At 31.6% G+C, this 72089-nt stretch overlaps 3 protein-coding genes across 4 annotated transcripts; 1 reads left to right on the forward strand and 2 right to left on the reverse strand.

Moving 5' to 3' along the window:
* The first annotated feature begins 15907 nt into the window (after positions 1–15907).
* Positions 15908–24371, forward strand: LOC108326211 (E3 ubiquitin-protein ligase MBR2). 2 transcript variants are annotated; one of them, XM_017559570.2, is made up of 9 exons: positions 15908–16065; positions 17760–18649; positions 19694–20321; positions 20425–20508; positions 21013–21210; positions 23006–23103; positions 23520–23619; positions 23812–23910; positions 23987–24371. In XM_017559570.2, the coding sequence occupies exons 2-9, from the start codon at positions 17763–17765 to the stop codon at positions 24047–24049; spliced, it is 2157 nt and encodes a 718-aa protein (XP_017415059.1). In that variant the 5' UTR covers positions 15908–16065; positions 17760–17762; the 3' UTR covers positions 24050–24371. The 2 variants fall into 2 exon arrangements, with proteins under 2 accessions (XP_017415059.1, XP_017415060.1); XM_017559571.2 differs by lacking the exon at positions 15908–16065 and adding an exon at positions 16952–17537.
* A 3710-nt stretch (positions 24372–28081) lies between these two features.
* On the reverse strand, positions 28082–32605 carry LOC108326422 (3-ketoacyl-CoA thiolase 2, peroxisomal). Its single transcript, XM_017559924.2, has 14 exons — positions 32418–32605; positions 31518–31594; positions 31324–31408; positions 30999–31125; positions 30815–30913; positions 30661–30728; positions 30428–30535; positions 30259–30336; positions 30047–30179; positions 29864–29960; positions 29043–29166; positions 28847–28955; positions 28497–28580; positions 28082–28424 (listed from the first exon to the last, which is right to left on the reverse strand). The coding sequence occupies exons 1-14, from the start codon at positions 32505–32507 to the stop codon at positions 28318–28320; spliced, it is 1386 nt and encodes a 461-aa protein (XP_017415413.1). The 5' UTR covers positions 32508–32605; the 3' UTR covers positions 28082–28317.
* A 26293-nt stretch (positions 32606–58898) lies between these two features.
* Positions 58899–63102, reverse strand: LOC108326598 (probable voltage-gated potassium channel subunit beta). Its single transcript, XM_017560189.2, has 4 exons — positions 62398–63102; positions 61622–61765; positions 61241–61405; positions 58899–59271 (listed from the first exon to the last, which is right to left on the reverse strand). The coding sequence occupies exons 1-4, from the start codon at positions 62959–62961 to the stop codon at positions 59158–59160; spliced, it is 987 nt and encodes a 328-aa protein (XP_017415678.1). The 5' UTR covers positions 62962–63102; the 3' UTR covers positions 58899–59157.
* Positions 63103–72089: the final 8987 nt, after the last annotated feature.

The raw sequence follows: 72089 nt of genomic DNA on the forward strand, positions 1-72089 counted from the left end.
ATATCCTAACATTACACTCCGCTGCAAAACAAACTTGTTCTCAAGGTTGGAACCCTAAATTGTTTCTTCTGAACGTTATATTGTAGCCCTGCAAAGAAATACTCCTGCCATTGGTCTTCTAGTGTTTTATATGCTTGTGACAACCATATCTTGAATTTTTTGATGAAATTTTTCCCACTCCCAGTCCCTATTATTGCTGTCAGACCATCTAATACCACTACTATTGTTTGCAGTTTTAAATCTGGGGCTTGGGTGGTGGTCAATATGAGAGATCCTCCTCCAATGACTTCCACTCTTCCTGGATTCTTTTATCCCAATTTTGTGAAATCCTCAAATTCACATATCTGACTTCATTAGTTCTTGTAGCAACAACACTTGCGGCAATTGCTGCTCCCTTATTTTCAAGAAAACTAGATTTAACAGTATAACTAGAGAATGGCTGAAAGCGAAAAACTCTCTTCAACCACTTATCATCACTAAATCCAGTTCCAGGAAAATTAAATGAAGATCCAACCAGATTTGAATGATTCACAAGGTTACCTTCGTCTACTTGCAAATTCTCACATAAAATTGCCACACTCCCAATCTGTGTTATTGCTACCCAACTCTCACATAGCATGCTTCTCCTGTTCCCTTCAACTATCCTTAGTAGAGTTGTTGCCAGAATTTTCCAAGAAAGGTTCTTGGATTTTTGTTGCCAAGTCTTGAAGCCTTGGATTGCATTTTCTTCCATATTATTGACTGTGGGGTGAACCTTTGTTGATCCTTTGATGTTTTGAACTTCAAAAACCTCTGTTGCCCTTGTTGTTTGACCCTAGGTGTCATTCCCTTCAATTGTGGACAACTCCACTCCTTCAACCCACGGGACAAGTGGTTCTTCATCTGGTTTACTGCACTGTGGACCTCTTTCTTCCTTCTTCTCTTCATCATTAGTCAAGTACTCTTCTTCTTCAAAGTGTTTCTTTGCTTTCTTGAGGTCTTGCAAAAGTTCCTCTCTTGCAGACTCAACTGGTTTGCTCCCTACACCTTTGTTTTAAACCCAGGCCTCAATAATTCTTCCCCCTTCTTCACTGTTTTGACATAGACACCACAACCTACCACATTATCTCCACTAAAAACAACAACTTTTGCAACTTTCTCAGCAGCAGTAAAAAAAACAACTTTTTCTACTTTCTCAGCATCAGTAAAAACAACAGTTTTTGCTACTTTCTCAGCAGCAGTAAAACAACAGCTTTTGCTACTTTCTCAGCAGCAGTAAAACAACAGCTTTTGCTACTTTCTCAGCCGCAATAAAAATAGCAGCTTTTGAAACTTTCTCAACATCAGTAAAATCAACAGCTTTTGCAACCTTTTCAGCAACAGTCACACCAATGTCTCCATCACAGTTTTCGTCATTGCTTTCCTCACCACACATATTTTCTTCTCTCTTATCCTACCCTCTAATGCTTGCAAAACCATCAACTCTCAAAACAACAACTTCTGTTTCTCTTTTCTTCTCACTATTGGTTGAACTTTCTCCTCCATATGAGGGTTTCTTGGCTTTCTTGATGTCTAGTAGACTATCTTGCCCACCCTCAATCCTTATCTTTCCTTCTTTCTTTCCTTTCAAGACATCTAGAAGAAATTCTTCTCTCCTTTCTATTTTTCCTCTATTAACATAATCTTGATCTCCATCTACAGCCCCTGGACTACCTTTTAATCCTTTTTCCTGGTTCCACGTCCTTCCTCCAAGAACTCGCAAGAGTTCTCTAGTTTCCTGCTGCATTTCTTGCATATTTCTTCTCCATTCTTGCATATTTATTCTCCATTCTGCCATGCTCATTTTCGATTCTACCCTGCTCATTTTTTGTTCGCTGGTCCTCCTCTCCTAGGTATTGTCTCTTCCTTCCATGCTTCCACCCTTTCTTGATCACTTCTTGATGTGCAACCTTTGATCTGGCTGTCCTCACCTAAGGGTATCCAACAGATCAGACCAATTTGTTAGGCTTCTTTAGTCAAGAAGTCTAACTATCACTCAAAACAGCACACACTCATTCACCAGATTACTGGAAACAAAACTGTATTATTATTGTAACAAAAGAATACACGAATAGGAGAGCACTCTCTCCTCCAAGGGTTTCCCCTTCACAAAGAGCCAAAGCTCAATCTACAAGATTACACAAAAAGTACCCTGACACAAGACCTCCCTACCTTCTTATAAAGGCCCCCCTAACCAACTAACCAAGTCACAACTAATTCCTAATCTATTTCCTTTTATTCAGCACACAATATATCATAACATTACACCCCGCTACAAAACAACCTTATCCTCAAGGTTGGAACCCTAAATTGTTTCCTCAGAACGTTATATTGCAGCCCTGCAAAGAAATACTACTGTCATTGGTCTTCTGGTGTTTTATATGTTTGTGACAACCATATCTTGAATTTTTTGATGAAATTTTTCCCACTCTCAGTCCCTGTATTGTTGTCGAACCATCTAATACCATTACTATTGTTTGCATTTTAAATCTGGGGCCTCGGGTGGTGGTCGATATGAGAGATCCTCCTCCAATGACTTCCACTCTTCCTGGATTCTTTAAGCCCAATTTTGTGAAATCCTTAAATTCACATCTCTGACTTCATCAGTTCTTGTAGCAACAACACTTGCGACAGTTGCTGCTCCCTTATTTTCAAGAAAAGTAGATTTAACAGTATAACTAGAGAATGGTTGAAAGCGAAAAACTTTCTTCAACCGCATATCATCACTAAATCCAGTTCCAGGAAAATTAAATGAAGATCCAACCAAATTTGAATGATTCACAAGGTTACCTTCGTCTACTTTCAAATTCTCACTTAAAATTGCCACACTCCTAATATGTGTTACTGCTGCCCAACTCTCACATAGCATGCTTCTCATGTTCCCTTCAACTATCCTTAGTAGAGTTGTTGCTAGATTTTTCCAAGAAAGGTTCTTGGATTTTTGTTGCCAAGTCTTAAACCCTTGGACTGCATTTTCTTCCATATTATTGCCTATTGGGTGAACCTTTGTTGATCCTATGATGTTCTGAACTTCAAAAACCTCTGTTGCCCTTATTGTTTGACCCTAGGTGTCATTCCCTTCAATTGTGGACAACTCCACTCCTTCAACCCACGGGACAAGTGGTTCTTCATCTGGTTTACTGCACTGTGGACCTCTTTCTTCCTTCTTCTCTTCATCATTAGCCAAGTACTCTCGTTGTTCTAAGTGTTTCTTTGCTTTCTTGAGGTCTTACAAAAGTTCCTCTCTTGCAGACTCAATTGGGTTGCTCCTTGACACCTCTGTTTTAAACCCATGCCTCAACAATTCTTCCCCCTTGTTCACTGTTTTGACATACACACCACAACCTACCACACTATCTCAACTAAAAACAACAGCTTTTGCAACTTTCTCAGTAGTAGTAAAAACAACAGCTTTTTCTACTTTCTCAGCAGTAGTAAAAACAACAGCTTTTGCTACTTTCTCAGCAGCAATAAAACAACAGCTTTTGCAACTTTCTTAGTAGCAATAAAAACAACACCTTTTGAAACTTTCTCAATAGCAGTAAAAACAAAAGCTTTAGCAACCTTTTCAGTAACAGTCAAACCAATGATTGCATCACAGTTTTTGTCATTGCCTTCCTCTCCACATATATTTTCTTTTCTCCTATCCTACCCTCTAATGCTTGCAAAACCATGAACACTCAAAACAACAACTTCTGTTTCTCTTTTCTTCTCACTATTGGTTGAACTTTCTCCTCCATATGAGGGTTTCTTGGCTTTCTTGATGTCTAGTAGACTATCTTGCCCAGCCTCCATCCTTATATTTTCTTCTTTCTTTCCTTTCAAGACATCTGGAAGAAATTCCTCTCTCCTTTCTATTTTTCCTCTATTAACATAATCTTGATCTCCATCTACAGCTCCTGGACTGCCTTTTAATCCTTTTTCCTGGTTCCACGTCCTTCCTCCAAGAACTCGCAAGAGTTCTCTAGTTTCCTGCTGCATTTCTTGCATATTTCTTCTCCATTCTTGCATATTTATTCTCCATTCTGCCATGTTGATTTTCGGTTCTGCCCTGCTCATTTTTTGTTCGCTGGTCCTCCTCTCCAAGGTATTGTCTCTTCCTTCCATGCTTCCACCCTTTCTTGATCATTTCTTGATGTGCAACCTTTGATCTGGCTGTCCTCACCTAAGGGTATCCAACAGATCAGACCAATTTGTTAGGCTTCTTTAGTCAAGAAGTCTAACTATCACTCAAAACAGCACACACTCATTCACAGATTACTGGAAACAAAACTGTATTATTATTGTAACCAAAGAATACACAAATTGAAGAGCACTCCCTCTTCTAAGGGTTTCCCCTTCACAAAGAGCCAAAGCTCAATCTACAAGATTATCCAAAAAGTACCCTGACACAAGACGTCCTTGCCTTCTTATAAAGGCCCCCCTAACCAACTAACCAACTCACAACTAATTACTAATCTATTTCCTTTTATTCAGCACACAATATATCCTAACAACATCCTTTGTTGTTTTTATGCGTTATTTGATCATGGTTATCAAATAGAAGTAGTGTCAAAGATCAAAGCACAAATTGTGATAGTATTTTAAGGAACAAAACAACATACAAGTTACACACGATTTTGAAGGTTAATTTATTGTAATTTAGGATGTGTTTGGAACATAAGATGCTCGAATATGCCTCACAAATTGTGTGTTTCCCCCTCCAACATGTATGAGACACTAACATATCTACTACACTCGTATGATACTTATTGGTGAAATCTAATTTGAAAGATAATTTTTTCATATTTAACATAGTTTTGACATGACTCCAATACAATGTTAATAAAGACATATACAATGATTTTTAAAAACCCAAAAAATTATAAATTTCTAACATAAGTTTATATTATAATTATAAAAATAAGGAACACATATTATATATATATATTATAAATGTTAGTTGTTAATCTTAGGCTTAATATTAATTTTGGTCCCTAATTATGCTAGTTGTGTTTAAAGTGATCTTTTTATTTTTGAGTTGTTCAGAGTGGTCTCATGTTTTGTAAACAATGGTTCAAGTTGGTATTTTTTGTTCACGGTGTGCTATCAGTGTAATTTCCACCTTAGTCAATAATGAATGACTTGTCCAATTATTCATTATATGGCTAGTTCAGGTCAATTGATGTGTAAATGTTAAAATATAAAGTTATTGATGCGAAAAAATTAAAGTTAAGGTTAAAGGAAATTACAATTAGGTTAGAAGCAATCCAGCATCAAAGTTTTATTTCTGAATCAGAACCCAAAGAATCTCAAAATGCAAGATCATAATACAATTGCAAATAATTCCAAAACATGAAATCAGAAAACAAAACCCCAATTCGAAAACCCTAACCCCCAAATCGCATTAACAATTTGTAGAGGAGAAACAAGACACAAGAAATTCATAAATCAGAACCCTCAATCCCAAACGAAAACCCTAAAATCCCCAAATCACAAGATCACAAAGAACCCCAACCATTGCGCCACCAACCTGCAGAGAAAACAAAATAGAAACTCAATCCAAGGAAGAAAACCCAATGTTGCGAGATTAGAATCCCAAAAATAGAACCCCAATTCAGAGCCCTAATACGAACAAAGCCAGAACAAAACGAGAAAAAGAAGAAGAAAAGAAGAAAGGTTCCCTGCGATGCAAATCTAGAAACAAAGGAGAGGAAGGAGGAGGGTGTCTCCTAGCGCGACGAGGAACCCACACTGCTAGGTTTGTTTAAGAAAAAGAAAGCCCCGAAAATGAAAGCCAAGAGTTTCTAAAACTTTGATTAAGGTAAAAGGTAATTCACCTGAGCTTGCGAATAACTCCTAGGTCATTCAATATTGGCTAAGGTGAACATTAAGCTGTTAGCTTTTTTAATGCCAACAAAAAAGACACTTTAAACCATTTTTAGGAAACATAGGACCACTCTCTACAACTTAAAAAACAGGAGAATCACTTTAAACACAACTAACAAAAATTAAAAACCAAAATTGGTATTAAGCTTTAGTTTTATTAGTATAAGGAGTTGAACCTACTATCTTTTTTTTTTCTTTCAAAATATTCAATATCAATATTGTATGTTTCAAATGTTAGTAAGGAGTTCAACCTACAACTTTTCTTACATTTATTTCCAAATCTTATACTATCACTATTTTTTTACTTTTTAGATATTAGATATATAGATTAAATTTATTTTTGTATTAGGTGACAATATATTTAAATTATTATATTTGATTAATTTTGTTTATAGATGATTTTGATCTTACAAATATTAGTTATTAAATTACATAATTCATAACGATTTAATATTTAATATATAGATATGTGTTTCTATGTTTTACATTTTAGAGATTATATGTGTCAAAGCGTCTGTGTCTATATTGTTGTGAACCGTGTCTCTAGGAGGATTCAAGCAACATAGTTTAGAATGCATTAAAAATATATTTTACACTTTTGAATGTGTAAAATAAAAAGCAAATAAAGACTGAAATTCACGTTCGGTTGAATTACACAGACTTTTTCTTTGTTCATAACCTAGCATGATTTGGCAAATAATAACAAGTGGCAAAGCATGAAAACAGTTAAGGGTATTGGCTAAATTTGTTATTGTTGCACTTTTTAAAGAACTTGATGAAAGGTATAGATGAAATTTATTCAAAAATTAAAATGAACTTTTTACATAAATTCAAGTGAATAGAGCATTAACAAACCAAAATTATAAATTAGTGCACAGTCTTAGTTGAACAATTTAATCACACATACTAAGAATATATAAAAGGAAGATTAATATTCATTGTCAAAAGAGAAATAGAAAAGGTTGTGTGTTTGGCTCTTGCTAGCACTACTACTATTTATTCATTTAATGGTCACTGATGGGTATATTTATTCCCTCACTAGTATCGACAACTTCAAATTTCTTTGAATGTAAAGTAATTATTTGAATTATAACCACCATTTTGTAATGAACTTGGTTTGGTAATTAATTTTTGGTATGAATTTTTTTATTAAAAAATAAAAATAAAAATAAAAATATGAAAAAAGACCATACCAAATTTGTGAAAAAAAAAAAAGGTATCAAAGCTGACAGTAAGAGACATCCCTAAAGAAAAAAGCTTAAAATGACTCTCAAAACAGGCAAGAGAGAACTTTAATGGATAAGTAATGAATGGAATGAGAAATTGATACTTCATTTAAATAATCCTAAACATTGATACTTCGTTTAAATAACCTGTTGATTAGACATCAAGGTGATTTTCGACATCAATTAATGTTGTTGGGAAATGACCCTTCAAACATTATATGTTTTTGCATTAATCATTTCAAGTAGGGCTGGGCAAAAATAACTGATACTATAGTTAACTATATTATATTATACTTAAAAAAACTGATCCACTTCTACTAAAAGTTCAGTATACTATTTTATGGTTTAGTTTTTAAAAACTGAACTTATAACAGTTTTGGTTCAGTTAACTGTGAGAACTGTATCTACTCTTTTATCTTCTCTAGTTCCCGTTCAATTGCTCCGTCTTACTAAGAAAACATTAATATTAATAAAAGAAACCGTTCAAATAAAAAATTAATAATGAATTTTTTAAGACAAAATTTTTTATCACAAATTTTTATATTTTTTTATGAATAAATGTATATTAATTTTTAAATAATATTATTTTAAGTAATAAAAGTAAAATATATTTTTTAAATTTAATTTTATTAAATGATTAAGTAATATAAATCATAAAAAAAAGACTATATAAAAAAAATAATACTTTAAATATATTATATTCTTTAACATATTATTAAATATGTAAAAATATGTTAAAAAAACTTTTAATGATATTAAAATGTGTGTAAGTGCACACAAAAATAACTATTTATTTTAAAAATCAACTTACTTTAAAATAAATATCAATATTATTATTTTTAAATGATAGTATTTTACATACTAAAACTAAAATATATTTTTTAACGTTAAATTTAATTAAATGAATATATAATGAAATATCATAAAAAATAGTAATGTAGTAAAAATAATTAATATTATAGAAATATCAAATGACAAAAAAATTAACAAACGTTTATTAAGAGTAATTTTTCTAGTATCATCTTTTATTATATTATAATAATTAATAAATATTAGTTTAATTTTTACATAATAAAATATAAATAATAAATAATTGATTAATAAAACAATTTTACGAGAGAACAAAATAAATATAAATAAAAAATTATTTTAAAATAAAATAAGTAGATAAAAAGATAAAATAAATTATATACACATATAAAACAAAAAAATATAAATAAAAAATTAAAAAAATAAATATAAAAGTAAAATAATATTCATGACAAAATAAATATAAATAAAAAAATAAAAAATAAAATAAAATAAAATAAATAAATAAATAATAAAATAATTTTCATACACATATAATAATAAAAGAAATATAAATAAAATAGAAAATAATAATATCAAATAATTAAAAAGTTAATTTGTAAGACACTTATGAATAAAATAAAATAAATATTAAAATAAATTTCAATTAAAAAGAACGTGTATTGTTATACTATTCAGTTTAAAAACTAGTACAATTCAGTTTAAAATTAGTATAGTTAGTAGTTCAGTTTAGTTTATATTGTAGTTTAGTACAATTTAGTATAGTTCAGTTCAGTCCAGTTTGATAAAACAAAAAACAGTTCAGTTCAGTTCAGTTTGTCTAAACTGTTTTACAGTTCAGTTTAGACAAATTAATTTTTAGTTCAGTACAGATTTTAGTAGTGCAGTACAGTTCAGTTCTATTTGCCCACTCCTAATTTCAAGCTACTCAAACAAGTCTTTTGGTATGTCCAACGAATTAGATGTTTGAAAAGGTGAATTTCGACGTCATATGTCTTTCAAATTGTGTGAAAATATTAAAGAATTTTGTGGGTAGTTATAACAATTTACTATCATAAGATGTCGGAAACTTTAGATTTCGACATCAAATTGCTATAACACGTCGAAATTACACTCTTTCTGACGTAATATGGCGTGTAAAAATTTGTAAAAACATAACTTAGACACATTGTTTTTTCGCACTTTCATACTATTTGAACCTACATTTTCAGAGATGAATGTGAGAAAGAAGAAATGTTAGTTTTTACTCAAATCTTGTGAAAGTGTTTCCCTTTACTTTGTTGGTGTATTTTGTTAGTTTTGACCAATTTTTTTTGTTTTTTTGTTTAGTATTGTCGTGCTTACGCGAGTTGAAACTCCATCCCCTTAAGTGAACCAATTTGTTCGTTCACGAAGCCAAGGAAGAACAAATGTCAGTTTTATGATATCTACCATAAATGTATGTGTTTTTCAAGTCGTCGTTACGATATTGTTTGTGTTTTTGTACTCATTTGGTGTTTTTGTTCTCTATGAAGGTCCATCGCGAATAAAGTCATTATCCGTTGCTGCTAATAACTCCCTTCTATCAAGGTTAATTTGTTGGTTTTAAATGACATTGCAATGTAGTCATATATTATTTCATATGTGACTTTTAGTTTCGTTATTGTACTTTTTGTGTTGTTTGTTGTATTAGTCTTTGATATTTGTATATTGATTGTAAGGTTACTCCCCTTACATGGTTTCCTATGCTTTTTACCTCCTAGAATACCCAGAAAACTGTACTAATTGTCATTGTTTCTCCTCCTCTTCTTGTGCTCCGCTTTTGGTCTCTATCTTCTTATCACTACCACCACTGGTTTCAGTTCACTGTACTAATTGTCATTGTTTCTCCTCCTCTTCTTGTGCTCCGCTTTTAGTCTCTATCTTCTTATCAATACCACCACTGGTTTTAGTTCACTCTCTATCGCCGCTATTTTCTCTTTTATCTAGGTCAAAAGTGTCCCTCCTAGGTTTAGGTTTCCATCTTATAATATACTCCTTATGTGGTTCAAGGTTTTAAAATAGAAACAAAGGTTTGGGTCTTAAACTAATTGATTTTTCAGCCCAACAAACTTCCTAATTTTCCCTAATAACTCACGTTCCAGGTTTTCCTATTTATTCTCCCACACTAGGCTAGATTTTTCCTTATTCACTCCTGCCTAAAACGTCCTTGTTTTACTTAGTTTTACTCACCACCCTATGAATCTAGGTTGAGAACCCATGTGCCAAAGAAAAGGCTTTTAGAAGAGCCCCAACGTTACTCACCCAAGAGCAATAGGTCTTGGGTTGCACCCCCCTCTGGTTCTGATTCACGCCTAAGAGAAAATATGCATGTAGATTCAAACACCTTATGATGCAAAAATCATTACTTTTAATGTGATTGAGAGATGAAAGACATAGAAGAAGAATAACTCAAATCAATAATCAAAAGAAACAAATACGTTAATCAACTTAATCTTAGAATCCAATGAAATTACAGTTGAATAGCCTTAGAAGCTTAGCCCTCAATGAATGGAGTGAAATACATAGTAAAATAAAAGTGAGAGGAGTGGTGGATGCTTGCTTCCAATGGAGGAGTTTGAGAATGAATGAATGAATGAGTTATGATTTCTGTCTCCCTTGTGTTTCTTTATATAGGGCTTGATTGAGCTTGGACTCTAAATATTTTGTTGATAATCTTATATCTTCCAAATAATTAAAAGATTTTGATAATTATAAAAATATTTAGAAGATCTTTTCTATTGATATTTCTAGATTTAATTAATTATCTTTGGAATATCAACTGAATTGTCTCCTAAATTTCATTTACATCATTCTTAATTTTTCAAAATTGCAGAAAAGCTTAAAAATTTCCTTTATTTACATTTTAGCCCTTTCTCTCTTTTTCAAAATTGCAATTCAAACTTTAATTCCAGTTGCATCAACAAACATTAGACTATCCAAAATAATTTATGCAACTAAAAATCACATTTTAAGTCTTTTTAATTCCCAAACCCGATAAATCAAATGGTCACAAATTCACTTTAAATCAACCATTTAAGCACAAGAATCTCACTAAAATTTTGAAATTAAATCTAAAATGTGGACATAAATATGCACTCATCAAGATGTCAGCCAAGTTAGGTAAAAAAATCTTCACAACAACCATTGGAAAGCCAAACCACCCAAGTCATGTGCGTTGCATTGGAGGATCTATTGGAATGAAAGACTACTTTGGCCTTAAACCAAAAAGTACAAAATACATGAGTCAGGAGGCATTGAGGAAGCTAGAGCCCCAGATGAAGGAACAATTTAATGAGAGCATCAACGTTATGGAGCAACGCTTCATGGAACGCCTCCAACAATAATAAGAAATTTAAAGGGCACTTGAAGAAAGACTTCAGACCATGACCCAACAAAAGAACGATATCCCCAATGAATTTCCAATAGGATGTCGTGGGAACACCAAAGGCTCATTATCTATTGCAAATCATAGTGACTACACTTATTAGTATGAGTTATTGGTTGATGAAGATCACCCGTGCGTAATGGTTGTGGGATGACAGATTGTAGGAGGAGAAACCCTTCATGGTGCTCCTCTATAGCCCAACTACGCGTGAGTAGCAATTGATGAAGTCAAAGACCTCTACGCTCAAGTGCTTGTGCCAACTTCTGAAATAAAATTCGTGAGACGGGCCTTAGACACATTTATAGCTTCGCCTAAGGCTTTGATCATGCCATATTTTGGCCCACAACAGGTATTATATTGTTATTCTTAATATTTTTATGTTCAAGTTATAAATAAATGATTCATAACTTTAACAAATGTTTATTTCAGTTCTATCATCCTGAGAAACAACCAATGGTTGAACTTGTGATCCATGAAGATGATGAGGTAGCAGAAGAGGATGATCCTTTATCCAAGTTGATGAGAAAATTACACAGGTTGAATAAAGGATCGGTAGAGCTAGATTGAGACTTAAGAGTATTTGGCTTCTAGTGTCATGTGCCATTGTATACTCTAAATAATGCATTGAAGGTCGTTGGTGGATAAAAAATGTTAAACATTTCAATCATACAACTATGGTGCCTATAAGATTTTTAATTGTCTTCCCTTTTTAAATATTCAAACGGTTACGTTTTAATATATATACTTAAATTTATTGTTATAGGTACATAGACACTATCATTATGGATCAAGGTCGGGAATTCATGTATGACTTTTTTTAACCTCAAACCACTCAACCATATGGAAACATAGTAGAATTCAAGGAATCATATATGCAAACATGGATGGTTGAGTCCAAAAGAGAGATGTATATCGTGCCATACATTGATGGGTATATGTTACTCATTGTAGAATTTTATGAAGATTTAATTAATCGACTCACTATTTGTAATTCATGATAGAGGCCATTGGCAAGTGATGGTAATCATACCAAGATAATGCCAAGTTGTATGGTTTTGTTTCTTGCATAGGAAGATGAACCTAACTTGAAATCCTTGTTACAAACGTAAGTATTACATTCTTTCTTATCAATTCGGTATGATATTCATATATTAACCTATATTTCAAATGTTTCAAATTTAATTAGAGTTGTGGGTAGGCTTAGAGCATAGCAAATTCAAATAATCTATCCAAAGGTTGGGCTTCATTGATCTTTAACTTATTAATTTTCGTATGTGAAATTTAGACCCTCATATTTGACTATTTTCTTTGTCATGTTTAGTGTAACAAGTAGACAAATTTCTAGGCATGCGGGTACTACATCATGTCTTCGATCAAGACCATCATCCAAACAAGAATTATAAATGATTGGATTTAGGTAAGAATATATCTTTCACATCTTACAAATCACATTCGACTTTGAATATTTGGCAAAATGATGGTAAAGTTGTCATGTTTTTGCAGCAGTTCAAAATCCATCCCCAGTAACAGAGGCCACAATGATGAAGACAGAGAAAGAATAAGCAAAATATCTTTTGGATAGATGGAGTTAGGCATACAATAGTTTAGTTTCACTTTTGTGTTTTGATAACTTTAATTTTTAGTTAGAATTGTCATAACTTTAGTTTATAGTTTGAATTGTGATTAGTACACACTTTGTTCATATGAGTTCTAGATATATGAAATGCCAAAACTGGTTCAACTTTTCAGGTTTGGTAAACTGTAGAAACAAAGCTTTTATTAAAAAAAACATAGAAGGGACGTCAGAAAGTGCACTTTTCGACGTCAAAATCCTTACAATATCACTCCAAAGACAAACCTTCACTTAGCAAGGAGGGCGTGACCTAGCGACAAGGACGTTGGAATACATCCTTCTGACGTCAAATACCTCATTTTACCAATACAAAGAGCACCCTATAGACAACGTTATTGGATGTCGAGTTTGGTTGTTTCCTGACGTCAATTAACATCATTTTTACCTTCTGACGTCAATTAACGTCTCTTAATATGGTATTCGTATTTTTTTGGACATTAAAGTTAAAAAATAACATACATCAAAGCCCTTTTTTGTAGTATTGATTTATAAAATAATTTATATTCTTCCTAAAAACGAGTTTCCTTATACATCAAAGAGTTAAGAAGCATATCAGAATTAATATGAAGTGTAATTAGTTGTTGTGAATCCTGCAAATTAAAGTTCTCAAAACATGTCACATGACAACCCAACTCACTTATTTGTGAGTCCAAAAAATTTGAACTTGGTTTGACTTTCCACATCAGGTTGGTGGGTTAAAAAGATTGACTTACTTAATTGCATTTTTTTTAATTTTAAAAAATTTACAATTTTTTTCTAATTGAAATGTAAATAAAGTTCAATCTAAATACAATCTAAAATCACAAAAATACCATACAAACTAAATATATTTAGATATATAAGAGCATTTAGAGTTTTTGTTTTTTTATATAATTTAATATTTAGAATTTATGGATGGGTTGGTGAGCTCACCAAACTCAATATGAGTTCAATTCGGGTGAGTTAGATTCTTAGTGAGTCAAGTTCATTTTTGACCTGTGCTAAAATTTGTAATTTTTTTAATCCAACCCAAATCGAACTCGTGCTAAACCGTGTCAACTCAGAGTTTTAATCCATTTTTATAGCTTTACTACAAATTTATTGAAAATGAGAGTGACTATGAGAAATTTTATTAATAAAAACGAGTTTCGTTATACATCAAAGAGTTAAAAACCATATCAGAACTAATATGAAGTGTATTTAGTTGTTGTGAATCCTGCAAATTACAGTTGTCAAAACAGGTCACCTGACCTACCACAGGTTGGTTACTTTGTGAGTCAACACAACCCAACTCACTTATCAGTGAGTCCAAAAAATTTGAACTTGGTTCGACTCTCCACGAGGTTGGTGAGTTAGAAAGATTGACTCACTTAATTACAATTTTTTTTAATTTAAAAAAAAATACAAATTTTTTCTAATTGAAATGTAAATAATGTTCAATCTAAATACAATCTAAAATCACAAAAATACCATACAATCTAAATATATTTAAAGATATAAGAAATTTTAGAGTTTTTGTTTTTTATATAATTTAATATTTAGAATTTATGGATGGATTGGTAAGCCCACCTGACTCACCATGAGTTCAACTCAGGTGAATCAGATTCTTAGTGAGTTAGGATCATTTTTGACCTGTGCTGAAATTTGTAATTTTTTTAATCCAAGCTAAATAGAACTCATGTTAAACCATGTTGACTCGAAGTTTTAATTCATTTTTACAACTTTACTGTAAATGAGAGTGACTATGAGAATTTTTCTTGATAAAATCTATTATTGTATAAATTTATTTTTCTAGTATTAATATTTTTATGGTTTAATAGGTTCGGAGGTTCCTATATTTGTGGGTTCGTTTCAATTGGGTCGTCCAATTTTGAAAGTGATCAATTTGGTCCCTAATTTAACAAAATTGAGTCAATAATACCCTTTCCGTTAAATGCAATGGACGTCATTAACTTTTTAAACATGTGGTATGTTGAAGCATCGTTCAAATAAAACTGTGCCACCTGCAAATAAAAGGATGCCTCAACATGGCACATGTTTAAAAAGTTAACGCCGTCCATTATATTTAACGGAAAGGGTATTATTGACTCAATTTTGTTAAATTAGGGACCAAATTGATCACTTTCAAAATTGGAGGATCCAATTGAAGCGAACCCACAAATATAAGGACCTCCGAACCTATTAAACCTATTTTTATTACTTTATAAAGTTATTTTATTATTTAATATTACTTGTTTTTCCTTTAATTATGTTATATAATAAATTAATCCTTTATTACTATAATACAAACTATAGTTTATGTGCATGTATCCATTGTTGTGGAAATCAATTGATTTATTTCACTACAAATTAACCAATATAAGGGTGGAGATTCCCTCCTTTCTATCAGTAAAAACCATTTGGAAACAAATAAAACATATATATGATTTTAGGCTAAAATCTTTTTTTTTCTCCAATTTTTATAAATTTTTTAATTAGATTTAATTTAATCTTTTAATTTTTAAAATATCTAATTAATTTTTTTTAATGTTATATTAATGTTAGATCTTTGTTAAAATTTATACATCAAATTTTAAAAACTGAAATAATTTTTTTAAAAGAAGACTTTCAAATTTTCAGAATCAGGGTTCGTTTCGAACAGATCTCGACGTTTTATTACTAAGAAGCAACTTGGTTCTTAAATGTTTGAACTTAAGTTGTATTTTAACAAGAGACTAAGATGTATTTTAATTATAATATGTAATGATATACATAAATGAAATATTAATGTAAAAGCTGAGTTATTTTCAAAATCTTTATTTCATTTATTTAAATTATATAACTAAATTATTTAAACTTTCCATACACAAATACCAATCAAAGTTCACTATTTTAATTCTTTATTGTTTGAATAATTAGTTAAATTTTAAAAATTTCTTATACAACAGAAATAACATATGAAAATTATCTCTGTTCATGTCTCTTTTATTCTGGAATTTGGTTTGGGCTCTTCTATCCACCTTGAATTAGGGTCGGATCGTGCCGACCCGGCATCTTTCCCGCACTGATAAATCCATTTCCCTTCTCTTCTCTGTAATGTTCATCTTCATCGTTCAAATTTACTAAAATTACTTTCTACTAATCTGGTATTCTTTTTCACCCTTTTATCTTTTAATTATTTTTTTTTGCTTCGTTTATGCTTTTGAAATGCGCTTCAATGCTTTCTTTTCGTTTCCTCGATTAGATTTTTGTTTGTTTTTTTTATTTTTATTTTTATTTTGTTTGTGAACTGTTCGATTTTATTGTCTATCTGATTCATTTTGTGTTGGTGGTTAGGTTTTCATTCTATCATTTTTTATCGCTTGTCGAATTTTTATCTGAGGTCGATGGTGCTTGTTTATCCATTTGTTTCAGGTTTCGGCTTTTTTATTCTTCGTATGATTTTGTGGGTACAGTGATGTAACTTTGTTTTCACATTTTTTTTAAGAATTTGAATTGTTTTGCTCCAATTTTGATCTCTTTTGTGATTGTTCGGAAAATCATTCAGTGAAGTTAGATGATAATTTGTAATTTATGTGATTTCATCATTTTGGGATGAATGATGAACTTGCCTTCAAATTTGAGTTCAATTTGTTTTTTATTTTATTTGATTGAAGCAGCCATTCTGGTTTCAGGTCAGTGTGATTGGGTTTAGTTTCTGTTCCTGTTGGTACCAGTCATTTATGTATGCCTCTTACATTTCAGTTTTGATTGGGAAATTGCATAAGGTTTTTTTGTAGCTTTTGCTTCAATATGTGACCTCTGGGTGCTAAACTATGGTGTTCAAACAATTCGGCGGTTTTACGTATTTTGTTTCTGTTAACTATTACGTTTCTATAGTTAATTTTTTTGTAATATTTCTCAAGGTTTTTTATATTACTATGCTAAAAGCCTTTTATATTCTTTCTTTGTTTCTTTCAAAAAAAAAATTATTCTTTTTTGCTGGAATAAGGTAATTTTAAATTGTGCTAAGCTTTAAATTTTTCTTCTTATATTTTAGATTTGTGTTATTCACTCGATTCTATTTGATTAACTAGTACTTTTACAAATTGTAATGAAATAATTTATTTTGGAATATGAAAAATGTGGATAAAGTACCACTGATATGTTTTATTGTGTGTTGCAAGCTCAGAATTTTTTACAGAATATTTGGTGTGACATCTATACTTGGAACCTTTTTTTACTAGCTTTACTAATTTTTGGTATATGGAAAGAGGACAATTTTTGTTCACAATGTCCAATATTTTCTATGCTGTGGTTGTAAATTCTTGCATTCTTAAGGAACACTATTTCTACTTTGGTGTTTGACTTCTATATAGTGTAAAACACATGTTCCTTTAAATGGCTTCCTTCCATTTATGTTGAGGATTTGGATTGTTCTGTTTTTCTATGCTGATATCTTTTGTTCTGTCCTGTTTGATTTTTATTTTCTTTTAAGGAGTTTGTCCTCCTATTCCTTTTGCATTCTTCTCCACTCTGTACTTTCAAATTTCTCCCGTTAAACTTTTTTGGTTAAAATATATTGTATTTGAGGGCGATCCCTGGTGCAGCAGCAAAGTTGCGCCTTGGTGTTCAGCTGGTAATGGGTTCAAATTTGGAATTATATATAGTTATCTGGTTTGCAATAATTTTTTGGTTAAATAGATTAGGCTGTAAAGTGTTTTTGCACATTAATAGCATCTGAATATGGAGAGTTCTTATATGGTCCATGGAACTTTTTCATGTGCATAAGTTACTGTCATTTGCATTTATTACTGTTTTTTTGCAATGTTTCATTATCGTTCTTATGATTTGAAAACAGGATATGGCAGAAGATATGAAAATTGATCAAATTGTGGAAGTTCCTGATACCCCAGATAGAATAATTGTGAGGGGTGATGATCAGAAACGTTTATGTAATCCTGAGAAGAGGAGCAGAGCTTTTAATGCTGCAGTTGAAATGAATAATAATTTGTGTACTACATTGTCTCCGTCAGAGAAATCTTATACTTCTCAAAATGCTCCCATCTTTAGGAGAGGCCAAACAATGCATTCTAGTGGAGCTAAAAAGATGGAGAAAGGGAAAAGTATATACTCCAAGTTTTCTTCTAAATCATCTCACCGTGATATTTCTGTTTTAGATTTGACTGAAGAGAATGGACCGAGCCAACAACTGAAACCAGCTTTTTCACTTGGTGCATCAAGAGATCATGCAACTGAAGACAGGAAAGCACCCAAAGCAACTATTGGGAACTCTTTGTTGCCAGCCATTTCAGATTCTTCTGTTACATCTAGAAATCCCTTCACTGGAAAGTGTAAACTTCCAGGTTCTAATACATCTGTGGATCGTGGCAAGGGTATTTCTCTGTCTCAGGATTCTCAATCCCAAAATGATAAGCAAGTGTCTTTGCCTCCATTTGTTTCCAGCTCTCCACGAGGTAGAGGGAACAAGAGATTGGTTCGAAATGGGTGTATTTTACCTGATAATATTGCAACAAGGGCTAAACAATTAGCTGAACAGAGACACCTTCAAAATGAAGATGTTGAACAGAGCCATGCTGATCGTGCGCTTTCTAGCAATGCAGTGTCACCGAATAGTGTTCATGACATAGTTGCTAGAGAGAGGCGCAATGGTAAAGTTAAAGGAAAGGAAGTTCTTATTTCTCCTCCATTCAATGGACGCAGTGCTGGAACTTTTTGCGCTGCCAACAGGTAACGTGACCATGGTTCACATTGAAGTTCTTTCTAATTTTTGGTTGATGACTTGAATGTAAAATCATTGTTTGCTGGTAATCTTGCATCAAGAGTTCTACAAGATTTATCTCCGTGGGTTTTTTATTACATTATATGAATAAACTGCTAGTAGCTTGATAATTTACTAGGTGCTGTAAAGTCTTTAACAAGCTAGTGAATCATATAACGTATAAATGTATTAAATTACTTGCTAAGGCTATCCAATATGTCCACATTTTATTAGAAATTGGTTCTCTTTGTTATAATTATAGAAATAAGGATTTGATACAATATAATCAAGAATATCTAGATTATATATGTATTATTAGGAATGTTTTTATTTCTGTATCATGTCTTTGTTATTAGAGAATATAAAATCTCCTTCATCTGTTGGATTGATTCCTTTCTCTCAATATAAAAAAAGGCACCTCTGCTGTCTCAGAAACATATGGCTTCAGCCCAACGTTTCTCTCTTTCTTAGAGTTTAACACTCTTAAAATGGATTTGATTTTTGGGGTTACAACTGAAAATGAAATGAGATTATTTCTTCTTTCTTGGTCAAAAGGCATGCATGCAGTTGATTTATTGCAGTAAAAAGTTTTACCATAAAAATGCATATTTGTGAGTCTTGATCGTCATAATCATTGATCTTAGACTGGGTTATTGGAACTTCATGAAGTTTTTGACACAAGTACATTTAATTAGAACTAAGGGTCATTCAGAAAAATAACGGGTTAGAAAAGTCTTCCTCTAGCATTAGGGTAGTTCTGATTGTCTTAAGAATTTGGCCTTTTTGTCTACCTCTAAAAACTGGATCTTATGGTGAGGATTAGCAAAAAGCCTTATAGGGGTTACATTTACCATATTTCTAATTGATGTGAAATCTAAACCCACCAAGAGTGGACCTCTAGAGACTTCACTCAGCTTTTCTGATCAGAGTCTCCATAGATAGCCCTTATAACCGGCAATTCATGTTTCATCTTTTGGCTAATACTGAGAAGGAATTTCATACTTCTTCATTAGCCCTGTCATCAATCATGAAGAGGTCACTGGTACCAATAATGATACAAGAAATTCACTTCAATACCCTGGAGGACAAGGTGGTTGGAGAACTACTCGTAATGACCGGAATGCTAATCAGCACACGTATGATGAGCATCGCATGACGAGAAATAATGGTGTTGGAAGATTTATTAATAGGCGGAATACACACATAGTGGATGGAAGAAACATTGGGAGTGGTCAAAGCAGCGCACATGTACAACATAGTTCTCAATCAGATCATATAGCTCAACCAAGTTCTGTGATCATGCCAGATGTGGACCAGTCAGCTGTTAACCGTCCTACTGCTGACATTCTGACTAAAAGGCAAAGGAGACGTGAATCACCTGGGGAGTCATCAAGTTCATATCCGGAAGTGGTAGAGTTGTTATCCACACCAAGGAACTCAGCAAGCTCATCCCGGAGCCGTGGCTTGGATCCTGAAGTGGTTGAGTTGGTATCCACACCAAGGCACAAATCATCTGAAGATTTAGATGATAACGACAACAATAGCTTGGAAGCTCGAGCAAGACAAGTGGAAGCAGATGAGATTTTGGCACGTGAACTCCAAGAACAATTGTATCATGATGATTTCATAGAAAACAGAGGGGTTGGTTTTTCTCTTTTCTTATTTTTCTCGCCTCTTATGAGATGTAGTTTAAGCATATATTTCTTTTTTTACAACAACTTCATCATATGTTGACTTGTTGCAGATTGATGAACATTTAGCGTGGGAGTTGCAGCATGCAGAGGATCTTCTGCCTACATCCATTGATAGTCACAGCATAAATCATCATGTAACTAAGCCTTTTCTCTCTTTTTCTTAAATGAATGTTACAGAAAACTCCTTTCTGTATAAACAAAGTTTCTTGTATGTTTCACTTAATATTATGTTGTTAAGAGGCTTCCTTTTATGCAGCAATGCTAAATTGTCCTGTATGTACATATTTAACCCTTTCAAATATTTTTATCAAACTTAGATGATTTATGGATGGTGTTGAATTAAAGGTCGAAATGTCTGTAGGGAACTTGAAAGCTACATATAACATAACCGTTATCTTTGTTATTTGGCATAACTGTACAATATTCTAGAATTTATCTGTGATGAGCGTATTTCAATGCTATTCTGTATCCAAGTTAATAGGATGCTAGAAAAATATTATCGGAACTTTTACCCTAAGTAAGAGGATATCTTGTTGCCTGGGCAATTTTTTGTTAGTTGAAAAGTTGGGCTATTTAGAGATATAATAATTGATAGCTGAGTAGGGGGGTTTTGACAAATCTACTTTTTCAATGTACAGGCACGGCTTCCTAGGGCAAACAGACAGCCTCGTATATTGCCTAATCAGAATTCTTCAAGAAGGAGAGCTATTCCTGTAGTTTCTTTCTCTAATAGAGTGTCACAGTTGAGGAGTCGTGCCACAAGTAGGGCTCGGACACCTAACATGTCATCTAGAGGAAGGGCCCCCCGGTTTCCTCTGGATATGGACTTAGACATGGTATCGTCATACATTTTCCCCCTGATATTTTCTTCTTTCTTTTCTTATCTTTGTTCTCTTTGCATTCCTTCATGACTTCCTAACGTAATTTTTCTTGCAATGTCATGTCTTAGCAGCATGCAGTCATTTTTTTGTTATTAATTCATTATCTTAATAAAAAATTTCTAGAGTATTTTATTGTGGACTTGTTTAAAGGCATTTCTTTCAATTCACCCAAGTTCCTTCTTTGATACTCTATTAGCTGGTTTTTTAAAGGGAGTTTCCACGGTTAATATGGTGGGGAAAGTGGGTGGGGGGGGGGGGGGGGGGGGGGGTTGGTTGTAGCACGGAACTACGGTGCCTTGTATTTCTAATTCTTTTTCCCCAGTTTCTGTTTTATTTATTTTTTATTTAAGAAAACCAAACAAAGTATGCATTTACCTTTTGCATTTATATGCAAGGACTGGTCTGGCCTGGCCCAACTTGACTCAGGCCCTAGTCTGATCCAACTTTGCATGACTTGAGACCAACTTGGCTCAATCCAACCCGGTTCTACCTTACATGGGTCTAACTCAACCTAAACTTGCATAACTTGAAGTGATCCAAGACTCTCACCTTAATTTTGGATTTTCAAAATCCGAAAAGTTATCCAATCTATTTTATATTTAAATCCAAATCCAATTAAATGGACTGGACATAAAATCCAATTAAATGGACTGGACATAGAATCCAAAAGTATGATTTTAGATAAATCCATTAAAATAGACAAAGTAATATAAATTTGGATGTTTATGGATTGAATTTAAATTAAAGATTTGAAGTTTTAGCTCACCCGTACAACTAAAAGATAGATGTTAATAAAATCAGTAATGGGAAAAAAAAAAAAACAGATTGCAGGTGTTGGCGGAGGTTAAACTGGTTGTCGGCTGTGGTGGAACTAGTTGTAGGCAGCAGCGTCTGTCACTGAGGTGCTGCGTCTATCACTAAGGTGGCGGAACAGGTCTGCAACTATGTTCATTTAAGGCTAGATTAGCCTTTTAATTTTGGACATGGATTGACTTAGGTTTATGACATAATCCAGTCCATTTTCTTTTCTTTTTTTAATTTATTGGACTTGAGTTGGGTTATAAAGGACCAAAAACTGCATTTTAGAAGTTAGGATTTGTTTCCTCGGGTCTGGGTCAGGTTGCATTGACCTTTGACTTCTTGTCACAAATCTGACAATATTCTCTGGACATTCTTGCATCCTGAAATGTGATTTCCACGATGTCTTTTCTGTGACGTCCAAAGTGGCCATGATGTCAAACCAGCATTGCCACCTCCACCTTTATGTGGTGGCAGCTACAACTGTCACCAGTTTCTGACATGGTGCTGCCATAGCCGATCTTGATAACACTGCTCTAGCTTTGGAATTATGTGCAAGGAAAACTTTTGACAATAAGGTGAGGGGATATTTTGAACAGACAGAACTCGAGACATAAGTAAAATCTTAAAAGCAAGTTAAGTACAAAAGTTTGTATTCTGCCTTGATGTTTTAGCACATTAGTATTTGACTTTGGCTTGTGTTCTCATATTTTTGGTACATGTATTTCACTAGAAATTTTCACCATAACTTCTAGCTTCCACACCAAATTGTTATATAGTAATGTACTTTTGCTTAATCTTAACATCAAAGTGAGTCTCTTAGTACAAGCATACACTGCTTCTTGTATGTCAGGAATTTGTTATCGTTGAATTTGTAAATTTCGGATTGGGATTATGTTGTACTGCACATGTATAATTTTAATTTTCCATGGCATCCATCTCTCCTGTGCAGAGACTTGATATATTGGAAGCTTTAGAAAATTCAATGGGGGATTTCAATGATATGGGAATGGCTGATGGCATCTTTAATGGGCGACGTGATTTCAATGAGTAAGTTTGTATTGAATAGTTTATACTTTGTGCGCATAACCTATGCTTCATTCTCATTTTCTCATTTATTTTAATCTCTAAAATTAAGCTTAATTTTTGGTTCTTAAAATTTAGAATAGTAACACAACTTAGAAAGTGAGAGGACGGAATGAGACAAAAGTACCAATGTGAGGAGGCAACATAGAAGTTCGTCATTCTGTATGTTAAGTAGTACTGCAGGTCATCAAAATGCAAGTTTTTTTGTTGTGCAGGAGCCCCATATTGTTACTCAGTTTTGCATATGTTTCTATTCCTTGATATCTGAATTTTTGAATTAAGTTCTTGGGTATGGTGACTTTCGCAATTGTTTACAGAAAGTTTTATTTCTTTTATCTCTGTTCTGCAAAAATGAATTTGTGGTCCATGTTTTCTTGCAGAAGTGATTATGAAATGTTATTGGCCCTTGACGAGAGAAATCACCAACATACTGGTGCGTCTACTAATCTGATAAATAGCCTTCCACAGTCCACCATCCAGGTCAGTTATTATTTTCTGGTGAAATTCTTTATCCACTTTTGGGATGACGATTAACAGTGTCTCCTTTTTCCCTCAGCCCTTCATGATCTGCTGGTCCAATTTCAATTCTGGGACAGCAGAAAGTAGGATTTGGGGGGAAAATGGAATTGATTTTCGATTCTATGCTGATATGTTTCCTGTTCATTGTCACAGAATGACAACATGACAGAGCCATGTGCTATATGTCTTGAGACCCCAGCCAAGGGAGAAACTATTCGCCATCTTCCCTGTTTGCACAAATTTCACAAAGATGTGAGACCATTAAACATTTGTTTGTGTCTATGTAGAAGTTATAAAATGCTAATTTGCTCTAATCTATTTTTGGCAGTGTATCGATCCTTGGCTCCAGAGAAAAACAACATGCCCTGTATGCAAGTCATCAATCACCTAATCTATTTTAGGACTTAAGTGGTCAATTTATCTTTTGATGCATTAGATATTCATCAATCGGCCACCTCATTTTTTCTTTCAGGGAAAAAGGTAAAACCTGATATTGTAATATCACAGTGCCTTTATTTATCTTTTGATACAGTAGATATTCAAAAGCGAATAGAGTTACAGAAAGATCTGCAGGCAGTTCTGATATACTGTTACTGTCTTTTGAATTGTGATTTGTTGTGGGGCAAGGATGAATGCATGTTGTTATGAATGATGTAATTTAACTTGTACTGCTGCTGCTAAATAGTGCAGAGTTGGCACGAGCCCAATTTTCACATTTTCTTCCCCTTAAAGATGAGAACAATGCTCCTTGTTTAATCTATTCAAAGTTTTAGATCCTTTAGGAGACACCTCATTTTTGTTTCCAAAACAATGTATTATTATGAATTTTAACATTAATAATTTAAAGTTTATTAATCATTTATTATTATATACAAGTTTATTAAAATAAAGGAAAACAAAGTATGAAAAATTACATCAAATTGATGATGAAAAATTACATCAAATTCATCTTCCTTTCAGGCGCAACATTTTGTATTTTCATTCAAAGATATAAATGTATTTTTCTATCATTTCAACAAATTAAGAACAAATTCTTATAGTCTCTCAATGACACCCGGTCCATGTTAGCCTTGATCGGAAAAAAATAAATTTTTTATTTTACATTAAGTTTTAAAAATATTAAATTGTTTTAATATTGTTGTAGAATCATTAATAAAATGTTTAAAATTGATTACAAGAGATGAGAGTTAATCTTACCATGGTTACTTGGGGATATGCAAATTTATATGATGTATTGATTACACGAGGCCAACAAGATATCACAAATACTCTTCTTTGCATTTGGTTTTTGGATAACAACTTAATATTTCTTATTTAAGAATTTTAGGTGTTGATATTTCTTATTTAAGAATTTTAGGTATTGTATATATTCCAATTTCCCCACTAAAAAGGGACTCTGATGGGTCTCAAAAACTATTGGAAATACATATTGGATATGATCATCCATCAATAGTAAAATATCTTGAATAATCAACATAAGACTTATTTACATCTCGATTTGTCAACTATTATTTTGATGAATCAATTTTTCAAATTAGGGAGAGAGAAAACAACTAGAAAAGGATACTAGTTGGAATTATCATTACATGCTTAAAGTGCAGTAGGCCTATTTACGCTTGAAGCATGATAGGTCTCTTGGTTCCAAAGATAATTGAAGGTAAGATGACCTAATTGAAGGTAAGATGACCTAATCAAGGAGGTGAAAATCTTAAAAAATTCATTTGACATAATTAATGATTTGGTTCCAAAAGAACCTCAAGTACCTCAAATTGTTGAAAATGATGAGATATCAAACAATTATGTCATGAATGAGATAATGTAGCGATAATGTTAAGAGTGACAATGAGGATCAAGAACCAATGACCATTGAAGATTGTTAACAAAGAAATTATTGGTCCAAGTAGAAAGATGAAATCAAAGCATAATTAGATTTGCTTGTTAAGCGAAAAGTTTTTGGACCTATAGTTTGCATACTTGAATGTGTAAAACCCATTGGGTACATATGGATTTTTGTGCATAAACGAAATGAGAATGATGAAATTGTTAGATAAAAGGTATGGTTAATTGTTCAAGTTTTTTCATAAAGACCTGGTATTGGTTTTAAAGAGACATAATCATCAGTATTGGATGCAACAACAATTTGATTAGTCTGGTTGCACAAGAAGGTATGCATTTACAACTAATGGATGTTGTTACAACCTATTTGTATGGTTATCTTGAGAATGAAATTTATATGAAATTTCTAAAGAATTTAATTTGCCTAACAATGTAAATTCTAAAAAAGATTATTCAAAAATTGAACAAGTTCCTTTATGGATTAAAACAATAAAGACGTATGTGGTATAACCATCTTAGTGAGTACTTGTTAACAAAAAGGTACAAAAATGATTTTTTTTTTGTCATTGTATTTGTATGAAAATATCATAAAATGAATTTGTCATAATTGTGTTTTATATTGATTACATAAAGATAGTTGGAACTTCTAATGAGCTCACAAAGCAAATGATTGCTTAAAGAAAACATTTGAGATGAAGGGTCTTGAAAGGACAAAGTTTTGTTTGGGATTACAAATTGAGTATTTAAATGTGTTTTTATACACAAAGAGTCTTATATAATGAAGGTACTTAAAGATTTTATATGTACAAGTCACATCCATTATGCACTCCAGTGGTTGTGAGGTCATTAGATGCTGAAAAAGACCCTTTTAGACCTCAAGAAAAGGATGAAGAACTTCTTGATCCAGAAGGACCATATCTTAATGTTATAGGAGTATTAATATATCTTGAAAATATATTTGACTTGATATAACATTTGTTGTAAATTTGTTAGTAAACTACATTAATTCCCCTATATAAGGTAAGTTGTGGTATAGAGATTCAAAAGATTTGTTCATTTGAAAGTCTCGTCAATCTATTTACGAAGTTTTTACCAATGATAACTTTTGAACAATTAGTTCACAAGATTGAACTTTATCATCTTAATAATATAGTTTACATTAAGATGAAATAAAATATATGATAAACAATATTATATTTAACACTCTCTTATCAATGGACACTAAAAGAAAATAGATAGTTATGCATTAATGATTGTTCATTCCCAAAGCTACTTATATAGATTTGATTATTTATATTAACTATTTGTATATGTAAATAGGTTTTTTTCTCTTAATAATACAAAAATTAGTCTTCATTATTTCTTGTTCTCTCCTCTTCTTCTTTCTTTTTCTCTTCTATCAACTTTATATTTTATAAAAACTATGTCTTTTTAGTATACAACAAATGATAGAAACTATCTCCTAAACATATATAAGAACTCAAAAAATAGATGATAAGGTCAAAATCAAAACATAATAAAGGAGAAAACTTAAAAATAATTTAAGAAATTAAATAAATTATAATTTTATTTTAATTTTACACAATGTTAAATTTTTTTTTTGGTGAAATTAGTTTATATTTCTTGGACGAACAGGTTTCACTAGATAAAAGTATTGTAATTTTTATTTTTTTATTTTTATTTGTTTAGAGTTTTTCTGTAAGGTTTGTAGATTTTTTTTAAACTTATGTACTTATATGTAAAGATATTAAAAGCTAATTTAAAACATTTTTTAATCATATGATATGCATTTATATTTTTTAAAAAGATGATTCTCTTATATTCTTAATCAGAAGACTAATTATTAAAAATTAACATCTTTGTCATTTACTTATCAATTTATTAGATTATAACACCATATCCTAATCTTATTCCGTGCTATCATCACACTTTTTTTTAGAGAGAATTGTATAAAGAGATTTTTGAAAATGTTTTATAAAATGTAACTAAATATACTATTATTATTATTTCTTAATTTTTGTAAGAAAATGAGAAAAATGTTCAAATTAAACGAGGCATGAACAAAAGGATGTTTTTGTAATTAAAAATAGAATAAAAATGAAAAATATTTTTTTAACTCTAAACGCTTCCAATAATCTTATTTACTCATTTTTGTTCCCTATTTTCTATATAATAAGTATGGTAAAATAAGAAGTATTGTTTTTATAATTAAAAAAACAATATGAAATTATTACCAATGTTATCGACTTTTTACACCTAGATTTTTTGACATTATGCAATATAAAACAAAATTAAAGGTTAGTATGAAGTCATCAGTGATCGAATTGATGGGTTAATAATTAACTTGGTCCACATTAAATAAAATAAAAGCTTATCTAATATAATTAGAAAATCTAACTAAATTAATTTTTGTTATCATAATCATAATCAAAATATACGATATAACATAACCGATTATATTTTACATTATATATTTAAATATAATTGACTATGTTATAATCACTATTATATGTACTTATTACTCATAATATAATCAACCTATAATACAATCAATAATCATTTAACAGTAAAGTAAAGCTGGAGAATATTTTCATGTGAACTATAATTTTATTTTTCTGGTTATGCAAAGCAGGGTGTTCATCATAATTAGGGTGGATAAAGTGTATAGAAAAGAGAGAGTAAAAAGATGTAATAACTTGTGTGAGGAGAGAAAAAAAAAGGTAAGTGTTGATAATTAAAGAAAACACATCACAAAATAATTCTGGTCTTATGAATAGAAAGGTTCAAATTGTTGAACAGTGGTTGACCTCTTGATTGTAATTTCTAGCGAGCATCCTTGGATAGAAGAAGGTCATCCACTTTTCGGGCATTGCATAGCTGATCAGCACAATCACCACTCTCAAAAACAGCAGCTGCTCCCATTCCAGTACCTGCTCAAACCAGACAAGCCATCATTTTCTGCAACATGTTTATGCACAAATGCAAACATACAGTTAGCGTACCTATGCACATAGATATAACTCCAAATCTACAGTCCCTGCCACGTTTCTTCATTTCATGCAACAGTGTAGCAACACATCGAGCACCTACAAAAAAAAAAATTGAAACCATGCTTGAAAGACATGAACAATGCCATGTATATTATTCGTATTTAGCAAGTGCACATGACAATAATCATGTTCCAAGTAGAATATCCTAGAAAATTAACTGCTATACTCTTGAATAGAAAGAATAAGTTATAACTTTTGACTTAGTAGTAAAGATTCGATGCAACAAGGGATTGGAGTATGGTATATAGATAACAGTGGTATTGTTGCATATGGAATGTAAGATAAAAAGTTGTGATATACACCTGTTGCACCTAGAGGATGCCCAATTGCCATTGCACCTCCATTAACATTGATCTTTTCTGGATCAAGCCCTAGCTTGTTTCGGCAATACACGAACTGGGAAGCAAATGCCTTAACACAAGCAAATTATTGAAGTTAGTATATGTAAATTCAGAAAGAGAAAACGGAAAATGTAATACCAACACATTGGTCAAGTACCTCATTTATTTCAAAAAGATCAATATCGTCAAGCTCTAGACCTGCAGCCTTAACAGCAACAGGAATTGCAGCAGCAGGGCCCACACCCATGATGGCAGGATCAACACCAACTGCTGTGAAAGTCCTGGATTACAGCCAATAAATAATGTTCATAATTCTATCTTATCAATTATTCAATTTCAAATTTTAAGTACATTGATAATACAGTTTATGATTTTAGAATGGAACAAAATTCATTATAAGAAAGATAAATATATAAATATGAAGTTCCAGTTTCTAAAGAAATGTTTGACAAGTTTATTCAATAAATTTTTCTCTTCCCAGATAATATTGTATGAATCTTATGTTTAGAGATTATAGTGAATGCAAGTTCCTTTCTATTTTTCTATCGGGTACACTCGTATAAGAAACTGGACAAAAAAGAAACTTGTCAGTACTTATTTTTTGAATGTATTTTGAGTTCTTTGCAGTTATGCTTTTGATGAATAGAGCACTATACGGTGAAAATGTGTGCCAAAATGTTGCTGGTGTAGTTGGCAAGAAAATTGGTACTAACCTAGTAGGACTTGATAGTCAAATAAACAAGTACAATGAGAAACTAGATGTATCATTTACTAAACCAGATGAAGTATGTATGCGTGTTGTTTGGCCAAAACAGACAAATAGTGCATCATTCTGCAGCTAATATCTATTCCAAATTATATTTTTTCTCAATTTTATTTTTAAACTTAATTCAAACTTTAGTCTTGAGCATTGGCCAATATGCTCTGAATATATGAATATTTCCAGGGACTAAAGCTTATATGTCACAGACTATGTACCTGAATACACCAAGAATGGGTAGGCCCTTTTGCAGTGCAACACTTCTTTTCATAAGCAGAACAGCTGCAGCACCATCACTCACCTGGCTAGAATTACCTAAAGCACAGGTATCATATGATTAAATTTAGAGCATCAATTAGAAGGGATTAGGGAAAATGAATCATGTTTTTATGATCTTATACCAGCAGTAGTGGTTCCATCTTTCTTGAAGACAGGTTTGAGCCTCCCTAGATCAGACACTGTTGTCCCAGGTCGAATTCCATCATCAACAGAAATGGTGACAGGTTTCTCATCACCAGATTTTGGGTCCACAATCTGTTTGAGAAAAAAAAGAGGTTATATTCAGCACCCAAGAAGCCAAAGAAAGAATCAATATACCCTGTAATGGCAATACCTTGGTGGAAACTGGGATAATTTCATCTTTAAATCTACCAGAAGCAGTAGCTGCAGCAGCTCGTCTATGAGACTCAACCTAACAGCATAATTGCTAAGAAGCTTCAGTTCAAAGTCATTAAATTATAAAATCGAACAAAATCTTGAATTAAAACATGTATCCAACTTACTGCAGCCAGATCTTGTTCCTTCCTTGAAACACCAAAGCGATGTGCAACATTTTCAGAGGTAATACCCATTGGAAGAAGGCAGTTTTGTGCTTGTTCAAATATTTTTACCTGTCACAACACCAAAGAAAATATCATAACCTTGTAGCCATGTTAGAGGTTTTATTTCCTAAAACCAAAATGAAGATTATATAATAAAGCTGAGGAGACGAAGTGATGAAAAGAGGGAAAAATACTTTAGGATTAACTGATCCTTCCCATGCCATTGGATTCGCTGTCATAGATTCCAAACCAGCACCAATACCTAAACAAAATAAGTAAAGATAACATAAGACACTAAAAATCATTAACAATCACAAGAAGAACAAAGAAAAATGGTGCCTCCTTTACCAATATCATAGAATCCAGCCCTTATAGCAGCAGCTACATCAGCAACGGCCTGGAGCCCAGACGAACATTGCCTATTAACAGTCCTAACAGGTACAGTTTCTGGTTGGAAATAAAATCACATGTACTATCAGTAACAAATAAGAGTCACACATCAGGTTCACAAGCATGGAATATGTACGCATACCAGGAAAACCAGCATAAAATGCAGCCATTCGGCATTCACTAGCTCTTTGAGATCCAGGAGCCAATACAGTACCCACAACAATATCCCCAACTTCACTTGGGTTGACATTGGTTCTCTCAATTACAGCCTAAGATGAAAACCCACGTTCATGTAGAGTTATAGAATAGAAAGTTAACATTTGATAGAGTAACCTATGAACTACAGTACCAAGTACAAAGTACCTTTGCATAAATCACCACAGCTTAAGAAAAAGCAGTTATTTATTAGAACTCATCTAAAATTGAAAATGCACAAAAACTAGAAATCAAAAGCAAAGAACTGAAACCTTTAAAACAGGAGCCAGTAGATCATCAGCATGAGTGTCTTTGAAACCACCACGCTTAGATTTGCAAAGAGCAGTCCGATAAGCACTACAAAATTGCAAATACATCATTTTGGGTAAAAGTTAAAGCTGTAAACTATCATTAGATAAATAAAACTTGTTTAACATGACATATTTCAATTAAGAGCAGAACTTACGCCACGATTACAACATCGTCCCCAAATGTAGATGTCCTATGATAAGCAGCACTATCCCCCGCCGCACATGCTGAAGCCTAGTGATCAAGAGTTCAACAAAGAAACAATCAACTGAAAGCATATAAAAACATCAATATACAAATTGTTGTGATAAAAATATACAGCAAGCGCCTAACAATCCATCAAGGAAACCATGTGCATCATAAGAATCATATGTGCACAATTTCTCAAACACCCTGTCGGGCATATAAAATCATAAATATATACAAGATCGAAACTTAAAGAATTCTTAGCAAAACAATTAATCAAGAAAATAAATTTCAATTTAAATGTCAAAATACACGTTCAGATATGAACACGTTCTATTTCAAAACAAGTTAAACAACCTATTGAACAAACATAACATGAACACGTCCATATACATATTATTTTATTATAAATAACAAAATCCTAACAATAAATGAAGGAGACCAGCAAAAGAGTCATGTTTTGCCTTCTTCCAAAACCCCCCACTCGAACTCTAGCAGCCTATAAAGTCACAAAATACATCCAAGAAAAAAATATTTCTACACAATTATGAGGTAACAATCAATCAAGAGAACAAGATACAAGATCAAAACTTTTATAAAATTCTGAGCTAACAATCAAAGAAGAGAACAAATTGTCACAGAAGTAACAAAAGGGTAATCAGCACACAAGCCAAACAACCTATGAAATGAATATACAAATATTTTGAGCTAATAACCAATCAAGGAAGCTGATTTTGGCAGAGTTAGCAAAAGGGATAGTTTTTCCAAAAGCCAAACAAGCATCAAGAGATTAAAAGAAAAGGGTAACGACAAAAACGCCATGTTAGTGATCAGAAAGTGAAGACAGAAAAAGGGAGTGAAACAAACTAACAGAGAGAGAGGATGATTCGATTGCGTGGGTAGATGATGAAGGGTTGAGATGATGAAGCAAAATCTTCTGTCTGTTGATCGCTTTCTCCATCTTTTGAGTTCGTGATTTGGAAATTGAAGCGAATTCGCAGAGAAAGGAAGAATAGATGGTGAGATTCAGAGAACAGATTTGATTTGATCACTTCGTACTTCCATCTATTTATCCAGTTTCGAAGCAACAAAAAAGTCATAATCATTTTGACATATTATTATAAATTTATTATACTAAATTGTAGTTTTGGCTTTTATATAATATTCAATGTATTTCTTTTCACCTTATTTTTTCTGCGATTTTACTTTACAGATTTAGAAATTTCATAATTTTTATTACATATTCATTTTTGTGAGTTTGTCTTTTATATCTATTTCATTAAATTTTTTCATCATATTTTAAAAAGAAAGTGTTATGTTAAGATTTATTATAAGTAAATAAATAAATCATACCTTGAATTCAATATATTCAAAAATATAATAATTTACTATGAAATTCAAGACTTAAAACATGAAAATATATTGGAGAATTAAAGAAAACCTAATTTCTAATCTAACCACTATATAATTGTTAAAACAAGTTACATTTTACACTTCTTATTTAATAAGTTATTCTGATCATTTTCTAATAGAAAATTTTGAAAAACTCTTAATAATATGTTAAGAGGAATATTTATCTCAGTAAAAAGAATTTTGCTTGAGTTATTATTTTTACTAATATATATAATGATTCCACTTTCAATATTGTTTTGATATATATTTTATCTTTACTATTAGTTATGTTTTTTTATTTTAATAAGTGTTTTTGTTCACTTGATTGTGGTAACAATAACTTTAATTTTCAAATGTAGCAAATGATAAAAAAAATATCAAATATTTAACACTTCAGCTAATTCAACCACTCGATTCTATAAAGAGAAATATGGTAATATTTTTAAAAAAATAAAGAACTTTTTTTCTAAATATTAATAGATTAATTTTATGCATGGAGAATATAAAAACAGGGCTATCAATCAATTAAAATATAAAATACATTTTTCCATATGAATTTTAGTTCAACATCAAGTTAATTATTAAGCTTAAAATTTTATCACATATTTATCTTTAAAAAAAAGTTAAAAGAGAATTTTATATTTAAATTATTTTTAATCTTATAGGATTATTAAATTTATCAAAACAAATTTTGCACTTTAAGATTAACAAAAGTGATATTTCATTTTTGGAATCACTCTTACATTCTTACGTAAAATAAAAAGATTTTTCTTTGAAATCATTTTTCTAATTTCACAAGTTGTTTTGTAATATTCCAAAAATACAGTATAAATCATACCATAGAATATTCATATATTAACAATATTATAGTTCAGTTATGAAAACAAAGGGGTATGTTCATGGCCGAACGACCTTACAAAGATACTACAAAATTTAAGCTTTTACAAAACTAACTACTAGACCAATCGGTTCCCAACACTACGCTTATACCGATCGGTTATACAAAATAAGACCAAACCTAATGATCGAACGGTCCTATGGTTTAGCTTTCACTTCCACTTCTTCCAAGGCCTCTTCTAGCAGTTCTTCTCATTCTACTCACATCCGCAAGATGATCATCGCAACAGGAAAAGACGATCGAACGTTTTGAATACTTTCTAGACTAACACAACTGAACACTACCGAGCGCCCTTCCACTTATATACGGAACAGGACTGAACGGTCCATTCTAGATATGATTCCTCATCAGCCGAACACTCCCATCATAAGTCGAACACTCGTGGTACTATTTGGACTTTTACTGGTTACTCCACAGTTACTACAGAACGTTATTTTACTATACAGAACTTCTAAGAATGTACCGAATACTAAAGAATACATATATTTTAGACTTAACTGAAAATCATAATAACTATTGATGAAACCTACGAACTTAAACCGAACCCTTACAAGCTTAAACCGAATACTATTGACTTGGACCGAACACTCTTAGTTCAAATATAGTACACACTGGAGTATAATAAAAATACTGAACGCTTGGTTAAAGACCAAACACTATGGAGACCGAGCGCTTGGTTCAAAACCGAGCACTACTTGGACCGAACGCTACTGAACTTATATTAAGAATGAAGGAGAATATATATACAATTACACAACACTTATTTTCAATGAAGGATAAAGATAACGTCTACGACTTTAAATATTATAGAATATATTAACTAACTGATTAGGAAGCATAAAAGGGAAAACTATACTTAGACCGACGCTTACTTACAAATATACTAAGAGAAAACCGATTGGTCATTAACTGAATTTCTCCACAGAAAAAGAATCCAGTTCAAACCGATACCCAAGGATAAACCGAACGATCAACAATGACTCTCGGTTATAGTTTACAGAATTCTACAGATTATTGCAGAATCACAATCAAACTATATTCCTACCCAATTTGTGCCTTTTCCTCAATCAACAACACATCCAAACAAACATGCAGTATTACAACATCAACCCACTCATCAAACATAACATCATCCCATTCAGTAAACAATTATAAAACGAGAATCATAATTAAATTACAAGCTTTCCTTACCTCTAAACATAGTCGAACGTTCACAATTTGAACAGAATAGCTCACAACCAGACATCTTAGAATCCTATGGTCACTATTTGTGAAACTAAACCAAAAAAAAAAAAAAAACCAGAAATGTGTTTAGAATGAGATGATAAACTCATGCAACCAAAACTTGGCTTGTAGGTGTCAAAAAACGAACGTTCTAATAAGAGGAGTAACTCACCGGCTTAAAATCACAACTTGATCGGTTTAAATGAAAGCCCTTAACGCCGGGAGAGTTCAAACGTTGCCTGATTGGTGATCGGAAGAAGAAAAAGATAAGAGTTCTTAGAGAGAAGGTGGAGGAATCTAGAGAGAAGGAGGAGAAAATGGGGTTCAGCAGTTTGGAGAAGAAGGGTGCATGCAGAAAGTGAGACCAAATTTCAAAATTTCAACTTATATACCTCCTGCACAAACTGATCGGTCCACTCTCCTGCAGCCACCTATCTTTCACTTTCTGAAATTCTGAATCCTTCATTGACATCTGGCTTCCACTAACTTTGGAGTTTTAAGGGTTCTGACATGTTTATATTTCGATTTTAAGTCTTTTAAGATAATATCATTAACAACATATGAAATATTTTGTTTTAAAATTTAATGCTTTACCACAAAAAATTAAAAAATAAAAATATATTTAAATTATTTTTAAAATCAAAATGAAAAATTTGTTTGACACATTTAGAAGTTGAGAATAGAGATTATATATATACTTTTTGTCTTCTAATCTTTTGGAATACCTTTTTAAGACAAAAGATTTATAATCAAATTATAAGATAAACAATAATTAAGATATAATAATATTATTTCGACAAATTTGAAATTAGAATAATTTAATATAAGTTAAAAATAAAATAGATATGCTTTTAAAGTAGGAATTATTCAAGTTAATAAATTTATTGCAAATAATATATTTACTGTTTTTCATATTAATTTAAAGAATTTTGAAATAGAAAAATAATGGATTCAGTATAATAATAAAAAAATAAAATTTTAATATAAAATTTTAGTTATATTGATTTGGTTTGAGTTATAGTAATAATTGAAATAATTAAACACACATTTAAATTTTAATGATCATCACACTTATTTATTCAAATTTAATATTCAATTTACAATACTTGTTATACTAAATCAATACTTATTTAAAGGAAGTTCTCTAATTTATTTTAAAGGACTAAAAATAAAATATTACAATACTTGTTATACTAAATCCACTGACTACTTTTTTCAAATATAATAAAAAAACGTGGGAAGAATGTATCGTAATATTGTTCAACAAAGGACCAGTGACGATAATTATAATTGAAAATTGATGTTTTTCCATTCGCGACTTGGAGCGCGTGTTTACCATTTCGTACGTTTCTTTCACATTTTTTAAAAGACTTAATATTTATTTTAGTTTCTATATTTCTAACTTTCCTTTTTGTTAGTTTTTGAGTTTTTTTAGTATTTAAAGTAATTTTTTTAAAATTTGTTTAATTTGATCGTTTTTGCTGATGACGTCTAAATCGCTAAAAGTATATAAAAAAGTAAGTGAAAGTGGTTTCCTCTTCTATCAGTCAACAACCACCCGAGAATAGTAATGTTCATCTTCTTTATTGTTATCTTGTCGTGCATAAACTTACAAACAGATATTAGAAAACGCAAAAACTCAAAACCAAAATAAAGTATTAAGCCTTTTTGGAAACACAAAACTATCTTACCGAGGAGGGAAATTATTTAATAAGTTAACAATCAAATAAAATTTATAAGTTTACTCGATTTTAAATGTACATTAGTTTTTATATTTTATTTTTTACCGTTTCTGTTTAAAATCCTTAAAACTTATTTTTACGTAAAACTTATTTTTACGTAAAACAACTAATTAGTTTTGAAGAATGCCTTGTCCACGTATTATGTATGTAAAGATATAATAATGTCTATAAAAAGTAAAATGATAAAAAAAAATCATAAAAATTAAAGTTATGTTTTAATATACATTGAATAAACATAAAATAAATAACAATGTAATATTAATAATTACTAATGGAAAAAAAATATGACATCTTAAAAATTTAATAACTAATATTTATTGTAACATCTCATCTAATAATATAAGTTATTAAACAAAACATCATACATATGATAATGCACAAAAATATTCATCGTGGAGATCCCCAAACATCCTTCACGCATACCACACCAACACGAAAAATATTCATCTTCTTTTCACCCAACCTGCAACATCAAAGAACTAGAAACACAACCATGGAAGCACCTACATGAAACCTTAGTTCGTCTTCTCCAATGCAATCGTGAAACTCCCTGATGGGGGAAGGGCCAAAAAATATAATAACTTAGAAAAAAGTAATAACGCAATAGAAGTTCAATCCCCCTTCTTGCGAGAATCTGCGAGGAACACCAAACAAATAGAACAAAAATAGAATCTAATGCACAAAGAGACACCAACAATTTTTAATGTGGAAACCCCTCAATGTAAGGGTAAAAACCACGAGTCGTCCAGACCAAAGAAAAATCCACTTTGATCAATAATAAGGTACAAAAGAGTCTCCAATAATAACACCAAATGGTGTATTCAATAAGCCAATTTAAATAAGCACAAATGCTTACAAATGAGAACAAAGAAAATGAAAATTCTCCAAAACAGGACTGTTGGTGCGGGACCGATTTCTCCCAATCTAGACCTCCGATTGACGATCCGAACGGTCAGAATGAAGATGTACTATCTTTTTTGTACTAGATTCAATTAAATTGGAACAAAATCTTTCATCATTTTTCGAATTCTTCTTTTTTATCTTAGTTGTTTTCATCTTTTTCTTAGATTCGAATCTGAAAAGAGTTATCAGTTAATTAAAAACCCAAAGGAGGGTCATGTCCAAGGGTAAAGATATCCGAGTAAGTGTTATTTTGGAAGGTACTGGTTGTGATAAAAAGAGTCTAAATAAGGAATCAAGCAGTATTTCTAGATAGATTACTAACAAGAATCAACACAATACACCTGCCTAGTTGATTGGAATTGATAAAATGATGTCGATGTCCCCGTCGTTATATAACAACATATACTGTCCAAAACGCAACTCGATCCAACGGTGAATGACTTCACAGAGATGAAAACATCAATGCAGGTTTAGGGTTATGCGAGAATAACTTTCTCTCTTCCTTTTTCTCTCACTTGACTTTTGTTTCTCTTCAAATGACTCTCATGTGACCTACTGATCTGAACTATCTCTATTTAACCTAGTGAGACATAAAGGTTCACATTATTTGGGCCTATTCTCCACATAGGAAGGGAGTCCAATAACCCAACACTCCCTCCATCATGCCATTACCTTCGGGAACCTGCAAACCCTAAACGCAGATAACCACCCAAATTAGACAGTCACTCGCGAATCATCAATCATTGTTCGTGCAATCAAGTTCGTACCTCCTCTGCGATCTCCTTCCTTGCATCATCATCTTCGCCAAAACCTGCAAAGAAAACCAAAACTAGAATTCCACCACAGAAAAGCCAAATTGTGCACCTAGAATTAGAAATAATGCAGCCTCCATCCCACTAAATCGTGAGTCATCCACTGTGAGCTCTACTATGTGAAAGCTCATTCCAGTTTTCTTACGTGGACTCTACGCCGATAGAGATTTAGACACCGTCAACGAAAAGGACTAAATTGAACAAATTTTACAAAAGAGTAGACCACTTTGAACGTCAAAAAAACTCGATGACCACTTTGACCAAAAATAAAGAATATAGGGACCAAAATAAGTATTAAGCCTTTTTTGGAAACAGAAAACTATCTTACTGAGGAGGGAGACTATTTAATCAAGTTAACAATCAAATAAAATTTACAAGTTTACTCGATTTTAAATATACATTAGCTTCTATATTTTTATTTTTTTACCGCTTCCTTTTAAAATTCCTAAAATTTATTTTTATGTAAAACAACTAATTGGTTTTGAAGGATGCCTTGTCAACTCATGCTTATGATGTAGGTAAAGATATAATAATATCTATAAAAAGTAAAATGATAAAAGAAATTATAAAAATTAAAGTTATGTTTTAATATATATTGAATAAACATAAAACTAAATAACAATGTAATATTAACAATTACTAATACAAAAATAAATAAGCCATATTAAAAATTTAATAACTAGGATTTATTGTAACATTTCATTTAATAATATAAATTATTAAACAAAACATCATAATATGATAATGCACAACAAATAGATAAAAGGCATACAAAATATTAATAGTAATAATTGTACCATCAAAATATATGTACAAGGTCTTAGAAAACTAACAAGTCTCTCCAAAGATAGAATCGACTATACGGTATCTATCTAAACCTAACTGATCACTCAACAACACCATCGGTCTCCATCAACGACATATGAGCACCTAACTCATTCTCTGCTCACACTAACGGTTGATCATTGCAAAAGGGAAAACATCATAAATACAAAAGAATGCGGGGTAAGCTAGCTTTTGAAAGAAAATATCATAAACAACTTAACACTTCACATATTCTATAACTCAAATATACATGTAAGTAGTTGACTTGACTCAATTTATCTAGATACATGCTTTGACATAGAGCTCACTGTATATGTTCATCCATAATAGTATTTCTACTTTGCATAGTCACAAACGAAGGGGTTGTCACCCTACCACTCATGAGGTTAATCTTTCATGCCTAAGACTAATCATCTAAGGTAGAGACCTCCTACAATTCTCTCTCACACCTCATTCCTCTCTATATGAGTTGAATGGTTGGTAGTATATCAGATTATCTACTTTTTGAACTCTTATATGTCAAAACATACACACTAAACAACACCACAACCAATTCCTCCTTAGATTGATTACAATCATTCTCAAATAATTTACAAATTAGATATCACATTAACATTCACAAAACATCCTTTACTCATCATAATAAACTAGCAAATCACACATATAAATTAAGTGTTACATTATGTAAATCTCGCCCAACAAGAGTATCTATTCGTTCGTTGAATATTGATTCGCTCAAGGACTAGATAAATTGCCTAGCGAGATCCTCACTAGATGACACAAGCTTAAAAAATTAATAAATTTATCTAACGAGAAAGGTCTTGCTCAGCCATTGTCAAACCAGTAAGTCTTTGATTTTAGTTTTGCCCAACAAATACTAAGTCAGTGGCTCTCTAACTTTGAGCTCACCCAGTGACTATATTTTCGCTTTGCAAAAGCCAAGTCAGTGAGTCTCCTAACTTCGATTTCGCTCAGCGAGAATATACACACCCAACAAGTCTGGATAATTCTGCAGAACACTAATTCTGTAGATTTATGCCTTACAAGCCTCCACCATTCAACCTAACATTAACCACATATGCCATAACAAAAATTCTTCAGATAATACACATTCCAACCACACAATTTACTTTCAATACAATTTCAAGCATTCAACATAGTAGAATTTAAATCATATTATCTCTAAAAACAATTGCATTCCCCAATCTCAACTCAACAGGTCAAATTGCAGCATACAACTCAATTACACAATCTCTCAGCCATATAAGCATACAAGCATTAGTCAAACCTTGCTTATCAACTAAAAATTAGAGTACTAGCTTCCCTTACCTGTTAGATGACTAAACGACTTTAAAGACCCAAAAACAACTCTAGGAACCTATCTGCTCCTACAAACTATGGACACATGATCAGGGGATACCATTAGGACCACTGATCAACATAGAGTCTTATAGAAGACTCATATGACACATGTGGCTAAAATAACTCATATGCATGAAAAAACACAAAAATTGAGGAAAATAGCATAAATCAATTTACTATTTCACAGAAATTGATCGGATAGACTCGAAGATCTCACCTCAAGGATCACTCAAACGGTCTCTTATCTTCAAACAAATAGGCAGGGAGTTAGAAAACTTAGAGAGAGTGTAAGGAGCTCTTAGAGAAAGAATTTTAGAGATGGTGTGTTTTTAGATAATGAAACTCGGTACTATAAATTCTATTTATACTTTTGAACTTTTAATTTAAAATAACCGAGTCTCATTATTTAAAACATTCTATCACATCTGAAACACAATATTCTAGATTCTTACATTTATTATCAAACAATAAAATGATAAAAATTTAAATTCAATTTATTTTCAATTTTCAATTTGAAATTTGAAATTATAAATTAAAGTTTCTATTTTATATATATATATATATATATATATATATATATATATATATATATATATATATATATATATATATATATTTATAGAACTATCGTACAAATAGGTATGGATACGAGAGCAATGGCAAAGCTTAATAATATGAAAAGGAAACTTTTTTTTATTATATCTTAAAATAATTTATGAAGAATTGCTACCTTACTAAAATTTGTAAATTTCAAAATCTTTCATTTCGCAACTTAAATACCATTATTTAAGATTAACAGAAATTGAAGCTTTCATTTATTTGTTCAAACAAATCAAAATTAAAACTTAAAAATTTGGAATTAAATCAAGGCTTAATTACTTGTTTTGGTTCAGAAGTTTTAATTGGTACTTGTTTGACTTTATGTTTCAACTGCGTCATAACTTTTGAAAAAGTGCTTCAATTTTTGGGTTTTTAAAGGGAGAAAGTTCATTGGGAGACACAACACCAATAAGACCTGACCCCAACTACATAAGGGATTGACACCAATCTCAACCCAAAACCTTAAGGTAATGGGTTAATAGGTGTTCATCCTTATATGGTACTCCACTTTCTCATTTCTACCTAATGTGGGAGTTAGACTCTCACTTGGATTCCCAAGGATGAGTCCTTTCCATATTGGTACACTCTCCTTTCAATATAAGCATTCACAACCACGAGTACCTATTTTCGTACAACTATTCATCTTAACAGCCTGCACTTACCTGGAAGCTTTGTCAGTGAGACTTTTAATACAAGGACTATATTCTACTTATCTGAGTCGGTTACCAAGACTAATCATCGACTCTGATACCACTATTGGGTTTATGAAGGGAGGAAGTTTATTAGGGAGATACAACACCAATTAGACATAGGCCTAACTACATAAGAGATTGACATCACTCTCAACCCAAAACTTTAAGAAAATGGGTTAATGGGTCTTCATCCTTATATGGTACTTCACTTTCTCATTTTTACCCAATGTAACACATAGATTCAAACTTAGATTTCCAACAAATGGCATGTCATATGTCAATATGTGATTTTTTTAATTTATTTTTTTGCAAAATTTGTTGTTGCTCATGTGTTAGATCCTTGATGTGACACGTCCCCCCGAATCCCACAAGTGAAGAGAAAGTTGGATTTACATTAGATCTCACCTTAATCGTCTCATCTATCCTCCTAAGAATAAGTTTGATTTCAAACCCCGGTTCAAACGGGACAGAGTGACACGTAACCCTTGAGACTGACATTGCCACATGGTAGGACAATCCACGTGTTAATGAATGTCAAATGTTAGTGTCAATGTCTTTATTTCAATTTAATCCTAATTTTTTTTTCAAAATGAATCAATATTGTTCATTTCCAAATTGAGACCAAATTTACAAAAAAAAAAATAAGTATTTAAAACTAATATATTATTAATCCATGTTTTTTTTATAAGAATTAATTAATTAATATACAAACAATATATTTGATCACATGTTAATTGGACCAAATTTATTATTTGTATAGTTGTTATAGTAATTTTTATATTAAAATTTATTGGAAAAACTTAATTAAAAAAACATGGGTTAATAATTTACAATAATATAATATTTTAAAAAGTCATTTTTATTAAAAAAATATTAGTATAACATTTATACAATCAACAGAATTTGATCTTAATTTGGAGAGGGACAATATTACTTTATTTTGAAACAAATTTGGATTAAATTGAATGAAATAGACATTTATAAGGATTAAATAAAAATGAAGAGAATGACACTTAGCACTGAAACTAATAAACGTGGCATTATCCTATCACGTGACATTGACAATGTCACATGTCATACTAGGGACATGACACATGGATAACAATAAATTTTACAATAAATAAATAATATTTAAAAAAATCACATATTAAAACAAAAATGTTTACTTTTTATATATTTTTCTAAATAATCTAATTGAGATACTTTTTTAAAAATTTACACATAATTAAAACAAAAATTAAATAGATACCCATTTAAGTACAAATCACAAATCCCTTACCTAGATTGGTACTTATGAGAGTTCAACTAGATACCTTTTAACATGTTATCCAAATACTCTAGCTTAAATAAGCTATATAACTTGTTATTAAATTTATTTTAAGAATTATAATTTAACTTACCCAACACTTTCGTTATTTTACTAAATTAAAAATTTAGTGTTACAATTATAATTATTTTAAGTTTTATTTATAATTTTACTTTTATAAAAGATTTTATATATATATATATATATATATAATTTTTATTTTAAAAAATTACACATTTTGTACAAATTATCCCTCTTAAGTGTCTTATACAAGTGTACGACGACATTAACTTTATATATATATATATATATATATATATATATATATATATATATATATATAAACTACAATGCACTTAAATTAAATATGTTATCATTATTACCAAAATCTAAAATAATATTTTTAAATGTTACGTAAAATGTAAACCTACAAAATGTGGAAATGGGGAGACGAAGGTAACACATTTTTTTGTAAAAGATACATTTAATATTTCAGGGATTACAGTGAACACAACCTAATTTATCCCTTTAAAATTTATTGTGACTAAAAGTAATACCAAAAACACTAGGACTTACTTGATAAAAGTGATACTCCCTCCACCTCATATTTCACCATGCACCCCAAATTTATATATCTACTCTTCATTTCTTAAAGTCAAAAACAAAATTAATAATGACTTAATGATGTCTTAAATGCTAACCATTCTCTTAACCACCAACTTTTGTCGTGATTGTATGAAACCTAGTATGCATGCACCTTCTTTCTCTCTTGTAGTTTTTTCACTTGCATGAGACTAGCATTTTCAGTGTTTGATTTTTTTCTGGATTTAGAGTTGAGTGGTTATAGAGTGTAGTGGTTGTGCTGCGTGTTGGTGGTGCAGTGGATATTGGACGAGAAGAAGGTGGTCACAAAAAACTCGAAGAAGTGGTCACAGAAAGCTCTTGAAGAGGTTGGTTTAATATTTAAACACCATAACCGCACTTCGAATTGTGGTTCATTGGTGGCGCACTTCAATCTACAGTTTCACTTTGCATTTTAAAAACCTTAACCACACTTCGAAGTGTGGTTCAATGGTGGCGCACTTCAATCTGCAGTTTCATTGTGCATTTTAAAAACCTTAACCACACTTCGAAGTGTGGTTCAATGGTAGCGCACTTTGAACTGCGATTTTACTGTGCATCTTAAAAACCTTAACCACACTTTAAAGTGTGGTTCAATGGTTGCGCACTTCGAACTGCGGTTCACTGTATTTTTACACTTTGAACTGGTTTATGGGTGCTCATTTTCGTTTATTGTGCATAGTTTTTTTTAATCTCCCTATGTATTTGAGATGCTTTATGATTAATGGATGTTCTCTATTGAGATTTTCAATCTCCCCATTTTGTACTAAATCCTGATGTTCTGTGCATAGTTCTCCTTTTTGTTGTCCCTTGCTGCTTGTGATAGTGTTATTGTGATAGAATGAATGGTTGTGGTGGGGGAAATCTTTTACTTATAGAATTTGGATTTGCATTCATAATAAACTTTATCTAAGCCTCTCTAAACTGAGAGTGATATTTGAGGAGTATATGTTTATAGAATTTCAAAGTTGAGAAGCCAGGAGGAGATCAAGGGAGGAGCGCGAAAGAGTCCAGAAGAGGTGTAGGGTTTCAAAGTTGAAATGCGGCAGGGGAAGGTTTCTCTTTGTAGTGGTCTTTGTAGTGGGTGGGTCAGCTTTTTACAAAATCAAAATATTCCACTGACAGGGTATAGTTAAAATTAAAAAAGAATTTAGAGGTGCAGTGTGAAGTTGGTGAGGTACAGGGAGAACAGCTTGTTGGGATTTTGTGACTCAAACAGCATTTGGTCGAAGGAGTCAAAGCAGTTAAATAAAAATATATCTCTATCCTATTTCTTAGGAAGATTTTATGCATTATTTAATTAATTAGTTTTGGAGATATTTTTCAAAGTTGGTTACAAATTATGTAGTAAAAATATTTACTCCTTATGCTCAATAAAATCATCAGCTTCCCTTTTATTCTTTTGCCTCTTATACTTTAAAACCACAACAATTGGTATCAAGAGCAAAAAGAATCTTACGGGATTTGTGATGTAAATCACAAACACCTACAACCACAAAATAGCCACCACACATAAGATGGAATCTCAAACATCCTTTACTATTGTTTCTGCACCTGTATTTGATGGACAAAACTATCAAATGTGGGCTGTCAAAATGGAAGCATATCTAGATGCTAACGATGTGTGGGAAGCGGTAGAAGAGGACTACAAAGTGTCTCCCTTGCCAGATAATCCTACGGTTGCTCAAATGAAATATCACAAAGAAAGGAGGCTTCGAAAATCCAAAGCCAAATCAATTTTGTTCACATCCGTATCTCCAGTCATTTTCAACAGAATAATGACGTTGAAAACGACATATGAAATTTGGAAGTTTTTGAAGGAAGAGTATGAAGGCAGTGAGAGAATCAAAGGAATGCAAGTTTTGAATCTGATTCGAGAACTTGAGATGCAAAGGATGAAAGATTCAGAGACAATCAAAGATTATGGGGACAAGCTTCTCGGCATTGCAAACAAAATACGTCTTCTTGGCACTGATATTCCTGATTCTCGAATTATTCAAAAAATACTTGTAACAATTCCAAAAAGATATGAAGCCACATTGACTTCCTTGGAGAACTCAAAAGATCTTTCTACTATTACCTTGGCAGAACTTTTGACCACACTTCAGGCTCCAGAACAAAGAAGACTCGTGAGAGAAGAATGTCATATTGAAGGGGCTTTGATAGCTAAATTTTTGAAAAACAAGAGTAAGTCTTTCAACCACAAAAATGATAGCAAATCCTCTCATGTTTTTCCATCATGTCCTTTTTGTAAGAAAAACAATCATCCAGAGACGAAGTGTTGGTGGAGGCCAGATGTGAAATGCCATAAATGTGGACAATTAGGGCATGTGGAGAAAATATGCAAGTCATCAAAAACACAAGAGAATGTACAAGCTCTTGTTGAAGAGGTTGAAGAAGAAGATATTTTTGTTGTTTCTTGCTTTGCCACTGCAAGATCAACAAAAAGTTGGCTAATTGATAGTGGTTGCACGAACCACATGACTAACGATCAAGAATTATTCAAAGATCTTGATGCAACCTACAACACAAATGTCGGAATTGGAAACGGAGCAAAAATAGCAGTGAAGGGCAAAGGAACCATCGCGATCAAAGGTTGCACAGGTTTGAAATTAATTACTGATGTTCTATACGTTCCTGAAATTGATCAAAACTTGTTGAGTGTTGGCCAACTTCTAGAGAAAGGCTATAAAGTTCTATTTGAAGATAAAACCTGCATGATTAAAGATTCAGATAATAAAGAATTATTCAGAGTTTGAATGAAAGGCAAGAGCTTTGCTTTGAATTTGATTGATGAAGAGCAATTTGTTGTGCACAAGGTTGAAGACAATATGCAGGTACAAGGGCTTCCCAAACTGGAAGAGAAATCACCCGTATGCGCAACTTTGCAATATGAAAAACAAACAAGGTTGCCTTTTCCAAAAGACAAAATCTTGGAGAGCAACAAACAAACTGTAGGATGTCAAAGGACCTAAAAAAACACCATCTTTGAATGGCAAGAAAGTAGAGCTAGTGGGTGTTAAAGTTGGTGAAAGTCAAATTAAACCAGAAAAATTAGAGGAAGAAAAACATCCTAAGATAACTCTTCCCAAAGCAGAAGCTGAAAATACGGAAAAGCCAAAAGAACAACCACAAGTAGATGAGAAATTTGCGGAAGATTGTAAAAACGTGAAGACTAAGAAAAAAATTGTGATCAAGACTTCCAAAAGTGAAAGAACTTTAGATGATACGGTCAAGGACGAAAAAACTTAGTATATGCTGACTTTGAGTCAAGGAGGAGATTGTTGGGATTTTGTGACTCAAACAACATTTGGTTGAAGGAGTCAAAACAGTTAAATAAAAATATATTTCTATCTTATTTCTTAGGAAGATTTTATGCATTATTTAATTAATTATTTTTGAAGATATTTTTCAAAGTTAATTACAAATTATGTAATATAAATATTTACTCCTTATACTCAATAAAATCATTAGTTTCCCTTTTATTATTTTGCTTCTTATACTTTAAATCACAACACAGCTCACTTGATAATAGTAGTAAAAAACAAAACATAATTAGAAGAAACTAAAAAAGAATGTATATGAAAAATTGAAAATATGGGAGGTGTGCTCACGTAGCGTAGAAGCGCGTTTGTAAAAATATATCTAATCCAGAATTGTTGCTAAGCGTGTGATTTGATGAAGCAAGATTGATACGTAAGGGACACGTACTTGTGGATATACGTCAAGTCTTGTTCCATCATTTACATTCGCTTATTTATTTATTTAAACATATAAGAGAAATATATATGTGACATTTTCTTGAAGAAAAAGGAACAATGTAAAATGTTGATTTATCTTAATTGAAAGAAAAGAAAAGGTAAAAGTGCGTGAAAAATATGTATTTTATTTAACGTAATAAATATTTTTTTACACTATTAATATATTAATATGTTTAGAAATTAACTTTTAAAATGTATATTGATATAAAAATAATTTTGAATTAAAGTTAAAATAAATTTTAGATCAAAATAAAAAATATTATATAATTTAAATGAATAAAAAAATTTATCTTCCGAGATTTAAATATTTTGAAAAATTAGTTTAATAAATATCATAATATAAATAAATTAAAATATTGAACATAAATATTTAAAATATTAAATTAAATTATTTATTTAGTTTTTAAATATTGTTAATTATTTATCTTTATAATATACCTATATATTAATATAACAGTAAACTAACTTACTTTATTTTATTTAATTATTTTAATTATCTAATTTATTAGAATATAAACATATATTCATAATTATTAAAATGTTATCAACGTTTACTGTGTATCGTAGACAATAATTAATTATGATTTTAAATACAATCATTATATTATAAGTATTTATCAGTATCATTATTATTTACGTATATACTTGAAATTTGATTATATATATATATATATAGGGGTTTGCTAACACGCCTGTTCTTCAGTTGGTACATTTTAGCAATGTGTACTAGATTTTAGTAGACAAAAATACCTTTATATATCATGGATTCTAAATTTTAAGGTTAAGGGTATTTTAATAATTTTCATTCTCAAAACTTTAAAAAAAAAAAAAATCTCAAACCCTTACTCACCTCTCTCATTCCTCTCAATTCTTTCTCTTTCATCTTTCTCACTCCAACCTTTTCTCTGTCATCCCTACTGTAGTTCCAATTGAAAAAAATCAGAAACATTTGCCTTTAAACAATTTGTCTTTGTAAAGAGTTGAGTCATTCACATATTCATCTTCAGACAAAGGTTCATTCAAGATCTCTTCAATTTCACCATCTTCACTAACCTCCCTAATTTCATCATCTGCATAATCATCTCTAAAAACACCCTCCAGGCCAACTACCAATTCTTTTGAATGTCATTATGCTTGTGAAAATTAGATAAAATTATATACGACAAAAATTATAAAATGAAAACTCATTATAAAGTCATTTTTTGTAAGAAATTGTTTAACAACGAGTGTTTCTGATTTTTTCCAGGCCAATTACCAATTCCTTTGATGTCATTATGCTTGTGAAAATTAGATAAGACAAAAATTATAAAATAAAAACACATTATAAAATCATTTTTTGTAAGAAATTGTTTAACATCGAGTATTTCTGAATTTTTTCAGGTCAATTACCAATTCCTTTATGCTTGTGAAAATTGGATAAAATTAGATAAGACAAAAATTATAAGATGAAAACTCATTATAAAATCATTTTTTTGTAAGATTGTTTAATGACAAGTGTTTTTGATTTTTTCAATTGGGGCTACAGTAGGGATGACAGAGAAAATATTGGAGTGAGAAAGATGAAAGAGAAAGGGTTGAGAGGAATTTTTTATTTTTTCAATTGGAGCTACAGTAGGGATGACAGAGAAAAGATTGGAGTGAGAAAGATGAAAGAGAAAGGGTTGAGAGGAATGAGAGAGGTGAGTAAGGGTTTAGAGGGTTTCTTTTTTTTTTTTTTAATTTTGAGAATGAAAATTATTAAAATATCCTTAACCTTAAAACTTAGAATCCATGATATATAAGGATATTTTTGTCTACTAAAATCCGGTACACATTATATATATATATATATATATATATATATATATATATATATATATATATATATATATATTCCATACATAACCTCATATTGTATAAAAAAAATTATCCTTAATGTTTATTTTTTATTTACTTTTTTTTATATCTAACTACTTAAACAATAAATTAATAAAAAGTGAAATGGGTATATCTTTTGTATAACTGTTATGTAAGACCTGAATTTAGTAGGATCGCTTACTATTTTAAAGTATTTTATAATTAATAAAAAGTAAAAACAAATAAAATTAGGTTTAATTGCTTTCTTTGTCCCTGGTTTGGATGTAGTGTGTCAAGTTGGTTCACTCTTTTAAAAAAGTTTCAATTTGGTCCAAACGTGGTTTAAAAGTGTCAATTTTGTCCAAACGTAGTAAAATTTGCTTCAAGTTCCTTTCGTTAAATCCAGAGAAACGGACGTTAATTCTTTTCTCTCTCCTCTACTCTCTATGCATGCGTCAGTCTTTGTCAGTGCTATTAATGTCTTTTTGTCTTTGGATTATGTTCACAATACTCATATGTGCTTTTACTTATCCTTTGGTTGGTACAACAATCAATTATATTAATAATTATTTTTATAATAAATTATAGTTTTATATACTTTATTATTAAATCTGATAACAAATATGTCAAAAAAATAAAATATAAAAAATTTAGATATACCTAAAATTTATAAATATCCTAGTATTTTGTTTAATTTTACCTTTCTTTGATATAGAGATTTTCCAAAGTATATATTTAAATATATTAAATTTAAATTGATATTAGTTTAAATTATTTTATTTTTCATTATTTATTTGGATAAGTAAATTCAAATTAGAATATTTTTATTGGGATGAAATATTTCAATTACTAATACATACAATTATTTAAATGTAAAATAATCATAATTAATGTTTTTGAAATTTTTTTCAGTCAACATTTACAAAAATTGAAACAAAGTATTAATAAATAATAATATTTGTGTTGATTAATAAACAATCATAATTAATTAACTTTTTTTATAAGCTCTCGTTTTTTCTCTTTTGGTCTATGTTTTACTTTTATTTATTAAATTTATTTAAATACTAATACAAATTCTATTTGTATTTAACTTGATTATAATATTTTTATTAATTTAATATTCTTTTGAAACTGGGTGTAAAAAAAAACATATATTTTGGTTAGACAAGATCCTATGCTACCTTCATACCAGCAAAAAAAATTCCATTTAAACTAGTTCCTTCACGAATTCTTTCTAAAAATTCTTTCTATTAACACGAATTCTTTCTAAAAATATGACAAAGAGAAAAAGAATTACAACATTTGCACTAATTACAAAATTAATAAACATGAAAACTACATAAAATTCGGGTACAAATATTTTGTAAAATTCTACCTAAAAATGGGTACAAATATTTTTAAAATTAAATTACTTTATGCATAAATTTCTAAGCAAATTGATATAAATTAATTTAAGATGAAAAATTATAGTTTATTCAAAAGATCTTTTAAGGTCAGTGTGAATTAAATTATATCCAGAGTTTAATTTTAAACAATTGTGAAAACAAATTTTACAATATTGATTGAATGAACTACCTTCAAAATATTTTTTTAAATAAACAATACAAATTTTCACATTCTTTTAAGAATATGTGTTTATCCTGCATTATAATTCTTTTTATTAGATAATAAAATGCAACTTTATGCCGCAATAACATTTAAATCATAAAATAAAACATACACCGTTAAAAATGATTACAAGTCGCACAAAGGACAATGAATAATACAAACACTAACAAAAGGTTGTATTGTACATAAAAGCAAAGGAGAGAGAAAGAAAAAGTTAATGTCATTTCTGTCTATTTAATGGAAAAAATTTAATTGATGCAAATTTTACTATGTTTGAACGAAATTGAAATTTTTAAACCAAGTTTCGACGTAATTGAAACTTTTTTAAAAAGATGGACGAACTTAAGACACTAAACCGAAGACAAAGAAAGTAATTAAGCCATAAAATTATAACACTCTTCGTGAAGACTTTTATGATATATTTCAATTGTCAAATGAAAGATGTAGTCAAATATTCAGAAAAAAGACAAAAAAATAATAAAAGAAAATGTTTTAAAAAGATAATAATTCTTATAAAATAAAACTGGAATTTATAATATAATTTTGTAACAAAATATATAGATATCATTTATAAAATCATTTCTACTCTAAACTATTTCCTAGATCCTTAAATTCTTGTTTTTTAAAACAAAAATAAGTAAATTAAAATAAAAAATATTAATGAAATTTTAACTATATTTTTAAAAAATAATTTTATTTTTCTTTTTTTATTTAAAATATTTTCTAAATTCTTATCATCTATATTTTTCTATAACAAAATAAGTAATTAAAATAAAAAATATTTAATTAGTTTTTAGCTATATTTTTAAAAAAGATTATTTAATTTTTATAATATTTATATATACATATAGAGAGAGAAAGAGTAAGTGTATTACACTACATTATTTAAATTATCCCTATTCTCTCTGTCTATTTCCACTCACTTCCTCTTAATTTAAATAACTTCGATTTTTATTTTCTTTCTCCTAGATTTTTTTCTTTCCACACTCACTTCAATAACAGAGTTATTAACTCTTATAAGAGTAATAGACAAAATACTAAGTTTTTAAATAGTTTATTCTAACACTGAGTTATGCTTAATTTTTTTTTGTTTAATTCGTATTTTGGTCCCTCTTTTCGTAGGGTCTGTTCAAATTGGTCCTACGTTTTTTCAAAAGTTCACTAAGATCCCACTTTTCGCAAAAACGATGCAAGTTAGTCCTTTTTGGTTACGGCGTTAAAAAGACTAACGGCACAGCTGCCCAGCTGGCAGAAAACTGATGAGCTGTACATATTTTGTTGACGTGGCACTGTGATATGTGTTAAATTAATTAATTTAAATTAATTTAAAAGATAGGGTTAAAAAAATTTGACAATTACATTTGGGGTAAAATCTGCATGCGATTTAGGGTTCAACAATCTCCTTTCCAAGAGTGCAGATTCTGATTTTTGGTGAAATCAACTTCGAGGTTAGTGATCGCATTACTGTTCTTATGTTGTTGTTATAGTAATTGATGGCATTACTGTTGTTACTATGTTGTTGTCTTGAATGGGTGGATTCTGTTTTTGCTTTTTCTTTAATGGGTGGATTCTGTTTTTGCTTTTTGTTTAATGGGTGGATTCTATATTTGTTGTGTTTAAAATATGGTTATATTTGTGGCATGGTGGGGGGTTAATGGAAAAAGTACTGTCGTTGGGTGTTGGAATTGGTCCCATGGTCTGTTAAATTAAGTTAATGAGTGGTCCCCCTTTTCCATTTGCAGTGTAGGGATGTCTAGCGATAATTTTGAGGTAGTGGTCCACCACGGTGGGACCTTGATACAGGAAGTGCCCTTTAAATATATAGGTGGGGAAAGATGTTATTGGGACATTGACCCCGATACATGGAGCTATTTTGGAGTAGTGGGTTCACTTAAGGATTTAGGGTATATTGAAGTACATGAGTTATATTACGATATTGACCATGTTTTATATAAGCTATATGACGATAAAGGTGCTTTGAACATGATGAATGTGGGAAAATTGTTGGGGAAAGTCAACTTGTATGTTGTACATAAAGTGAGCGAAGCAGTGGTTGTAGAAAATGAGGATGAAATTCTTTACCTTTGCCAAGGACCTGCAGACAGTGGTCAGGGTAGTGGTGTTGAGGTTGGTGTACAAGGTGTTGTTGAAGTGCAACAGGAGGTTGAGGAAGGTCCTCTTAACTGTGGTGGTGACTTGCAGAGAGATGATGGAGTGCAGGTTGACACAGAGGAAGTAGATAGAGTAGAGGAAGAAGTAGAAATGCAGAGTGAGGAAGAAGTGGAAGTGCAGAGTGAGGAAGAAGTGGAAGTGCACAGGGAGGAGGAAGTGGAAATGCACAGTGAGGAAGAACTGGAAGTGGACAGTGAGGAAGAAGTGGAAGTGGATACTGAGAAGGATGAAGCACATGTTTCTGTTGAAGAGAACTTGGAGGAGGTAGGGAATTTGGATAATAGTGATTCAGAATACAGGATGGAAGACAGTGATAATGAAGCAGAAGGACATGGTAGGGGGTTGTCAGATGATGAATGGGAGTCAGATGTGCTGTTAACTCCAGATAATAGTGCAAGTGAGGAGGATGAAATTGAGGACAGACCAAGTAGAGGTCCCTTTCCTACATTTGGTAAAAAGAAGTCAATGTCAGATTATAAATGGGAACTTGGTACTATCTTTACGGATAAGGATGAGTTTAAGGAAGCCATTAGAAGTTATGCTATTCATGCTGGGAGGGCTCTTAAGTTTGTAAAAAATGATAACCGTAGGGTAAGGGTGAGATGCATGGGTGGGCAAAAAAAGTGTCCATGGGTAGCTTACTGTGGGTATTTGACATCACGCAAGATTTGGCAGTTAAGGAAGATTGTGGATGTTCATTCTTGCAGCAGGCAACTGAACATAAAATTGATGAATAGTAAGTGGTTGAGTCATGAAGTAGATAAGTCTATGCATGACAATCCTAGTATAAAGGTCGAAGACATACGTACCAAAGCATTAAGGAAATGGAACACCAATGTATCAATTTCTAAAGCAAGAAGGGCGAAGTTAATGGCATCAAGTCAACGTGAAGGGGATTTTAAAGAACAATTTCGAAGGATTTATGACTATGCACATGAGGTATTGAGAAGTAACCCTGGGTCAACGGTTAAGGTTAAAGTCAACAGTGATAATGGTCAGTCCATATTCCAGAGATGTTATGTTTGTCTTAAAGCATGTAAGGATAGTTTTATTAGTTGTAGACCCATCATCTGTTTAGATGGGTGTTTTTTGAAAGGTCTTTATAAGGGAGAGCTGCTTACTGCTGTTGGGAGGGATCCAAATGAGAAAATGTTACCCCTTGCATATGCAGTAGTTGAAGTCGAAAATAAAGATAGTTGGTCCTGGTTTTTGCAATTATTGGTTGAAGACCTTGGGGGCAATGAAGTTTGTGAGGCATATACGTGGATGTCTGACCAGCAAAAGGTACATGCAATACTTTAATTATTTTATTTTGCAAACTTTATTAATCATGTGTGTTTGATTAAATAATTGATGTTGGCAGGGGTTGGTGCCAGCTATCCAAGAGCTTTTGCCTATGGCAGAATAAAGATTCTGCATCAGGCACCTTTATGCTAACTTTAAGAAAAGATTTTCTGGTCAGATATTGAAGAATTTGATGTGGAGGGCTGCCACAAGCACATACCCCCAAGCTTGGGAGAGAGAGATGTTGAATATCAGAGCAGTGAATGAAGAAGCATATAAATATCTCATAGCCATTCCCCCAAGGTACATTCTTTCCATTACATGCACAAATATTCTGCATTACTCATGTTTGGTAACTCATTTTCTTCATTCTCGTGCAATAGGTATTGGTCAAGAAGTAGGTTCAGAACTCAAGCAATGTGTGATACTCTGGATAACAACATCAGTGAAGGATTCAACAGTGTTCTTGTGCAGTCCAGGGGAAAACCCATAATAACCATGCTGGAGGATATTAGACTGTATTTGATGAAAAGATGGGCCACCAACAGAATGAAGGTGGCAGGTATGGATTTCAATGTCTGTCCAAAGATCAAAAAGAGACTTATGAAGGAATGTAACTTGTCAAGATATTGGATCCCAAGGTAATATTGTTCTTATGCCTTATTTATGTTCAACTTCAGTTGTTGTTATGGCTTATTTATGTTCATATCCAACTGTTGATGTGCCTTTTTGATGTTCATTTATTCAGCTGGTCTGCAAGAAGGATTTTTGAGGTTAGACATGTTTCAATCATTGGGAACAAGTTCACAGTGGACCTGGACAATGAAGAATGCAGCTGCAGGAAGTGGATGATCAGTGGCATCCCATGTTGTCATGCAGTTGCATCAATGAACTATTCAAATGTAGATCCAGAAAGTTTTATACCAATTTGTTTCAGGAAATCCACATATGAAGAAGCATATGCGTCCATCATCTATCCTGTGAATGGCCACCTCTTATGGGAAAAAACTACTTCTCCTGATGTACTGCCACCACCTAAGAGGAACATGCGTGGGAGACCCAAGAAAAAAAGAAGAATGGAGCCATGGGAGCTAACAAAAGATGGGACCAAGATGAGTGTTGGTGGGCAGCGAAAGAGATGTAGTATCTGCCGTGAACTGGGGCACAACAAAAAAATGTGCCCTTTACGTCCAGCCATCATCAAACCAACAGAATCAACACAGGCACAAAGTTCACAACCCATTGCACCTTCACAGCCATCAAGTCCCCAATCTCCTCAACCACCACAACCAAGTCAAGATTCCATCCGAGATTTAAGTGAGCCAATACAAAGGCAAAAGTTAAACATTAGAAGAAAAGATCCATAGATTTAGATGAAAATTTGGATGTATTAATATGTATGACGTACTCTTCTTAACTACTTTAATTGTGTATGTTGAATTCTTATTAAGCACTTTGATTGTCTGTGTTGAATTCTTATCAAACACTTTCATTGTGTATGTTGAATTCTTATTAAGCACTTTAATTAAATATCTTATTATAGTTGCACTAATATTATGTTGTGATATTTGGAAGTAGTGATATTATGTAATTATATATATATATATATATGTTTTTTGCCAAGTATCCTTAATATGTATTATAGTAATATAGTAAGGGACCACTTTGAACAATTTTTAAAGGAAAAAAGGACCATCGTGAACAAATTTAAAAGCAAAGGGGGACCACAATTAACATTTTTAAATCAAAGGGGGGACTAAAATGAACTTCATTAAACGAAATCAGATTGTTCACTCATATTACAAGAACTGATATTCCATGATGCTAAACAGCTGAGCCATTACATGAACAAAACATAAATTGCACATTGCACACCTAAGATCAAGCTAAACACAACCACAATGTCATAATGTTCAACACAATAACAGCAAACACAACTCCAAGTAAGAACTTTATCCTTCTCTGCAACTCTTTGACATTATTTTCCAGATCAAATATCCTGTTGCTTTGTCTCACAATTGTACCATCTCTATCATCAGCATTGTCCTCAGAACACCACTTGAAAAAATTACATGACATCCCACTTGAAATTCCACCCTATTATTCACCAAGAACACAAAAATGTTAAAATAAATAAAATCCAAAACACATGGAAGTGGACAGTACGGTATTCAAAACACCTTGTAATGGCGACATCCCCAAAATTTCCTCCCAGCATTCCTTGAAGTTCTAGCAACTTTCATTACAGCAATATCACCACAGTGGCAAATAGGGGTTATCCCAACTCCCCTGGAAACAACACCGTGTGAGGATTGCGAAAATCCTTTGGATGTTGCCTTCGAACAGGAAGAACAACTCTGTGATGAAGTCATCCCTAACCCTAAACCTCTGCTTTTAAATTTCACAACAACAGTACCACGAATGTCCAATAATCCTAACCTTTGCTTTTAGATTTCAGAACAAATGTACCACGAATCACCAACAACCCTAACTTTGCTTTTTAATTTGGGAAAAACAACCATGAATCCTCTGCTCTCAGGATGAATCACCATATCACAGTGCCACGTCAACAAAAAATGTACAGCTCATCAGTTTTCTGCCAGCTGGGCAGCTGTGTCGTTAGTCTTTTTAACGCCGTAACCAAAAAGGATTAACTTGCATCGTTTTTGCGAAAAGTGGGATCTTAGTGAACTTTTGAAAAAACGTAGGACCAATTTGAACAGACCCTACGAAAAGAGGGACCAAAATACGAATTAAACCTTTTTTTTTTACAATGTGTAAAAGATTTCATCAACCAAAATTTAATTACAAATGTTTTTATTAGTTACTCTTTTCTGTCCCATTTATCTTCATATAAGATACAGAACCCATTTTCTTATGATCCAGAGTTTTGAAAAACTTAAAGATTTTAAGTTTTATATCATGCTAATATATTAGGTCTTAAACTTATAACTTATATATAAATTTGTAATAAAGTTAAGATTTTATAATAAAGATGCCTGAAATTTAGAGAATTTATAAATAATTTACCATCGTCATTATCGTAGACTTTTTTTTATCATTATAATCTAATTTTATGATGAAATTATTAGAACAGTGTAATTAAAAAAAATTAAGTAAATCATGTCAAATAACACGACTTTAAAAAGAATTATCGTAGACTTTTTTAGCATTATAATGTAATTTTATGATGAAACTATAAAAACAGTGTAATTAAAAACAATAACTTTAAGTAAATTATGACAAATAACACGACTTTAAAATGAATAAATTGTATTATACTGAAACAATTTCATTGATTGAACGTGTCATAATAAAACTTTTTTAAGACTTAGTTTTTTTTTTATAAAACTTGCACTATTCTTATAATTTCATAATAAATTTTTATAAGAAACTTCATTATGGTATTTTAAAAATTAAATATGTCTTCACATTTTGCAAATCATTAATAAAGCCGAATGTGTAAATTATGTGAAGAAAAATAGTGGTATATGCTTTTCACTACACTTAATTTCAGATTAATGGTTTATTTAGCCGCAAATACTATGGGTTTGTTTTAAAAAAAGAAAATTTCAACAATAAAATATTAAAAGTTAAAAATAATTACAACCTTGCATATGTATCAATTGACACTTTGTTATCTTTAGAATAAGTTTCAATACGGAGGATTCTATACTATATGCAAACATGTTAAATCTTCAAAGAAAGAATTTTATCGTTTGTTATTTTATTAACTTGTTCATATGTTGATAAAGAATATTTAAATTGATTAGTATAGATTTATATTTGACTTTTTTTTAATTAAGTACTAGGATGTGAATATATACTTATTCACTTATTCTATTTTATGTTATTAAACAATTTTAGTTTATTTAATATTTCATTTAAAATTTACGTAATTATAATTTTTTTAATTTAAGCATTGAAGAAAAGAAAATATTATGTTTTCGTTATTATTACATTTTTTATAATATCATATTTTTTTATTTTCTATAATAAAACATTAATAAATATTAGATAGATATGGGACACAATTTAATGTCATATTAAAAGATGATATATATATATATATATATATATATATATATATATATATATATATACTTTTTCAAAAAAAATTGAGATAATATCAAATATAATGAACCTTCTTTATGGTTATCTTTGTTTTCCGCTAAAACGGCATAAAAATCCTTTTGACACCGTCAAAAAAATATTGTCAAAATAACTAATTAACCATGCCTTATTCCACGAGGTAGACATTAACTACATGATAATGGATCCACAAATGCAAGTGGACTCTCAAAATCCAAATCGTAGTGCCACAAATAATAGTATCACATTTAATTCGGAAGGCAAACGTAAGCCTAAACTCCAAGATCTTGATGCTTTGTTTCCAAAATCAATTTGGAATGTTTGAACCCATAAAAAAGAAGGCATATTCAGTTCCACAAGGAAAATATAAGACACAAATAAAGTCTTTTAAGAGGAAACCACATCAATCAAACCAATACAATTTCAACATGAATTTCCATTCCAGGCCCAGGGATGAAGGAGTATTCCATTTAATGCATATTTATCGGTACGAGTCAGGGCGCTTTGGCTTGCTTTGAACAACAGCTTCAATCTTCTCCATCACAACAGGAGTCAATAATGGAATGACATCGATTGCTTTCATGTTCTCTTGAATCTGAGCAAAAGAAATCAAAAAAATAAGATAATATTACAAAAGCAATGTTCCTTCTTGCAAGTTATATCTCAAACTAAGAATGACATCAATTCTTTTCATGCTCTCTTACGAGTTGAATAAAAAACAGGAAACAGAAAAAATATGAAAATGGAGTGGTAAAGTTCATTCTCGCAGGCGAGTTATAACTGTGTGCACACACAGGGATGTTTAAGCAATTATTTCATTGCTCAACTATATGTACAATATATTTTTCAATCTTCTTTATTACGAAAAAATAATTTCTAGTTACGAATATACATTATGCATATGGTTAAAGGAGTATTTCTTTTTCTTCTGCTACTACAGGATACATCGGTTTTGTTTATATCTTCTTTGCTCAATCAATGTAAACTAAACAGTGCATCCAGAGATTGACTGTGTAAGTTTGTCCACATGTAAACCATTCAGCTGTGTGCCTTCAGGAAACCATCACATTTCAGATGGTTCTTTCTATGAGCTATACTATACTTCTGAGTACAGAAGCTCCATATTTCCACACTAAATGCAGCCATTTAGACATTTTATCCCCCTTTTCCCATTTAATTCAGTCCATAAATCTTGTAATCCTTAAAATAAAAGCTCATAGATACAATCCAAACTTAAATAAATATCAATAGAATTCATTAATATTAGTCACTTGTAAGCTCATATGACTAAATCGACTCCACAAAGAGATTAAAATTGAACAAGGTTCCCAAATGCACCTTATATACTGCATTACACATTACCTTTAATAATGTCTTTCATGCGAGGACACACAGAGAGATAGATTGTCACTTTGTGAGATAAACTTGAGTTGGGACATCACTACTAGATTTGTCAACTTTAGTGAATAGTTGACAGACATATTCACCAAGTCTCTAAGAGGACTAAGGATTGATCATATTTGCCGAAAATTGAGCACATGACTTGTATGCTCCAACTTGAGAGTAAGTGTCATAATTACAAAAATAAGGAGTATGTCCTATATAATCAAGAATAACTAGATTATATATGTATTATTAAGAATGACTTTATTTACTCCCTTCTCAAATCTTTACTATTAAAGGATATCAAATCTCCTCTTTTTATTGTATTTTTATTGAGTATGTTTTCTCAATATAAATAAAACATTTGTGTTCTTGTCTCAAAAACACATGGTTTCAGCTCTATCTCTATCTTTCCTATAGTTTAAGAAATATGATAATATTAATTGTAAAAATAAGGAGTATATCCTATATAATCAAGAATATCTAGATTATGTATGTATTATTAACAATGTTTTTATCCATTCACATATCAAATCTTTACTATTAGAGGATATCAAATCTCCTCTTTTTATTGTACTGATTATGTTTTCTTAATATAAATTAAACATTTGTGCTGTCTCAAAAACACATGGTTTCAGCTCTATCTCTATCTTTCCTATAGTTTAAGAAGTGTTATGACAATGTCAATTAGTGATCTCAATATTTTTCCTTTTATCAATTGGGATATGGTTAATTATGATTCTATTAATTAGAGATATCTTTCTAAGCTTTTTCTAACGGCCAAACCTGATCGGAATATCATCTTGGGAAATTATTTTCTTAAAAAAGTGTTAATTTAGGACGGGCTATGTCAGCAAAAGTGTCTGATTTCTTTTAAGGGTTGCGAGAATAAGTCTTCCATTTCTAGGTGTTTTAGTTGGTTCTAGGCGAAGTTTCATAATAACAATCTTACCACACTAACACCACACTTAATAAAAAAGAAGAACAGGCACCAAAAAATCTCACCACACATAACCAAAACAAGAACAATCACTTACCATTTCATCTCAGAACTTATCAAGAACAAAATTCACTTTGCTAGGTCATAGGAATTGACAACCGAACAACATTTCAACAAATTACAATAAACATTTCAACAATAGATAAACTGGCTATCTTGTTAAACAGCTAAAAGAACTAACCTGAGACTCCTTTGTAGCACCACAGATAACAGAAGAAACATTAGGATTAGCAGCACACCACGCAATCGCAAGTTGTGACAGTGGAACACCAAGCTCATCCGCAATTGGCTGTAATCCATCAACCTTCTTAAGCACATCATCAACCAGTGATCGCGATGCCAGATTCTACAAAAAGAACCACACGATACTTAAACAAAAGCCAAAATAGTCAATAAAAATTAAACAAAAAAATCCCAGATCTAGTACCAAGATTGTAAGCACAAAATAACCATAGTCCTAAACTTTACAAAATCATTTCTTGTCTAAAAACCACTAAAGTAAATGCCAGATAGAATCAACTAAAATGAGGATTGTTAATGATTTCATCAAATGGAAAAGTACTTTGTAATTTTCCAAAGAAAATCTGCTATCTGGCGGTATAGCTCCTTTCTTATATTTCCCAGTGAGCACTCCAGAGGCAAGAGGACTCCATGTAGTGAGGCCTATGCCATAGTTGGTGTACAGAGGTAGATACTCAGACTCAACCTACACCATTATACAGTCAAATCAGGTCAATCAAATAAACAGAACCAAATAAAAAAGAGTAATGAAACAAAAAAAGAAATACTACAATACAATATCTAAACTCCTAGAACACCTTAATACCAATAACAAAGTTAAACAACAAAAAAAATACTTTTACTCCATAAACAACAAATTTTTCCTTCTCAACTCATGCATTATGAGAGAGGATTCAGTGATGCTAAAACACCAAAAGCATCGTGCAGTTAAATAACTGTGAGCCATTGGATTTTTGTAAATGCTTCAGCCTTAACCACTTGTTTTTTGTTAGGTTTGTGAGTGATTTCTTCTCAAAAGATACTATTATTCCCCTTATTTATCCGACCAATGAGGAAATTTCAACTCTCAACTATCTGCATCAGCCTTTAATATTTTTTTAATCATAGTTTATGCTGAACCTTTCACTATTTTCCTGTTTCAAATTATTATCAACCGCTTACAAAACACAAATCGGACTTCAACACATCGAAAAGAAACAGTATAATTCACTTTTTTCCGTCCCACGTAAGTGCTTATTCAGAGAAGTTGAATCATGCAAGAAGATAAGTACAAAAACAATTAGTATGTCACTAGGTAGAGAGGAGTGGAGTAAGAACCTTGTGCCTGGCCAAGAGGTTATACTCAGGCTGTTCAACAATAGGCCCGACGAGGTCGAGTCTCTGGGCCACAGCCCAGGCCTCAGTGATCTGCTGGGCCGACCACTCACTGGTTCCCCAGTAGAAAGCCCAGCCTTTGTCAATGACGTGGTTCATGGCCCGCACGGTTTCCTCGATGGGCGTGGAGATGTCGGGGCGGTGGCAGTAGATAACGTCGACGTAGTCCATGTCGAGGCGCTTGAGCGAGGCTTTAGTGCCCTCCACTATGTGCTTGCGCGAGAGGCCCTTGTCGTTGGGGCCCTGACCGCCCCAGAAGATCTTGGTCGAAATGACGACGTCGGAGCGCTTCCACCCGAGCTCCCGGATCGCCTGCCCCATGATCTCCTCGGCGCGGCCATTGGCGTAGACCTCGGCATTGTCGAAGAAGTTGACGCCGTGGTCGCGGCAACACTGGAGCAACGCCTTCGCCTCCTTCACGTCCAACTGGTTCCCGAAGCTTACCCACGCGCCGTATGACAACTGGCTCACCTTCAGCCCCGATCGCCCAAGGTTCCTGTACTGCATCGTGCTGGATTCTCTTCTGCGAGAAAATCTCGTGAGAGAGTGAGAGAAAAACACGAGAAGTGGTGCTGCGTACCAACTGTTTGAGATGGGGACGGGACTTGGAAGAAGAGAAATGAACGTGGTCTTCGATGATACCACCGAACATATATCACACTTCGAGAATCATCGTTTTGTGTAGAAATTGTTTGCCCAAATTATCCTTTTCTTTTAAGAAAATTCCTAAACAAATCCACTCACTTCAGACATCAGACAGTATATAAAAAAACTTGTGTAATGTTATGAACATATTCGTCTAATGTGTATTGTTAGACTCATATAATCAATATATTGAATGACTTATATAATATTTTTTTGTTCTACTTGTCTAATAAGTATATGAACAAACTCATCTAATATGTATTGTTATAACTGTCTAATGTTTTTCACTATACTCATCTAATTAGTGTATGAACATACTCGTCTAACGTATATTGCAAAATTCTTTTAACTAGTAAATGAACATACTTGTTTAATATGTATTATTAGACTCATAAAATTTATGTATGGAAAGGTTTTTTTAATGTATATTACTAGAGTCATTTAATCAATATATGAATGACTTGTCCAATGTGTATTATTAGACTCATTTAATCAATACATCGACACACCCGTCTAATGATTTCTTACTTACTTATTTGATCAATGTATTCCCAGATTTCTCTAATAATTTTTGTTATACTCGTCTAATCAACGTATGGAATGACTTGTCTAATAATTTTTGTTACTTGTCTAATTAGTGTACGGACAATGTTGTCCAATGTGTACGGTTAAGCTCGTATAATTTTTTTTATATTAATCTAATTAATGTATGGAAAGATTTGTCTGATGTGTATTGTTAAACTCATTTAATCAATACATCGACAAGTTCGTCTAATATGTATTGTTAAACTTGTCTAACTAGTATATGGACATGATCGTATAATTTGTATTATTAGACTCCTCTAATCAATATATATTTAGACTCGTGTAATATGTATTGCAAGACTCATTTAATCAATGAGTGGACAAACTCGTTTAATGTGTATTATTAGACTCGTCTAATTTGTGTATGAACAAACTTGTCTAATATATACGGATAGACATGTTTAATTAGTGTATAGACATACTCGTGTAATGTATGTTGCTAGATTAATTTAATTAGTGTATTGATAAAGTCGTCTAATCAATCTATGTGCAAACTCGTTTAATGTATATTGCAATACTCGTTTAATCAATGAATGGAAAGACTTGTCTAATGTAAATTAATAGACTCATATAATTTGTGTATGCACAAACTTGTGAAATTTATATTATAAGGCTCGTCTTATCAATGTATGGACAAACTCGTCTAGTGTTTGTTGTTAGACTTGTCTATTATGTGGACAAACTCGTATAATGGATAATCCTAGAGTCGTCTAATCAATATGTAGAAATATTCGTCTAATGTTTTTTACTATACTCATCTAGTGATTGTATGGACAAATTCATCTAATGTATATTAACAAACTCAATTATTATTTTTTGTTATACTCGTCTAATCAATGCATTCTTAGACTTGTTTAATCAGTGTATAAAATGACTTATCTAATTTTTTCTGTTATACTCATCTAATTAGTGTATGAACAAACTTGTTTATTGCGTATTGCTATACTCGTGTAATAGTTTTTGTTATAAATGTTTAATCAGTTTATGAATAGACTCTAATAATATATATATATATATTGCTAGATTCATTTAATTTTTTTTTCTATATATTTATATAGTGCATGTTGTTATACTCATCTAATCAATGTATATCTAACATATATTTCTAGACTCATCTAATGACATGTAAATACATTAGTGGTATATAATTATTTGAAACCTTATACCAATTTTTATGTCATATGATTAATGGAATTATATTCCACTAACACAGTACCATCAATATTCATAACAAGAGAAGATTCATTCATAACACAAATATTATCATAATTAATCACCATTGACTCAAGCTACGACTGAGCAATAGGCTCTACCACAGGCTAAACCACAAGCTCCACCAAATGCTCTACCACAAGCATAGGCTCCATCATAGGCAAAGGCTCCACCACATGCATAAGCTCCACCACATGCTCCACATATTAAGCTAAAGAATCTTTAATCTCATCCTGCACTAACCAGCTTAGGACGATAATGTTGTCATATTTTTGTACAAACTATTTGCCTCCCACCAGAAGTACCATTGGCATCTTATTGTAATCGTATACAATTAGATTGATCATGACCAATCATTTTACAACTTGAAGACAATAAAGACAATTTTTTCAGACTTTACATCAACAACAAATGTAAATCCTGGTCTTTTAACTAAAAATTGATTAGGAAAATCAAATAATAAATCAATATCAACCAACACGTGTAAAGAAACCTCGAGACTTAATCTTTGTATAATCATCTAACGATAAAGGTGTGAAAATTCCACGTGCTATTGAGAAAACCATTTTCAGATGCCAATACTCCAAAGGAAGGCCATGAATAAGAACTCAACATTAAGTTTTTAGTAAGTTTCATGGAAGTTCAAAAAAAAGAAAAAATTTGTCTAAAAAAATACGAAGAATGTCAGGAGATAAATTTCAAGTGCCAATAGCTAAAGTCATTCTCATGTCTTCTAAAGAATACAAAACAAATTTATAGAACCCTTTACAAAGTGAAATAGCCTTCCATTTATCCAAATGCTTCCAAGCTACATCAAATTTTTTACAAAGTTTCAAATGTGTAAGTGATTTATCCCATTTTGTTAACAAAATACACTCATACAAATTACTTTTGCACTCTTCCAAACTAGCAAGATAAACCTCTTCAACGATTGATTTTATACAACGAAAAGGTAATTGTGACAAAAGAATAGTTATTAAGGACATGAGAAAATATATGTTTACACTACAACAAATATGTTTATTACTGAAGGATTAATACTGATGGCCTTTTGTCCTTCGGTAAAGTTCCTTTATCGAAGGATTTATCGATGGCATTTGAGTGGTTGATTACCAAAGGCTTTTGCCCGTCGGTAACGAGGCAGTGACAATACTGAAGGAAAACACCCTTCGGTATACGGTTCAATTTAGTGAAATTAGAATTTAGGATTTCGCTCTCTCATTCTCCCAAATTCAGTCTTTGTGAAAGCTTCTCTCCCAAAAACCTCTCGAGCCTAATCCCCCTCTCTCGTTTAGTGGCCCTTTTTTTGCACTTCCCCCTAGCCTTTACGCCATTCTCCCTTTTGTGATTTCATCTACTCCTCAATCGCGGAGTGCTCATTCGTCTATTGTGGAAGGAAATAGACCTTGAGGAAGCTGGTGGTTGAGGTGAGGGTTTGCATTATCATTGGAATGGGTTTCGAAACGGTGGTGTGGCGACATGAGGAGGGTGCTATGGCGGCCTAAGTAGGGTTTGGACTATCGTGATGCCGCCAATCGAAGGGGTGCGTGACGAGACTGTTGTCGCTACGTGAGGAGGTAGGTTCAAACTATGTTGACAAATTTTCGTTTTGACTGGATGATTTTGGGATGCATATTATGGAGGTCTGTCTGTGGTTTGAAAATATTATGCAGGTCTAGTTGTGCTGTGAACATTTTATGCAGGTTTGTATGGTTGGATAAGAAATACAAATATGACTTAGTTTTGTCTGGATCATATCAAAGGATTTATCGAAGGCTTTCGCCCTTCGGTAATTACCGCAGGCTTTCGCCCTTCAGTAATTACTGAAGGTCATTGCCCTTCACTAATTATCAAAGGGCGAAAGTCGTCGGTAGCTGTTAGCGACAAGGAATTTACCGACGATAATCTGGTCGTCGATAAGCCGTCGATAATAGGTCACCAACGACTTCTAGCTGTTTCCGAGGGATTGTGGCCTTTGGTAATGCCTTTCATTTCTGTATGTGACTTTGGTATTACTAGATATGGAATTTTACTGACCCTATAAGAAAGCTTAAGGGATATGGAACCTAAAAAAAGAAGTCATACATATTTCTCACTTAATCTAGCAATACTCCCAGACCATAAACCATGCAAACTTTGCTTCCAAACTGCAAACACTGTTGCCAAACCAAAGCTGAACGTAAATCTGCTACACTAGCCACGTGAAGATCCCACAGTTCCAACCAAGACCTTATCTTGCTCCTGCAAATAAGCACCAACCCTGCACCAAAAAAAATCCACCACCACTGCAAAAAAAAATTATTTAACAATGTTTATATTATAATTTAATATAAAAAGATAAATGTAATTTTTTTCGACAAGATTTTGTAAGAAAATTATTACATGACAGTATAAAAAATTTGTATTATAAATAAATATATATTATTTTTATATAATATTATTTTCAAAAATAAGTAAAATATATTTTTCTAAATTTAGTTTCATTAAATGACCAAGTAATTAGAAATCATAAAAGAGATAAAATTCAAAGTGAAAAATAATACAGAAAAAAGAATTAATACTTTAAATGTATTATTATTGTTAAACTTGTCTAATCAACATACCTATAATATATATTTCTAGGCCCATCTAATAACAATAGAAATATATTAGTAGTATATTTGAAGACAATTAATATGTTAACTTTCACTTTTTGTTTCAATCTTATTAAAATGTTATAAGTTTTGATAATTTAAAGTTGAAAATTGTAACATCCCATTTAATAATGTAAACTACTAAACAAAACATTATAGATGTGATAATCAACCAGCAAAAGAGACAATCATACAACTACTATGTTAGAGTAATTCATAAAGCATGTACTGAGTATAAAGAGTCATATATACATGTTAGGAGAAACTAGAGTATGCCAAAAGAAAAAGTTTATACAAAACACATGAAGTTTATCTTAAGCTATGTTGTTACATCATCCTCACCCTACATTAGATCAATTGAGACATCTTTGTTTGGTCACACTGTTAAGGTGATTATTGTAAACAATAGAACAAACAGACAAGAAATACGAAAGAAAGAGTAAGTTAATGTACCAAAAAGAACTATCATACAACATGTATAGAGATATTAACATATATAAGCATTCACATCAACAAATCCTAACACATGCAATTATTCATACTAGACTCAAGTATCTGAATACATGTATCGATATTAGACTTTGGCGATTTATGCACTTATAGTAATCTTTATTGTTTTGCAGAGTCATTACCAATGAGTTTCACCTTACCACTCCATTAACATCTTTGGCTAAAGTAAAACCCCTATACTAGGTCCTCCTGCTCCTCTCACCACACACCTACATTTCTTTACTTGAGATTGGATGGTCATTAGAGCGACAAAATATTTCCTAATGTGGAATTCATACATCAATACATACATTACTGAAATCACTACAAGAAACTTTTCCTTAAAATTTTTTCCACAATATTTACCATTCATACTCACAATCATGTTATCAATCCATAAAATATAATAATACATATTTGTTGATAGGGGGAGCTATGTGAAAGCTAAACTCAAACCCTTGTGTGTTTTTGATGATGACAACAACATAAATGTTTCAATAAGTTACTTGCACAACAACAAAAATGTTTTAATATGCAAACCTACGATTATATGTTTGTTTGTGCTTGAACTATTTGTTTTGCATACTTACTATGGTTATGCATGAGTTTATATCAGTGGTATGAATATTCATGGTTTTGAATGATAACACTCTTTGCACAAAGCATATCTGAATGAATTAATCGATTATAGTGTTTATATAATCAGTTAGATTCATCAGATATCAGCAAATGCTTAATTGTCGCAAACTGCAAGTTTTAACCGATTACATTATATGTATAATGGATTAAAACTCGTGTCTTTACTTATACCTGTTTGTTGAGTGCAGTGATGTGTTTTCAAATGAAAAAGTTTTCAAAATTGTTTAAGTGTTATACTTAACCGATTACATGATTTCCTTAATCGGTTAAATTTCGTGCACACTAAAAATTGTTTTCATGATAAGTCTTGACTACCATAACGGTCATATTTTGAATTGTTTTGACTTATATTAATTGTGCAATCGATTACATTAAATGTGTAATCTGTTAAATATGTTTTAATGTATTAAACACATTACATAATCTGTTAAATTGAAGTGTAGTTTTCATAATCTGACACATAAATTGATCATGTTATATCATTTATAAATCATACATATTGACATTCAATTACTGCAAATATCAAATTTATTATGATACTAACATGTTGAAATGTTGAGAAAGTGTTTTTACAAGTGTTAGAGCAATCAAAATAGGTTCAAAAATCTTATACTCTGTTAAAAACAAAGTTTGCGAATTTTAATAGATTACACAAATTACATAATCGATTAAATCTGTCAGATTTTTTAAATTTAATCGTTATAGCTTGAAACACTTGTTTTACATGTTTTTTTACTTGTTTTCAACTGATTTATGAAATGCTAAACAAGTTTCAAATGTTTTAATAAACATGTTTAGCACAAGTCTCAAATCATAGGATGCATAAAGCTCAAAATTGATTTGAAAATCGTCATTCTTTTCATATGCATATCTATGAACCATAGTGCTTTGATACTACTCTGATTAAACTGGAATCATATTTTCTATTGCACTATATTTGGTATATCATTATTCTTTGTGTATAATACTCTTTGATACATACACATTGCACATGATACATGAGTACTGGAACATGAATTTAATATCAAAATTGTTTTCATGAAAAATCAAGCACTATTTACTTTGATACACGACTTGAATTATTATCTTGAGCTTTAATACACATTTTGTTATACATATTATTTTGCTCTGTATAAAATGTTATCATGCATTCATAATACTCTTTACTTCATATCTGCTGCATATCAAAATTGAGTATTTTGAATACTGCACATGATAATATAATGGCTTCAAGCATTACTTTTTACTTTGATACTTGTTATAATATCTGAAACATGCTTGAATCTTATTCTGAATTTCTTAATTTGTTACATACCTGAAACATTCATTACTATAAGTTATGTTACTGAATGATAGGGGGAGAAATTAGAGAAATTAGAGCTACTGCATAATGATAGGGGGAACATCAGTTTCTGATATTAATCTGTAAAAATTACATATTGATGTATCTCTGAATGCTATTCTGTTTCTAATTCATGATACCTTTTTTGCTAATGCCCAAAGGGGGAGAAAGTAGTGATGCTAGTGAAAGGAGGAGAAATTATTCATATTAGAAATTGGTAAAACAGAAAATAATTGATAAAAGGTTTAATCATTTGTGAAGTCCTTATTTAGGGTGAGAATCTCAAATTGGTCCTTTTCTTTTTTGGCGTCTCAATTGGGTCCTTATTTTGTGAAAATTGCAATAATTACACCCCTACCGTTAAATTGGGCCTAACGGCGTTATAGTTAAGTTGACATGGCATGGTAATGTTGGCTTTAAATGACGTTAAACACCCAATCAACCAATGGGAGGCAGCCACCTCATCAGATCTTGCCACATCAGCTTCATCTCTTCCACTAGAAACCCTAATTCTCTTTCTCCTTCCTTATGTCGTCGTCAATATCCCTCAACCAACAACCACCTCCTGTCACCACGAGCTCCACCATGTGTCGCCAAGATCCTTCAAGAACCCTAATCACGAGCTTCCCAAATCCTTCATCCCTAGAAACCTGCAGCAAATCAGAAACCTAATTAATCCCAATTTTTAGAAACTCTCAAATCAACCATGGCAGCACAACCAATTTCATTACGAACTCAGGTCACCGTGACGTAATTAGTTCGCATCAGTATCCATTCTCTCTGTCGCAGAGACACCACAACCATGGAAAACAACCACCATGAGCATCCATTTGCACACACATAAACAAAAGAAAAACTCAATAGCAAACAAAACCCACCATCTTTTTTGCAACCTGCGAAACCCATTAACGCACCACTGTGAGACCCTTCCTCGCGCATCCACCAAATCGGACCACCGTGACTCACCCAGATCGCAACCAATCTTCTCCTTTCAGAGCGAATCCACCAAACCCAATCGCAAGTTCGTCTACCTAGTTTGCGCAAACCGCGCCTCTATCTTCCTCGAGCAACCACCACTGTGAAGCCAACCTCCATTCTCGTTCCCAATTCGCACCTGCACAGAATTAACATCAGCATGCCACGTTTAAGTGATTATAACACTGTTAGACCCAATTTAACGATAGGAGTGTAATTGTTGCAATTTTTACAAAAATAAGGACTCAGTTGAGACGCCAAAAAAAGAAAATGACTAATTTGAGATTCTCACCCCAAATAAGAACCTCGCGAATGATTAAACCTTGATAAAACAATTTCTGGTTGTGCATCATGGTTGTGTTGTACATCATTGTTGTGCATCATCAAAAAAGGGGGAGATGTTGATAGGAGGAGAAATGTGAATGCTAAAGTCAATCCCTTTTGTGTTTGGTTTTTTATGATGACAACACATATATGTTTCCATGACAACAACATAAATGTTTTAATTGTTTCTTGCACACATTATGCAAAGTTGTGTTTATATATTTGCTTGTGCTTGAACTATATGTTATGCATATTCATTGTTTAAGAATGAATCTTTGAATATGTTGTTTTTGATGATGTACATGATGGTGAACATTGTATAATGGACATTTTTGTTTATGGACATTAAGGATCTGTTTTATAGTTATCTTGCACAAAATGGCATTACAAATGTTTGATATTATTGATGTGTGTGCTTGATAAATGTATTAATGATTGGAAAAAGGTTTACATGGTTAAACAGATTGAAAATGTATTTCTGGTATAATTTAATCTGTTAAGCAATCCATGTAATATGTTAAATTTTCAGATTTCTTATATACTTTATTGGAGACAAACTATTCTAACATAATCTGGTATACAATGTGCATAACTGATTAAGTAAGAAAGTTAGCCAATACATGTTTTCAAAAGAGTGAAAATCTGGTTACGTGTTTTCAAAAGAATGAAAATCTGATTTAAAAGAAGGTTGAAATTGAAATTTTGCTTAAGTGTTGGATATAACCGATTACATAAGTTGTATAATATGTTAAGTCATTTTCATATGATGAATTTAATTTCTTTCAAGTCAA

The sequence above is a fragment of the Vigna angularis genome, chromosome 3 (assembly GCF_016808095.1).
Source record: "Vigna angularis cultivar LongXiaoDou No.4 chromosome 3, ASM1680809v1, whole genome shotgun sequence".
Taxonomy (NCBI): Eukaryota; Viridiplantae; Streptophyta; class Magnoliopsida; order Fabales; family Fabaceae; genus Vigna; species Vigna angularis.

What these genes read in the sequence shown, in the direction of transcription:
- LOC108326211 (XM_017559570.2), top strand. Translation starts at nt 17,763, where the DNA reads ATGGCAGAAGATATGAAAATTGATCAAATTGTGGAAGTTCCTGATACC. An exon ending in ACTTTTTGCGCTGCCAACAG is followed by an intron (nt 18,650 to 19,693) that starts GTAACGTGACCA and finishes CTTCTTCATTAG; the next exon opens with CCCTGTCATCAATCATGAAG. An exon ending in ATTTCATAGAAAACAGAGGG is followed by an intron (nt 20,322 to 20,424) that starts GTTGGTTTTTCT and finishes GACTTGTTGCAG; the next exon opens with ATTGATGAACATTTAGCGTG.
- LOC108326422 (XM_017559924.2), bottom strand. Translation starts at nt 32,507, where the DNA reads ATGGAGAAAGCGATCAACAGACAGAAGATTTTGCTTCATCATCTCAAC. An exon ending in GACGATGTTGTAATCGTGGC is followed by an intron (nt 31,409 to 31,517) that starts GTAAGTTCTGCT and finishes GCAATTTTGTAG; the next exon opens with TGCTTATCGGACTGCTCTTT. An exon ending in AGTTATATCTATGTGCATAG is followed by an intron (nt 28,425 to 28,496) that starts GTACGCTAACTG and finishes TGGTTTGAGCAG; the next exon opens with GTACTGGAATGGGAGCAGCT.
- LOC108326598 (XM_017560189.2), bottom strand. Translation starts at nt 62,961, where the DNA reads ATGCAGTACAGGAACCTTGGGCGATCGGGGCTGAAGGTGAGCCAGTTG. An exon ending in ACCTCTTGGCCAGGCACAAG is followed by an intron (nt 61,766 to 62,397) that starts GTTCTTACTCCA and finishes ATAATGGTGTAG; the next exon opens with GTTGAGTCTGAGTATCTACC. An exon ending in GTGCTACAAAGGAGTCTCAG is followed by an intron (nt 59,272 to 61,240) that starts GTTAGTTCTTTT and finishes TCTTTTGCTCAG; the next exon opens with ATTCAAGAGAACATGAAAGC.